The following is a 60,948-nucleotide window of genomic DNA, read 5'->3' as shown; positions in this document are numbered from 1 at the left end:
AAACATTGCGCCTAATGGCTGCAGCACTTGTTACTAAGCAATGCAACCATTCACAATAACTTAGAAGTACCACCAGTAAAATATGTCCTATCAGTTCACGCCAATAAGGGTAAAAGTTGTAATTCAATGCAGTCCAACCATATATATTATCGGCGAATTGTATTAGCACCAATAGAGAAACGAAGATGGAAGAGGGCGTGGTGAGAAAACCTAGTTAGATAGCCGTGTAAAATAAATTAAAATAAATATTTAAAATTCGTTTTAATTTTTAAATATTGTTTTTTAGTTTCGTCAATAACTGATGAAAACAATTTTTTTTTAATTATATATTTGTCGCTATAATTATACCGACATAATCTGCCTAACAAAGTTGATAATACCATATAATACACAGCTCCGGGCACTATTTGTATTATAAAATAAAAAAACAATTTGCTTAGTGGTATAACTTTACTAAAAAATCGTAACATATCCAATACATTTTATTTCAAATTGTGTTGATTTATTCACATGGTCTTTTTACAGCATTTATGTAATCCTGTTCAAATTTAGTTAGTTCCTTTGATGGTGAGCATTGTTTCTTAACTTGGGCAATAAAACATTCATTTAGATGTATATATCTCCTAAAAATTCAAACAGCACATTTATATAGAAAATATTTTTATATATGTATCATGTACAATAGTATGTATGAAAAAATGTAAAGAATGTGTTTGACAGAATGTATACAACAGGCTAATGAGGTTAACTTAGAAAATTTAACTGATATAAACAATTAATGGAAATTCGTGTATTTATAGTTTATCTTTTATGATACATAATTGGTTATTATTTATTTTTCTTAATAAATTTGTTATGGAAATTAGGTTATTAAAATGAGCTAATAAACGAAAATATCTTATTTTTAATATTTAAAACTAAAAAGTTTTCGTATATTAATATAATTTCGAACACTAAATTAGATAAAACGTATACAAAAAGCAAATATAAATTCATTTAAAAAAAAATATCTGTTATACAGGGTGTTTCACGACGAGCTTACACTATCTATATATCGGAAACTACTTACACAATATTTTTGCAAATTGGTACCATAAACCAAAACGTTATATTGAGTTAATCATCTTTTTTGAAAACTTTTGACAGATAAAGAAACTTTTAAAAGCTAATATCTAATGCATTTACAAATATAATGTCTCTGAAACTCTTAAACATAAATAGTAATGATAGTATTTATATTAATATAATTTACATCAAAGTCGAATTTCTAAATACAGGGTATTCACAAATGATACTTTCTTTAAACTTCAAATCACAATAAGTCAATAATTTTAAATAAAACACGGTTAAGTTACAATCATAAAAGGAAAAACTACAACCTGGTTGTCTCTGATCGCACAAAAGCCATTAAACTCCCATCTCTGCTGAAAATCACACAATCTTTATCACAATCGATTAAATGTTAATTTCCTTCACTCTAGTAATGAAAAATTGTGCCTTTTAAACATTTCGTTTTTTGTAAGTTTTAATTCGTTACACCATATAATGTTCTTTAAAAATTCGTTATCTTCTTGACATTTTATCGTTACAAATTCTGCAAATTCTATTATTTGACTATTGTCTGTCTCCTCTAAACTTTGAACTAAGTTGTAAGAATAGGGATGGAATTTATGTTTTTTAAAATTTTTAAAATTCGCTAAATAGATGGCATTGGTATATCCAAATTTCTCTCAACACGACGTAATGCTGTTTCGAGATAAGCAGCATAGTAACCAAGAATATCAACTGTATTGTAACGAAAAAGCTAACAAGAGTGGATGATAAAAAGCTGTTTGTTCACAAAAGCTTTACGAAAACCATGTTGCTCCATTCGGTAGCTTCATTGGAGGAGGGTAAGGATGTAGTTGATTGAAAAGTGGCAGAGATAAATCTTAATTAATAGATAACAGATAGATAAATAAAAGGTAGATAATAAAAAGATAATAATTTGACAATACGAAAACAAGAAATACTAAATACAGCCAAACTGCAAGGATTAGGAAGCCAATAAGTATTAACCTGAGACTTATTAAGTGACTCGAGATTAAATCAATTAAACATTAGATACACTTTTCACTTAAATACGTTAAGATCACTTCAGAAAACATGTCAAAGGATCATCAATACAAAACCATAAAAATCGACATATCTACTCATAAACTGAAACAAAAATTTATCTTCCATAAAATATTTCAAAAAAAGTTAAATCGTCTTTAAAATAATATTAGTAACCTTTACTAAAATTAGATAATAAAAAAACTGTAAACCTCAGAAAACTGCGTTAACTCATCGTTATCAAAATAGACATATATTATCGTCAATCAACTTATCTAAATAAATTACCGTAACACGATGAGTTGAAAAAACAGGCGATTAAAAAAAAACAACTAGTCATAATTAAAAATTTTGAAAATGAAAATGCGGATCTCACATTTGTTGTATCGAACGCTTTTGGTTCCTACTTAGTACTATAATACAACACAAGAAATATTTATAACTCCTATCGTTAAATGTTACACCTAGTATTATGATAATAAAACGCATTGTGATTCATTTTAATTGCATACAAAAAGTTTGCTAAAATTGCTAAAAATTGCTAAAATAGACATATCGTCTATTTTAGCAATTTTTTAACGAAATGTCAGGGCAATGATCTAATGCGTTCATTTCGTGAACTAATTAAATTTTGAGAAATGTAGAAATTTTGAGAGAGTGTAGGATAGGTCTTAAGTGGAGGGTTTCGTGCACGTATTCATGGGAACATGTGAATACTTATATGTATTCAGAGTGACAAAAAGACAGTTTTTAGACATAGGGTTAATTTAAAATTTAATAAAATTGAAACGTCAGAGTATAATTATTACTAACAATAGTCTTTATTTTATTAAAAATAACCAAAATGTGTTTAATTTTAAAAAGATTTCTTCACGGTGTCATGGGGGGTTAAAAATCTTGAAGCAAATATAACATATGATCTAGTAATAAGTGTCACATTCCCTAAGTATTAAAAGAACATTTTCGTAATCTCTATTGTTTAATTCTAAATGAGCCATTTCTATTACTCGGTAATTCCAGTAACCAGAAATAATGTCAATTATGACAAGCATTAACTCTTGAGTAGTCGAGTGGGGTCTGTGAGACCAAGGACAATTTATTTCTAATGCCACACCGCCTATTTTATGTCAGAGTGCGCTGCGTTAGACAGTACTTTTAGGTCCACATGTCAAACATCAGTGAACAACGGGGTTTGCATTAGTGTATATTAGTTCGCTAGTTATTTGCACTTTTGGTCTGTCAGATTCTACCCGACTATTCAAACAAATTTGTGAGTAAATTTATTTTCCCATTTTTTGTGAAGTAAGTATAACCTACACAGAGTATATATTTTAAGTCCTGTGGTTATATATAAATATAGTAATGTTCCAACCTTTAATTTTTTTCTCTTATATTTTAGATTTCAGTGATAGATCCTTATCTGAAAAAAATTCAAAGATAGATAGAAATATGCTTTATTGTCACTGAAAATTGTACAATTTTATGGACAAAGCTTAAAAAAGTAAAAAAATAAGGATTACAATTAAAATTTACTAAAATTACATAATTCGTCAATATCACAAAATAAAAGATAATAAAATACACAATCCATTGCAAAATGTAAATAAATTGCCAGTTGCATAAGAAATCCTTACGAACTAGTTTACAAATAAATTTAAGCTGCTGCATGTGATACCCAAATATAAAAAATACTTTGTTGCTAGTACCTAAACGTACTGAACTTTCTTAGTTATTCGTTAAGAAACTCTTTCATTGAATAATATGGTCTTTCAGATAGATAGGCTTTTGTCAATTTATAGAACTTAAGGAAAGAAGTTGTAGACTTAAGTTGCAAAGGGAGATGGTTGTATAATTTTTTTGCGGAATATAATATAGATTTCTTTATTAACTCAGTGAAGAGGATCGGTAAATACACATCAAAGCCTGAATTTCTAGTGGAGTAGTCATGAATAAGTCTTGCTGGTAAAACATGTAGCCATTTACGAATTAAGCAAACAGCTTCTAAAATATATAGAGAGGGAAGAGTTAAAATCTAGTGATTTTTGAAGTAGCTTGTGCAATGTGTTATTCTACTGAGGCCAAAAAGATACAGTATTGCTCTCTTTTGTGACTTAAAAATAACATCAAATTGGGATTGGGCAGCTGTACTAGAACCCCAAAAAGAAGGCCATGTCGAAGATGAGACTCGAACAAAGAAAAGAATGTTCTTTTGGAAGATGCTAAATTGATTTTTTTCGAAACAGATTTTATTTTATAACAGGCTGAGGCTAGTTTCTTACTTAACAAATCAATATGAAGTGACCATTTAAGGTTGCTGCCTATAAAAATACCAAGATATTTTACAGAATCAACGATACTGATCTCGCTGTTATTAAGAAGCAGTGGTTGAAGAGCTCCTTAATAGGATAATACTGCTGTCTTATCCACGTTAAAAGAGATTTAATTAGAGTTGGACCAGGTTTTTATTTTAAGTAGGTCAGAAGTTATAATTGCATGAAGAGTTGCAATATTAGAGTTCCTCCAGGTAATACTGGTATCATCGGCAAAAAAAACAATTTTTCCATCGATTTTTAAGTTAGTGATGTCATTTATAAAGATAAGGAAAAGTAGAGGACTCAGTACCGAACCTTGTTGTACTCCACATACAAATTTTGTTTAAAAAAAATAAAATTGTTTAATTTACCAATGTTTGTATTTTGAAAACGATTTCCAAAATGGAAATTGAAACGTCAATAAACTTACTTTAACCTTTAATTTAATTTTTGTTAACTATTTTTTGCATTTTCTTAAAGATGTTGTTTATTTTATCATTGTGTTTGGAATGGTTAAAATGTATTAAACTTACTTTACTTTTTCGTGTCTGGATCCGACTACAGTTTTTCTGCCCAATATCGGGCTACGTCTACACCCTTTGTATTTGCAAGCCATAAATCATCGAGGGTGCACTGTGATGGGCAAATGTATTAAAAACGAAATAAAAAAAGATTTTACCTACATATTTATATCAAATAGTTTTATTTTAATATTTTCTAATGTATTGTTCAAAATAGAAACCAGGCCTCATAGACTCCACCCGACTGTTCACGTAATTTGCATGTACCCGATAAGGGTTAACATCTTCATACACGACCAGCTAAAATAAAACAATAAATATCTCACCTTTAACATTAAACCCCAATTATCTCTGAAAGTATTAACTTAAGGTATACGAAACCCTAATAGCTAATACTCATGGTATAATAAACGACAATACTAATGGCTAATACTAATACTATTTAAAAGATCTAAATACTATCTAATACTGTCTAAAAGTCTTCATTTTAAACTAAAATTAATAAATACAGGATATTTTATTTAAATTTATTTACTCACTGTGCTTTGAAGTTTACAGAAAAAGTATATCATTTGTGAACACATTTTATTTAAAAATTCTATTTTGGACGTAAACTACTAAAATAATGCTACCCGCACTTTGTGTGTAAAAGCTTTTAAGATATTATGTTTGAAAATGGAATTGCTATTCATTTAAAAAAACTTTCTATCTGACAAAATTTGTTAAAAAAGATGAATTACTCAAAAATAAGTTTTGACTCATAGTACCTTATACAAATTTTGTCTAGAATGACAGTTTTTTGAGTTGTATTTATAAATATAGTGACTATAGTTTTCGATATATAGATAGTGTAATCTCGTCGTAAAACAGCCTGTGTACTGACTCACAAAACTAACGTAAACACCTGTCAGTACTTTTAAGCCGTTATAATTTGGCGAACAAGATTAACGACCAATTAAATTTTGATGTATTTTTTTAGTCTAATTTAGTTTATCCAACAATATTTGTTCAGACTCCATTGATTTTTTGTATTATTTATTAATACACACATAATAGTACTTTAACTTTTGCATTATTTTACGCCACCTCAAATGAATTTGTCCTTCTGAGTCTCCTCATAACTATAAGTTATCTAGAAGCCGGATGGTCTAGGGATTCACATGCTAAATATGTCTGTCTTTACATGATTCCTGGCCATGAACTTAATGATTTAATTTTTAATAGTATCCACTTAAAATTGTAATATTTCGTGTACATCATTTATTTTATACCAAGAAGATTTAACCATATTCCTCCATACTTTTCTTTGAAATCGTTAAGTTACATCAATATTTATTCACTAAAAGACACCGTAGCTTTATGTTATAGGTCCACATTGATTTAAGCACTTACATATAGTAATATCTGTTTAATATATTGACAGCAATGAATAAATATATGTTTCAATACACAGTTATCATCGCTATTCACTTGCTAACGAGTGTAAATATCTTCCGTGTTACAGTTATTAACAATAGTCAGTTGTGCTTTCTACAGTGACTAAATAGGCTGATTCTGGAACCGCAGACGCATTACAATGATGGCATAACCAGTCTGCATTGGCAGCCAGTTGCTGGAAATTATTTAATATATAAAAATCTCGTTTTTTTTTCGTTTTCTCATACCATATTCATGAGTTCGTAGCTGTTGTTCAAACTTTCTTGCACCTTCATACACTGTTCTTTGCCATACCGGGCGGTCTGCTGCTGTGTCTTTCAAGGTGCTAAATTTAATTGATATATGTATTTTCGTTATTTTTAAAATTGTTCCTGTTGCCCTCCCTGGTTGCATAATTTGTGAGAACAGTATTTGTTTTGAGAGGCACATGCCAAGCTGGTCCGGTCAAGTTTTTTAAGTGTGCGTTCATAACGAGGTGCCGACCCTCGATCTGACTATAGGATGGTATTTATTATGTTATCAGCGCCACGTAAAATAAATGCATTATTTTAAATGAGAGCGTTCACTGTTAGTGCTATGCTCTAGGCGAGGATACCATGCCATGGTCTCCGTAATGAACGTACCCTAATGAACGCACCCTAATATTTGTTAGGATAGCGCGAAGACACAAGCATAGGATTGCTATGCTTGAAGATGGGCATATCTACCTACTGCTAGGTAGGTAGATAAGTCTGGGAACCGGAGGTAATACACCATGTTCCCACAAGCGGTCAACTACCCCCGATGGGAGCAGCCAATTTCAGCTGCTCTGTCATATTCCGTCATAGGATCAGCGGCTGTGTCAGTTATCTGGGTTGCACCCATGCGTGTCAGTTTAACCTTCATGCATGCGTGCAATTACTGCTGAAAAAAGTAAACCTTATGAAAAATCCACAATCTTCAGGTGTTATGCGACAATGCCACCCATTCCTATAAAATGAATCGCCTAGCGTCAGATGGTCTCGAAGGGCGCCCTCGGGAAGAATGGCATTTGCTCGCCTTTTTTATCTATTTAAATATTGCTGTATATTATAAACATAGCGATTAAAATCAACTTAAATATAAAACTATAAGTGCTACAAAATTTATAGCAAAGTAGTGGGTATTCTTTTTTTTTGTAACTAGCCATTATACTTACTCGCAAAATTTTTCTTTTGTGTCAACAAGTTCATCCTCAACGATATCTGTTACTTTTCTATTACACTCATTGTATTCCTTAGTGCTTTCTTCACTTTTAAGTTTTGGTAGACAAGGTGTAAGTTCCGCTAAAAATGTTGTACAAATTAATTTATTCCTTTTCTAATGATATATAATTTTAGAATTCTATAATTACATATTATATTTTAAAAGCCGTTTTAAAAATCTTGTGATTTTTTTCCCGTGGGTAAAACCTCTTTTTAGCCGATTCATTAGGACAATTTTGACAGAATTATTGTTTGGAGCATACTACATACAAGTTCCTACCATTTATTATTAAAATTTAAAGTAAACTTACTGCTGAATAATTTTTTGTTGTTTTGATTTTTTGTTGTTTGTAAGTTCTAGTTTGAAGATTATGTCACCTAGAAGAAGAAACAGCATAGCACATTTTGTGTTAGTGCGATAGCCTGGTAAATTTGGGGTTATTTACGTTAGGTGACGAAAAGCCACTGGTAAAGAACTCCACGGAAGGGATAGGTTAGGGAATGTAATCTAAGATTAGAGGACCACAATAGATCTAAAAATAGCAGTGAAATAGGGCAAATACCACCTCATTGAATCTATCTATCAAGTTGTAATTAGTTTATAATTTAAACTTCGTTATTTTAGATACAAAAACTGCAATATTTTGGCCACGTGATAAGAGGAACAGAATACCAGCTTTCGAAGAATCAAAATCTCAAAATTATTCTTTATCTTCCAGCAACTTTACTTCTACTTTACATACGCAGGGGCAAAATTTGATACATATTTTCTCTTCAATTCGACCACAAACCGAGTTGCCTAAGCCAAAAAGTAATAGTCATGTCATATATAAATATTGCAAGAGGGGAAAATCCCACCCCATATTTCAACAAAATCAACAAATCACTTCATATGCATAACATTTTAGAACGAATCAACCCCATTTACAGAAATCAGTTTCATCTCAACAATATAAGCCAGCACCCACGAAGATATCGACATAGGCGGATGGTTTTTGTCGAAAAAGGTCGATTTTATACCCATAAGCTGAAATTTTTTTAATCGATAGATTATGACGAGAAACAATTTTTTTAAAAAGTTATAAAAAATTGTTTTTTGTTCCTAAACGACAGTTTGTTAATTTGGGTTATTTTAAGACCAAAGATATTCTTATAATTTCTCGTCAAATGCTTAGTTTCAGGGTAAAATGCAAACAAACAATTAAAAATTCCGAAAAAAGCCAATTTTAGCGTTTTTCCTTTTGATTTTTGTATTGAAAATTTCAGTTTCAAAAATCCATAAACAATTTGATATACATTTCGGAACATTATAAACTTCAAACTGCCTCAACTTTAACGTTTGAAACACATTGATTTTTTTACTCACAAGCTGAATCTTATTTTAATCGTAAGAATATGATGCTACAACATTACAGTAAAAAGTTTATCTAAAATTTACCACGGGAAACTGTTTATTTAAAACAATTTTTAAACAAATAATAGATTTCTTTTTCATTTGAAATCAACCTTATCCTTCGTTTAACTACCGTTGTGATATTTATTAATTTATTTAAACTGAAAAAATAATTTTTTGGTGAAAAACAAAAAAGAAACATATTGATTTATGTTATAACAATAAAAAAATGTAGTATTTTCCACCCTTAATCTAGTCAGTAGATTCGATTAAATTAAAACGGCAAAGAAGATATACAGAAGACAGATTTTGGTGTTGAAAATGATTATTACGAATATATGAAAAATAGATGAGAATCCATTCTGACTTAAAAACGCGACCCTAAAATTCCAAATTTTAAAAGAGTATTTACAATGTATTAAAAGCAGTTATAGGAGATATAAGGCTCCTTAAATGTTATGTGTACTCAGTACTTCTGTACGGAGTAGAAACGTGGACATTGAAGGCCGAAACTCTATCAAAACTTCAGGCTTCTGAGATATAGTCATACAGAAGGATCCTGAAGATACCATGGACAGACAAAGTCTGCGGTACGCACGATACGTTGCGACAAAGACGTAAGCTGCAGTACTTGGGACATATAATGAGAAATCAAGGCAGATACGAGCTACTGCTATGCATTTTGCAAGGTAAAATTGAAAGGAAAAGGGCCCCAGGACGAAGAAGAATATCCTGGCTTGCTAACCTGAGAGCATGGTATAGAAAGACCTCAACACAGCTATTTCGTATAGCAACCAACAGAGTCATCATAGCCAGGATGATCGCCAACGTTCGGAACGGACAGGCACCCTAAGAAGAAGATAGAAGATATATATGCTTGGTTTATATTGATGACATTATTGTATTATCTATCTCTCTTTAAGAGCATAATAATTGTGGTTAATCTTAAGACGGGCCCGGTCGTAGTGAATCTACCGAATATATTTACAGAATAAGCCATTTACCTATACGATTACGATTACTGTAAAACAGTTTATTGACCCCCTTTTCGTGTAATCGTGTTTTTCTTTATATTTTCTTAATTTTATGTGATACATATTAAATATACTTAAAAAATATACTTACAACTTATAAGAGTAAAGTCATCGTACATAAAACTGATCATCGAATCAAAAACATTAAAAATCAGTTGGGGAAGATATTTATATTTTTCCGGTAAACAAGCCTTTAACATTTTAATAACTTCTTTGGTACATCCGTCAATATGCTTGATGTAAATATGTTTTGGAACAAAGAAAATGGGTTTTTCCTTTATACAATTTTTCATCTTTAATACGTTGTCCTTAAACATTTTTATTATTGGTTTAATAAATTTTAACAAATATTTTATACTGGTAGAATGTTACTGAGAACTATTCTAATATGCCATATTCTGTAAATCTACAAAAATGACAAGATAGCATTCCACTTTCTCGCCAAACAAGATAATATAAAGACAAGACAAAAAGAAGATATAAAAGCAGAATATTAATCTCATCAAATAGAAACAAATAATAAAAGAGCAGTGCAAAATAAAAATGTAAAATTTAAGAATTTGCCTACCTATGTGCATTTACAAGTAATTTTTTAATTTTCCAAACCTGCCAAAAGTGTTCAAAAGTTCCAACGAGAAAAAAAATAAAAACATAGTAGAGGAAGAGAGGTCATAAAAATTTTTATTAAAAACTCTTTTTTAAAAGATATATTTATTTAAAAGAAATCTTCCGCCCTAAATCACACAAGGTTTTCGGACTAAATAGTCTATCTTCAGTGCTGCTACTAGGTATATATATTATGTTTAAAGCCATATATGGGTGAAAATATTTTAAATGTTCTTTAATTGATATTAGTTTACATTTTTGCTGATAATTATGTAGGATGTTAAAATTTTAAGAAGATTTACTTTATGATAACGTAAATTTTTAACCTGGGTTGAGAGTTGAGATTAATCCTGGTTGAGATCTTACGTTGCTATGAAGTAAATCTACGTAAAATTTTAACATCCCACATAATTATCAGCAGCAATTTAATCTAATACCAATTAAATAACATTTAAGGGGTTTTTACCCATATATTTAGTGGTTTTAAACATGGATAACCTAGTAGTAGCACTTAAGATGGGCTATTTAATCTTAAAACATTCTATGATTTAGCCCGTACGGGTTTATTTAAATAAATAAACACTTTTATATAAAGTCATACATGGTATGTAGCTGACTATAGTATTATGTCATATATGGTTTATAGCTAACTACAGGAAAATAACTTTTCTTTGCGGATAGACATCATAAGCATGAATTATACAAAAAAACTGCATGAAAAAATTGTTTCTAATAGATTTACATTAATTTAAATTAGTTTACATTATAATTTGTAGAAACTTTTACTAGTGACATGCTCTGAAGAAACCTCCATTATCATTGAAAATGAACGTCAACCAAACATAATTTCGAAAATGTTGCTATAAAAAACTAGAAACTAACATTTAGTAAATATCCTGGTTGATACAGAATAAAGACTGACAGAGATTTAAAAAAAAAAAGAATAATAAAGTCAACATTGAAAGGTAGGCGAAATTAGTTATTTATGTACCAAGGGCATTATGTAGATGTTTATGCCCGGGGGCGACTGTCTTACAAACACGAGGGCCTCTGGCACGAGTGTTTGTGAATAGTCTGAGGGTATACACATCTATTAGTGCCCACGGTGCATACAAACTTTTATGTCATACTCGTTTGCTATCGTATTCCTTATCTAAATATTTTTAAAAATTCAGAAAATTTCTCATGGGAGAATGAGCAATACCGTCGTTAGGGGGAAACATGAAAGAACATCTGCGGTTGTCAAGCCTAAAAAGTGAAAATGTCAGATCTATCTATCACCGGATCTTCCCAGAATGTCAAATTTTATATGAATTCTACTAAATAATGTTATGTAGTTAGAATAATTTTATTCCATATTTTGTAACTTCAGTAATAAATGTATTAAAAAGTTATCAATATTTTTTTGTCTTTATGCCTGTACAGGCCATAAAGTGCACTTTATGCTCGCAGGGGCATAAAGTATACTATTATGTAGTTGGTAACTAAGCAATAAAAACACGATAATAAACTAGTATGACATAAAATAATTACCGCATCTCAAAATATACAAACGATATCAATTTTTTAGACCAATTTGTATACCTTGAATTTTTTAGAATTAGGACTAACTGATATATCACTGAGATATAATGTAGATAAGGAACTGTGCAAAACATGGATTTTTTGAATTAATTAAAATATGGTGACGATAATTATTATAAACGATGTAGATGGCAAAATAACATTGTGTAGTTAAATAGTCCAGCATTTGTTGTCAAAATATATATATATATATATATATATATATATATATATATATATAAATATATATTTATATATATATATATATATATATATATATATATATATATGTATATATATATATGTATATATATATATATATATATATATATATATATATATATGTATATATATATGTATATATATATATATATAAAACATTACTGAAATTAATATCTTTAAGATAAATAAACAAGAAAATACGGATGGTGCATATAACAGAACAATTTATCCACAAATTTCAATACGTTTATCATCACACAGAAATAAGATCTACAAACTAGAGACATATTCAGAAGAGTAGTATATTTTATCGAGATACATACTTCCAATTTTTTGGACTCCAGTCCATTTTTGATACACTTAGTTTTTAAATGCTCCTCAATTCTGTCCATCTTATCAGACATTGCCAATTGTCTTACAACTCTATGCAAACTTCTTCGGCTCCTATGCTTAGGTGCGTAACTGCATGTATTGGTTTTTAAAATTTTTATTACAGATACAACAACATCTGTGATATCTTGAGAGCAATGGTTGCTGAGAGTATCCACAATACAATCCTCGGCGTCTTCGAGTTTTCTAAAAATTAAGAATTATTTTAATTTTATACAAAAGAGTAAATAAAAGATGACAAAAAGGCAATAAATGTATTGACTTTTAGTTTTCCTATTGCCAAACCAATTAACTAAATGTATAAGCATTTTTTATTAACCTATCATTAACCGTAAATATCATTAGAATCAGGTAAAATAAGTCAGGTAAAATTAGAACTTGAATTTAATCTATTAAACTGAAAAAACCTCGCCCTCATTGGTTATTGACCGATAAAAAACAGAATGATAATATGAAAGTCTAGTATTATTAAAAGTTTATGTTATTGTTATTCATTACAATTAACTTGCCTGATTAATAAATTACACTACAAAAGTAATTACCAATAGTTACAACTAAACATCAAGGCGTATTAATGAATTTTATAAATAAATCATATCAGAAAGAATACCTATAAACTACAGATATAATAATCAAATGAATACAATCAACCTATTGTGCATATCTAACAAACAAGGAATGTATAGAGTAATGAGAGAGAATGTAACTTCTTACAAAAGTTTAATGGAAAAATTAAAGTAAACATGCAGTCTTTTTTTTCGCCAATTATTCATTTAAAGCAAAAGACTTCAAATGTATGCCAAATAATAACCCATTTCATTCTAGGACAAAAATTTCTAACTAGGTACTAAATAATCCTCAAAATTATCTTTTCTAAAAATTGGCATATCAAATTCAAACTTTAAATAATTTTTAGACATCTTCAGACACATCTTCTTTAGACATTTTCCTTCAGACATCTCAATCCTTACCTTGATGCTAGTTAACTTTAAAAATACAGCTTACTTCTTTTTCTTTTACATGAAAGTCAAATTGCATTAAAATTGCAAAATTGCATTAAAAGTAAACCTATTGCTAGTAATTGTCCAACCTTAACAGCCATTACGCAGTGTCACCCACTTATTATACATTACAAAAAAAAACACTAGTTACAATAACTACTTAAAATATTTGTTAGATATAGATACACATGAAAAAGTTATAAATTTAAGCTATATGAGAGATAATTCTGTTAAAACACCGTTTGCAATGGCAGAACTAAATTACACCTTAAGTACCGCTAAAAATTTAGCAGTAGGACCACATGATACTCATATCAGTTTTCTTTAAAATCTTTCAGAAAATTCCAATATGTATCTACTTAATCTTTATAACAAAATATGAAGCAGCCATGAATTTCCCTCAAAATGGACAGAGGCTACCATAATCTCTTTGTTACAACCAACCAAAACACGAACTGACCGGGAGTCATGTAGACCAATTTCAGTTACTAATGAGGTTTGTAAAATATTGGGAAAAATAAAAAATAAAAGATTGTTATGGTTCCTAAAAAATAATCATTTAATACTTAACGAACAAAGCGAATTTCCAAAAACACATCTACCCTGAATAATCTCTTAGATTTAGAATCAGAAATATATGAGAAGCTTCGCTTTATGACAAGAATGTCTTGCTGAATTTTTTGACATAACAGAAGCATTTAATATGGCTTGGAAGTACGATATTTTAAACACATTAAGTCACCGTCCCAGTAAATGGTACTACATCGAGCACAAAACACCAAGTAAATGGAACTCCTCAAATATCTGTTATTAGTGCAACAGTTTTTCTAATTTCAATAAACAAAACATTAGAACATCTACCCCAACTCGTTAAAGCAAGATTATGTGCTCACGATTTGGTGTTACATTAAAAAGAGAAAACTATATATTCCATGAATAATTTATGGATCAACATCCTTCTCTCAGGCCAGAGGCCCTCTGGCTGGATTATGTTGCTGCTCTCCGGGCGTAATTATCTTTATAACACCCTTAGTGGATAAATGGCTAATAAACTTTTGTTTTTTAATTGATAATGAAGTACGTACGACCGGGTGGGTGCTTATTTTTTACAATGAGGATTTAAACCAACAACAATTTTTACACTAGAACTTATTTCTCTCTCTCTTATACACGTCGTAGTTCGAGCACCCGTCATGTCATAAGCGCTTCATTAACAATTAAAAAAACAACGTTTTTAAATGAAATAGGCCCAAAACACTTATTGGAAAATGATAGAACAATGTTTGAACTTGAATTTAGTTCCTTGATGAATTGAAAAATAATGTATTTTACTTCTGTTTTTGAGCCTTTAAAATCGTAATCCTGCATTTTTCTTAGTTTTACATTATTTATAAGTTAAAAGCAATCCAGTTACAGAAATCTACAAAAGACCTATTTTGTTCAGAATGATCCAAAAAATATAAAAAAAATGCCGGGACGAAAAAATTGATTGTTACAATTTGCTTTGCAACAACTTATCGCCTAGACGACTTCTTAAACATTTTTTTTGGGGTACTCATGAAAGAGATTATGCTCGAACAAACCTGAGCTTTCACCTTGTCTATTACGTATGACCCATCGTTCGCCCTTGATTTAAATGTTTATGATCGGTTGCGCTGCTAAGAACTTCTGGTATTCAAATAAAATAGAAAAAAATAAAAAGTTTAAAAATAAAATTTATAATTTTGGCAAATTAAATACCTAGATTCACTAACAAGTATAAAAATGGAATTTTGTTTAACATTATTGATTGTGATAGTAAATGCGCTTACTTACTTGCAACTAACTTGTGAGATATCACGGATTGGCGACATCGGATTGCTACTCAAACCTAAGCATTTCTCCTGAATTTTCAATATCCCCTCGTTCATACATTCTGCAGTATATTCCCTGGCATATTCTATAAAATATTGAAGGTAACGATTATACTCATTACAAGTGGATAATTAGATTGTAACCTTTAATTTTTGAATTATTTCACAATATTTAGATAAATGACTAAAAGTTTATTTGTTTATGTTTTTACTTTAAGTTACATTTTAATAGGTACCATAAAACATGATACTGCGTTTTACTTCGACTTTTAAATATAAAAGTATTTGGTTTAGCTTACCAATATGCAAAAGTGCAGTTAACAAAGAAGAGTTATAAGAAGAAGAATATTGAATAACATTTTTACATTTACACTTTAACACGCTGTATCTTTCTTAATATCAACATTTTATAAAAGCAAGTTGGCTTAAATCGTAATATTTTAAAGTGCAGAATCTACGGTTTCTGTTTGTACAATTACTTAAGGACCACTCTGTATATATATATATATATATATATATATATATATATATATATATATATATTTATATATATATATATATATATATATATATATTTATATATATATATATATATATATATATATATATATATATATAATATAGGTAAAGCGGGACACTGACATTAATGAATTGACAGAAAAAAATTGATATCTGATATCTCATGGTTTACTGTCATTAATATATCAATAATTATTTTTATATGGGCGTATCTTTGGTGTTTTTATATAAATGTATATATTTATATTTATATAAAAATAATTAATGATATATTAATGACAGTAAACCATGAGATATGAGATATCAATTTATATTTCTTTATTTCTGTAAATTCATTAATGTCAGTGTCCCGTTTTATTTTTTTGGTTTGGTAAGGTTTTAACATATTTTACAATAACCTTTTGGTCTTATGTTCCTAAACATACTGTACATCCTGTACATTTCAGAATCTTGACAAAGGTAACCGTTTCCTGCCGAAACGTTAATTTCAATGGACAGTAAAATCTAGTTCCAAATTTAATATCACTTATTGAACCTAAACTTATGAAACACTAATTTTATGTTAAATATGGTATGGTTCAAAAAATATGTATATATATATATATATATATATATATATATATATATATATATATATATATATATATCGCACCCTCAGTGCAAGACTGCAGTAAGTCAGAATAAGTAAGTTTCGAGATAAAAACGATTTTGTTTATTTTCGTGATAATATCGGTGAAATAAGACACAAGTTTTAAGAAAAATTAACATTTAATTATGATTTTGCATGCTTTTCAGCCTATATTACATTAACCAAAAATAGAAATTTAAATAAAATAATATTAATGCTAAAAAAAATTAGGAATTTCAAAGTTAGGTTCAAACACTTTTGCACGGAGAAAATTGTTAATCACTACACATTTAGTATTAGAATTTTAAAGTTACAACACTTTTGCACGGAGAAAATTGTAAAAAGTGTAGACACATTTTCTGTTAGTTGTTGTCCTTTTCTCGTATATCATCTTGGGCCAAAATATTTTTATAAAAACTATGGTGGGCTTCTGGTATCATACCCGAATGGCATAAGTATATTAAATCTTTTTTTGGCCATTTCAATTTTTGGCTGTTCTTATATGGTTTGGTATATACGTTTAATAAATTCCAATTAGTCATCGGGTTAGTAAAGAAAAAATAATCCCCAACAGCAATCGGGGTTTAGTATGGTATTAAACTTTACATGTAATAGATTCCAAGAAATCAAATAGGTACCTAATAAAACGGCTTATCGCTAGCGGCAATTTAATCTTTCTATCTTTGCACATGTTTCTGATAGCCACAATTCCTTCGCTTTGTAATGACAATGTCATAACAAGGTAGAAAAATTATTTGTAAAACTTTCAATATTTTTATTTAAATTCAAAACAAAAGGACTATAATAAAAATCTGCAAATCAGGCTACGTTGAGTACAGTGATTAACAAAAGGATTGAAATTCACTACCTTAGTAAAAGTTGGGAATTACGGGGGGACAATATGATAAGACAATCGCCCAGGAAGGTTACACATGAAGATTTAATACAATTTGGGATTTAGCTTTTATAGAACAAGTTTTCTGAAAATAGATATTTTTAACCTGTCAGTATTGTTAATGCACAAGTTTTAAGATAACTGTTTTTCCTTTCATAAGAAAACATACTTTTTGGCTGTAAATAATTAGTCTTAATTTATGTGTTTTTAATCCAATCTAATAAATAAATGGTCAAACGACATCGTACACATTTTATGGAAAATATAATGTCACACAAAGGAGATAAAACTTACATGAATAGATTGGTCTCGTAAATCTTTGTTTATTGTCTCGGCCCTTAATGGATTATGTAGACACGCTGTATATTAAAATTAAACACCACAGATATAGATATTAAAATAACAAATATCTTACTTTTTTCACGTCTTTCATTGCTTGTTATCGAAACCATTGCAATGTTCAGTTCAAAACTGTTGTATCTCGGTTACATTGGAATTACAACAGTTTTGCACGGAACTTATGTACAAAAAAGCAAAATAGTTAAACTGTTGTTAATGTAATATTTAGCCGGTTTAGCATTTGAAAGTTACTAAAGTTTTACAGGGGATAGATATGCATGTTTACAATCGAATTCAATGATTACTTCATTTTCATAAAATTTTGAGTTACTGCATTCTTGCACTGAGGGTACGATATATATATATATATATATATATATATATATATATATATATATATATATATATATATATATATATATATATATATATATATATATATATATAGCTTCCGCTATATCATTTACAGAGAAGTCCATGCGATTTGGCTGCCTGACCCACTTTGGTATCTGACTGAACTGACTACTACTAGGTATACCAAGCATGACAGATGGCTGCTAAACTTGAATACTAAAGAAAAAAATAATAGCGACATATACTCAAAGTCACTTAAAGGTCAATTAAGCGAGATACATTTTAGGTCTGACAAAGGGAGACTGAAAAAGAATAGAATGGATCAGACAGAAAACCAAGGTGACTGATGTAATCTACATAATTAAATCTTTAAAATGACAGTGATCTGGACATTTAGGGAGAACTAGCAATAGATGACCCACTAGAATTACAGTGTGTGTAATATCCAAGGAGCGTCAAGAGACTAAGAAGCGTCTAAATTTCAGATGGGACTATGACATCAGAAAACAAGCCGGTAAAACATATCACAGAAAAGCAAATATTAGACAATCGTAGGCAGAGATGAAGAAGCTAAAGATAATGATGATAATGGTGATAATGATGACGATGATGATGATGATGATGGTGTAAGGACATAACCCTCAAAAACTGGAAATTAAAGTTTTTGGTTTTTCTGAAAGACTGAGCAGAAACACAGCCCACGGCCAAAAGACCTATCCCAGAGAAAATATACAGCTGAAACTATTTGTTGAAACGTGGCGACACGTTTGGATCAATATGGGTTCGATACGCAAGAAACATTAGGAGACATGTATTTCGTTTACTATTTTAAACGAAAAAAGTTAATTATTTTATTTAAAATTGGTTTGTATACTGATACTAACCTAAACCTAAAAAATAAACCAGTAGTAATCAGACAGTTTTTTTTTAAGATGATTCTTTACCTTTATATAGTGTTGACGTGATGGCGTGTTTACTTCACAATATCAAACAAAATAAAATATGTTTTATTTTAGGATATTCATAACCGTTTATTTATTAGAAGTAGAAAAATAATGGAAAAAAAGTTACGTCCCGAAATATAACAATAGACCAACGTATACATTTAAATATATGTAAAACATGTGTGTAGAAGGAAGTGGAATATTTATAACGATTGCTAAAATAAACTATTTAATATTTTTTATTTTTATTGAAAAAAAATAATTTTTCGAAAATTTTATATTTTGAAATGTTAGATTGACATTTTTATGTATTAAGAGTCACCTAAATTTCTATTTGAAAAAAAGTTACTTACTTTGTACTTTATCTTCGTTTTCACACGTGTAAGCTATTAATTCTTTATCCATATTCTGCCAAATATCTACCAAATATGATTCTGTAATATTTAAACATTGTTTTGAAGCAGAAATGAGTGGCTGGTAACAACCACTAATAGCCTGGCGTCCCAAACAAGAAGTATGGTAAATTGGAATTTTGGCTACATTTATTTTATTTATGGGAATTCCTTTAGAATGTTCATCTACACAATGGGGTAAATTATGTTGCAATTGCTAAAAGATTTGTTAAAAATAGTTCACCGCTAGTAAAGATATGTTCCAGTGAATGATGAAAAATATCCTAATATACAGTTTAAGAGAAAATAAAAAATGTTGAAAAACATTTATAAGACCAATTTATCCGATATAGTTAGTAAATAATAGCATCACCTTAATATTTCTTTAACCTCGTAGACACTAAAAATATGCATATTATACAGCATTCTCCAAAATAAACAGTACGTACCGAAATAGGACATTGAATTTATTTTTTAGTTTAAAAGTTTCTAATGTGCACCAGTGGAGCGCAAACAAGCGTCATAACGATTTTTCGGATTATTCAATATATGTATCCAAAGTTGCTGGAGTTGTGCAAAAAAAAGGCTGTAACCTTTTGTTGTAGTTTTTCAATATCTGCTGGCAAAACTTCTGACTTAAATACTGATTCCTTCAGCAGGCTCCACATGTAAACTTCGCTTGCAGTAAATTTCCAATAGACTTCTATTTTAGAGTTGATTGCAACTGTTAGTCTTTGTTCATTATGAATGCGGTAAGAATACGACCAAGAGATTTGAACAGTCGACGTGTAACTATTTCACTTATATTCAATTTATACACAGTATAGCGACAGCATCATTTTTGAAATTGTAAGGTCTGATCGAGAACGCGTCCTTGATTACTGTTAGTTTTTACAAACTGTTTTTAGATGACCGGAAGGACCTTTAAGCTGACACAAGACACTACCAGTATTACAAAATTTCTAAACGATTGCTAACAGTATCCTTTTTGTGAGGGCCGCCTTATTAAACAAATTTTTTAGACGCTTGTTTGAAACTTGTCCCAATATTCCTTTCACTTTCATATGAGCGGAAATAATGCTCTACTATAAACATTTTCTCTTCAGTTATGAGAGTTTACTTTAAAGAATATCGCATATATATATATATATATATATATATATATATATATATATATATATATATATATATACATAAAGAAACATGTAATAACACTTAATATTGTTCTGAAGTTATTTTCTTGTGGCATTTTAAATTAATTACTATTTAAATGGGAATAAGCCACAATTAAAATACGTTTACTGACGTTTCAAATCGTTCTCAAAATACAAACATTAGTAAATTAAATAAATTTTGTTTTTCGTTACTTAGTGAAAAATTCTTCTAATAATTTAACTCATCTATATTGACAATTCAGACATACATTATACATTTTAAAGTAGACGACTTTAAAATGATATTGCCAATATTAATATGTAATAACACATGTCATAAAATAATGTTGAAAATCGGATGGGAACACACGCGTACCGATTTTGCAGTAAGCGTTTTACTTTCAGGTCAGAAACATGTCAGAAGACGATATACTTTTAGCAGCTATTGCTCTTTGTATAAACAAAAAAAAATACAAGAAACGTAGGTGATGGTGTAAAGATTGTTGCTGAAAAGACATACATACTGTCAGGTACATTTATTAGAAGGATTGCGATTATATTAAGATAATTTTAATTTCATTTTTGTAACATGTTCGAAAATTATTAATTATAAATATTTATTATTAAATATAAATATTTTTTACCAACTCTTCATAAGTATCCGCTTTGACTTCAAATTTAGCAACCAAAATCTTCACCGCTTTGTTTCTAGCGGTTTTAGCATGATATGATGTCGATTTTATTTTTCACAGACACTCTTTTTCCTTACAAATATCAAAGAAATCTCTTAAAACGTCTAGCCATAAGCCGTTTTCGAAATTTACCAGCAACTGATTTTTTTGTGATTGTCACAATATACACGATCGAATTTACGACCCAACCAACTATGTCGGACTGCTACAGACTGACTTGTTTGTCTGCCGTCAAATCGCGCCGATTTGGCCGAATGGTGCAAATACACCAATTATGTTCAATTTTGTATCATTCGACCAAATCGTACTGCGGCGTTGGAACGTGAGTGGAAGGCTTAAATGTTTCGTGCTCCAGTGGTAAGCGAATATAGCTGCCATCTACTTTGGTGGAAATGAACTATGAATTATTATACCTACCATTAATGGAGAGTGAAGGCAAATAGACATTTTTCCTACTATTTTGCCTTACTATTCACATTTGGAGACATATTTATGTTCATAGCCCAAAGGTAGTAAAAGTGATTTATCGTATTTGTGCCAAAATACTTGGTGTTTTAGGTGTAAAAACAAAATATTACAAAAGTTTTAGATAATATGCGGACTATTTATAAACTTATAAAAAAGTACTACTCATAGACATTCTACTTAAGATCAATCTCTTCCATAAACCATAGCGTTGTGGCTTTTAATAATAAACCATTTCCAGTATAGAAAACAAATACTAACAAAGCAAGTATTCATACATTCATAAATTTTAAACCACAGACTTTACAAATAATGAAGAAGAAGCTGATGTGAAAGAACTGGATAGAACAATAAAAAAACATAAAATATTATTGACATTGTTAGTGGATTTAATTTAATTGCAACACAGTTTTTGAGCCTGGCACTGACAACTAATACAAAAACAGTGTTACGTTTGTCAACGTAAAAAAGTTATCTGTCATCATACTCATCGAAATGGGATGACCGAAAAAAGAAGACGAAGAAGCTGACAGAAAAGAACTGGGCGGAAAAATAAAAAATTAAAAAATAAAGTATTTTCGAAAAAAAATTTTACAAATAACATTTTGAATCAACATTTTCAGGTTTTGTTAGTGGATCTAATTAAATTGTAACACAGCTTTTTCACCTGGCAGTGGCAACTAAAATAAAAGCAGTCTTTGACAATTTATCTTTCTTAAGAAATGCCTTCATTTAGGAGCTTCTGGTCCTACCTCATCTTAATATTTGCACTTTTTGCTTCACAGCTTTTTCACCTGGCAGTGGCAACTAAAATAAAAGCAGTAACTTTGACAATTTATCTTTCTTAAGAAATGCCTTCATTTAGGAACTTCTGGTCCTACCTCATCTTAATATTTGCACTTTTTGCTTCCACTTTCATGGTTCTGAAACTGCTTTCTGAGGCATGTCTAAGTTAAGTATTATGTTTATATTGGATTAAACTACATTGGATTGTAATGGAACTACATACAATTAATTGTAATGAAAATTGTAATAATTGTAATGATTTGTTGCATTTAATACGCAACAAATATATTGGTAAGTTGATTTGGGTAATTTTTAGTGTATCAAATGCAGATTGATATTGTATTGACCAATTAAATCTAGCATTTTTTTAGTTAATCTATTCATTTTTTATAGCAAGACACCTTTATCTGATATGTGATATCCCAAGTAAGTTACATCTCTACAAAAAAAGTTACACTTTTATAATCCTAGTGAGTGTATTGTCTGCATCTTTTTTAAGTTGGTAAAGTAATGTTCCCCAAGAAACTTATCATTTTTGGGTCTACTGATGTATAAAAATTTTTTTTTAAGTTTTAATTCTGATAAAAACTCAAAACACGACTTTTATAAACAAGATTTTGGATGAGTTATTTATTACCTTTATTATTAGCAAATGTATTTGTGGCAATATTTGAAAAAAATATTGTGAAAAAAAATTACCGAAATCATGATCATTTTGATGGACATTAACGGTAAAGAAGAAACAATTAAATTTCAATGGAAAATAAAAACAACAACCCACTACCACTTCTGGATGTATTAATTGCAAGGAAGGATATATAACTAAAGTATACAGAAATATAATCCACACCAACAGATATTCAAATCATCACTCAAACCATAACATAAATATAACAAGGAAAATTATCAAATTACTGTAAAGTAAAAAGAAAAAAATCTGCCAGTAAAGATTTTAACAAGAAAATAATCATTCATTGTCCTGTATAAACAAGGAATTCCACAAGATTAAAGAAAAAACAATAAAACACCAAAAACAGTCTAGAAATTCTCCCAAGAAAGGATTTGAAGATAAAAATACATAATATAGTAAAAGGCTTATCAGAAAAATTAAGAAAGATCTGAAATAAATACAATTGCACCACAAAATTTAAACAACTGTCAAAACTGTCAAAATATTTTATTGAGAGAACGGTCAATAATTTCATCTCCTAACAAAAAGTATTTTTGTTGATTTCTGCTAACTATTAAATCCATGTTTGAGATTAAGGTATTTTTCTAACAAGAGAGAAAAAAAATTGTAATTACAGTAGTTATTTAATCTATATAAAACTATTTAAAGTATATCGCATTGACATTAACAAAGGAACCATGTTTTAAAAATGCTGATAAGTCAAACTAATTGTCAAAAATCAGTAGCGGCTGTTACTCGAAAACTTACAAATGAAGAAAAATTAACTGTAGATAGCAAATTAGAAACTAACATAGTAGTCATCAAATAATTACTAAAAGCTTGAAGATCAACGTCATCTAGAATATATCCAATTTAACCCTAATCAAATGATGTCAACAATTTCAATCTACCATCTTAAGAAAAAGCAATAATTGTTCATCAGTGCCAGATATAAAAACACACGAATATATAACAACAATAGGAATCTTGGTACAACCAAAAAATATCATAGTTGCATCAAGAATCTCTGTAGTGGTACTACAATCGTAGAAAATTTACTGCAGAATCACAACTGGTCGACTAATGATACCAAATGTCTGCTTCAGCATTTCAAATACTGTAATCGAATAGGAGCTCAAACAATTGTAGCTTATAACATTTTCCAAAATCACTTTCTTGGAAGTTGGCACGCCTGAATATAGTCATATATTAAGCTGTCATATATGTCATATGTCATAAGTCATATTTTTGACTGTTTCATCGATTATGAAAAAGCATTCGATAATGTAAAACACGAATTGATGATAAAATACCTACAAGAGTTGGGATTGGACGACAAGGATATAAGAATTATCGCCAACCTGTATTGGAACCAGACAGCAACAGTACGTCTTCAAAATTTTAACGAAACAGAAGATTTCTCCATTAAAAAAGGAGTAAGGTAAGGTTGTATACTGTCTCCAATGCTGTTCAATTTATACGTACAAAAAGCCTTCGCAGAAGCAGTGGCAGACTCTAATAAAGGTATTAAAGTTAACGGCATATTTATTAATAACATCAGGTATACCGATGATACAGCCATAGCGGCAGATAACATTAAAGATCTTCAATACCTTTTAAATGATTTAACTCTTTTAAAGTGAAGCTCGGGGTTTGAAAATAAATATCAAGAAGGCAAAAACAATGATTATAAGTAGAAATGATTACCCCAACGCAAAGATATATGTCTCTGGAGAAGAAATCGAACAGGTCAGGCAATTTAAATACTTGGGTTGTTTGCTCAACGAGGGTTGGGACCCCGAGAATGAAATAAAGAGCAGAGTTGAACAAGCCAGAAATACTTTTTTGAGGCTTCGTAAGTTTCTGACTGATCGCAAATTGGACTTCAACCTCCGATACAAGATGCTTAAGTGTTACATGTGGCCTGTTCTCTTGTACGAAATGGAAGCATGGACGTTAAAGACCAGTTTCATTAACAAACTTGAAGTGTTTGAAATGTGGTGCCTGCGTCGAATGCTTAGAATATCATGGACGGACAGGGTCAGAAATGAAGAAGTACTCAGAAGAGCGAGCTTACAGGATCGGGAACTTTTTAGTTATGTAAAAAGTAAGAAGACTGCATACTTGGGACACATATTACGAGGAGAAAGATATACTTTTCAGCAACTGATACTCGAAGGGAAGATAGAGGGTAGGAGAGGTCTGGGACGTAAAAAAATGTCATGGCTGCGCAATATTCGACAATGGACAGGACTCCACAGCTATGAAATGCTTCGCAATGCTGCTAAAAACAGAATTATTTAATCCTGACAAGACGATGTACGGTAAGAAGGAAACCTCATCTATTAATATTACACTTGTGAAAGCAATGCAACGATTATACAACTTCGGTCGACCAAAAATTTAGACTAACAACCAGTTAATTAAACCAATGCTGCAGATCTCCAACACCATTCAAAATCGACCTAAATAAGGTACTGGAGAAATTAAGGAGATCATATTCTGGAATGGGTATACCAGAAAACGACAAAACAATAATGTATACGCTTCATTTAGCGAACGATCAAGTAATCTTCGAACAAGACCAGGAAGATCTGCAATTCATGACAAAGCAATTAATACAAAAATACGAGGGATGGGGTACTACTCGTGCCACAGAAGAAGTTAAAAATGATGAACTAAACTAAGAAGATGAAAAGGTAATTTAAATGTTTCGAAATATATATATATATATATATATATATATATATATATATATATATGTTTGAGAGCAAAGAAGGACAGAAATGAATGCACCGAAACAGAAATTAAAGAACGAATCATAAAATAAAAAAATAGTTACACTCAACTCTGGTCAAAAAATAAACGAAACACCTCCTCATTGTTCTTAAAATGAATTTTTGGCGACGATCAGCAGGTATATCTAGAATAATGTACGTAACAAATAAAAGAATTAGATAAGTTAGACATAACAAGCATTATCATAGAAAAAGTACAGCAAAAACAGCTTATTTGGTACGGACATGTCCAGAAAATGATGGAAATCTTCTACCGAAGTTACTGGTGAGAGGCAGCCAGCTGAGCGAAAAAAAAGAGCAAGTCCGAAAACAACACGGCTTGATGAAGTCCAAAAGACAATGTCAGAGAAAGATCTATGACCAGGACACTGTGCCGATAGACATGAATGGAGACGGGAAACCGGAAGGATCAGGAAGTAATAAACCGGATATTGTGTATAAATATAAATAAATATATAATAGAGTTATAGAAATATAAATAGATATTAAGGTATACTTACAGTCAATTTAGAAAAAGTACCTGGTCCGCCAATACTATTGCAGCTATCTTTATTAATATCTAGTTCATGGTCTAAAAATAGCACCGTTGTATAACCTGTAAAAAACAATAACTTAAAACTAGTTTTTGCATATTATACAAAAAAATAACGACTGCGTTACTTTTGGTGTCACACAATGTACCTACGGTACTGTAAATAAATTAGGAAGCTAATTAAACTGCAAAGGAACTGTCTAAATTAAATCAAAGTAGACAAGATTACAGCTCTGTACAGTCTAAGAATCGTACAACAATTTAAAAATTAACAAAAAGTATAAAACAGATCAATACCCTAGCTTCGCTATCTCCAACATAGCAATAATGGAAACAAATTTTATTCGTTCACGAGAAGAGAAAAATAATTTGAGAAGAATAACCCTTATCCGGGCAAGGTAGGTCCAACGGCCTGAGACGTCAATTCTTTTATCATAAACTGATAATTTTTTTTTTAATTTTATGCATCACTGAATTTGTTTAGCAGTAAGTTTCCGTAAATATAGTCATGAGCTATTCAAAATATTGATTATCACTTTTGAAATTATTGCGTCGAAACAATTTTGTCACGTAAAGGGGCAACACGGGCCCGTCAGACCATATTTGTATTTATACCTAAAGTCTAAATCTTTGTTACATTAGTTAATCTGGCAGTCACGTAATGTTTTGTGGATCATCTAAACGACTTTTATAATTCCGGAAATCGAATAATAAATTTTACACATGTAACAAACAATGTAAACATCTCTTTGATGTGAACATCAAAGAGATGCTTCCAATAGATCTTATATCTATTCTGAATGAATTTTAAAAACTGATAATCATTGTTGGAATGCAAAAATATTGTTAGGTAGGTACCTATACATATTTTGAAAAAAATAGTGCATCTGCTATCAGTCGTTGGATATCAATGTTAGTGTCGACAACTAAGCTCCTAAAATTATATTGAATTACAGTGAAAGTAGATAGTGCGAATAAAGTGTCCCGAAAACCATTATCAGCTGCAGAACTGCAAGATATTCTTAATAATTTATGTGATTCCGATGATGAAGAATCTCCTGAAGTAGGTGGCATTGATAGTGATTCTGAAATTAGAGATTATCTTTCGGAAGCAAGTAAAGAGGATGATCAGCAAGTAGTATTGAGTGGTAATGAATGTGTAGTTACAAGTTTCCAGATTTCAGAGTATGCAATTTTTGAAACTAAGGATGGAATTAACTCGAAAAGTCCACCACAACCGACAGGACGTATGCGATCCTGCAACAAATTAAAAAGCAAAGTGCACACAGTAATGTTAGCCCCTGATCAAAGTGTAGATGATCCTGTTGATTCCTTCTGGACGAAAAAATTGTGAACGAAATAGTGAAGTGTACAAATAGAGAAGTCGAAAAAGTCATAGGGAAAGAGAACTGGAAATATTACGACTCTACCAAACTATATGCCTTTATTGGACTACTACTAACTCAAGGGCACCTAAGTGCCAACATCCATAATGTAAATATACTTTGAAGTAAGCTTTATGCACCTACTATATTTAAAGTTACCATGGGGTTAAAACGATTCAAAAATTAATTTTAAGGACATGAGGTCTGAACGATGAAGAAACGACAAATTAGCAGCAGTACGCGATATGTGGAATCAAGTCAACTAAAACTTTCAGAAATACTATTTACCAGGAAAGAACATAACGTTGGATGAGCAGCTTGTTCCGTATCGAGGTAGGTGTCCTTTCATGCCGTATATGCCTTCAAAGCAAGATAAGTATAGCATGAAAATATGGTGGACCTGCGACTCAGAAACATATTACCCTTTAGGTGGAATACCATATACAGGAAACAACGGAAATACAGTAGCCAAAGGTCTCGCATCTCAAGTTGTAAAGCAACTCGTTGAACCTTATTATAATTCCAAGAGGAATAACCATTTCACTGATCTTGCTCTTGCACATTAATTACTAACAAATTCACTAACTCTTGTGGGCATGATGAAAAAAAAATAACAGATTTGTTCCTCGGGAATTTTTACCAAATAAGAACCGTTTAGAGAAATCTTTAATTTTCGGATTCACTCCAAAAGCATCTCTTGTTTCTTATGTTCCAAAAAAACAAACAAGTGTCCTAGTCCTGTCGACCATGCATCACAATGCTTACTGTGTAGATGATGTTGACAAAAAACAAGATATCATACTCTTTTATAATAGTATAAAATGTGGTGTCGATAAGCTAGACTAAATGTTTCATAAATGTATGTGCAAAAGACGAACTAACCTTTGGCCTTTTGCATTTTTTATGGATATTTTAGATGTGGCTGGAGTAGCCTCATTTATTACTTGGACAAATTTACATCCAAAATGGAACGAAAACAAAAATAAAAAGCGAAGATTGTTCTAACAACGACAGCAGAAAAACTAGTGTTGCCTCAAATTTTAAAAAGAAAATCAAGGGGACTGTGGAAACAAAAAAGTGTATTAAAAAATGCCACACAACACAATACAAAGCAAAAAGTAGAAAAACTTTCAGTTTTAACAAGGAAAAGGTGTCACATGTGCCCAACAAAAAAGACAGGAAACAAAAACAAATTTCTGAAATATGCAGTAGATATGTGTGTAACGATGACTATATAAATAAAAAAGTTTGTAAGTATTGCAATCAAAAAAAAAAAATAAATGTCTAATCTATGATTTTTTATGTTTATTGTTGTTTTTTTAACCTAGTACTTAATAATAATTTAATTTGTCATATCAATTTGCTATTCTAGTTGTGAATAAGCTAATTTTATGGCTTAGTTCCAACTAAACTCGTAAATTGATATGACAAAGTATTAATTTGTAGAAGTAAAATAATAAAATTATTCTGACTTATACGTTTTATTCATTTTCTTAATATTGTTTTTGTCGATACTTTATACATGAGCTGCTAATTACCATAATATTTTCTCAGAAGGGTTTTCACGCCATAATGAGAGGCAACAACACCGTAATCTATTTCCAGGGTATGGGTAAACATCAACCCCTCTTTTCAAATAAAATGGCCTGGTAGATTTACAAAAGTTTTTATTTATTTATTAATTAAGTCTTTATTCGTCTCCAAATTTTTAATACTTGTGAATAAATATATTCTCTACAAAAGTTTTCTTGCATTTTATTATTTTGTGCAAATTCTTTAGGTAAATCGCTCCCTCGAGATAGACCACATACTATAGTAGCATCTCTGTTTTAATCTAGAAAATTTAAATTTAACTTTATTATAAAATCAAAAAAGAATATTAGAAATATATGGGTAAATATGAATAGTACATTCAAGAATAGTGGTGGGCCCAACGGACTTGAGTTGCGGACTTGACTTGAGTAAGTAAAATGTATTGCCCGGATAAGGGTTAAGGACTGAACGTACTAGCATCAATAATTGACAAAGGGAAACCTTTTTTATGTATTCTAACTGCAATGAGATCGATACTCAAATTACTCTGAGGCATATTCTTATTTAAATATATTAAATATAATATAAAACATAAAAAAATTTTTAATTTTTACACAACATAGACAACTTGAAATCTTTAGATGAAATAACAGAACCTAGTATTGGTTTTGTATATAAATAAAGAAGAATAACTGACAGATAACATCTGTAATTTTATTTTTATTTCATTTTAAAATTCACAAATTATTCTAACTGCGTAGCTGAGAAATCAAAAAAATATTGCTCATGGTCCCATAAAGGTCCCATATGATTAAAGCGTAACAATAGGAGCAAAATCTAATACCAGGTTTAATAAATTTAAAGCGGTAAATACTTCATGTAGGGATTTTATTACCAGAGTCTTTATTTGGTTTACCCATCGTGTTGAAAATCTTTCTCTTGGTCTTCGGCCTTCTACCTTCACTCTACTACCAACAGTTCTGTTCTTCTAGCTATGTGGCCGAAGTAAATTAGGTATGTGGGGTTTACTTTTTTAATAGCCTGTGTTTTATTAGTAGAATTCTTCTATAGACCTTAATTTCAAATACTTCTGTCTTACTGATATCGATTTTTTTGGGAGTCCATGTTTTAGCTGCATATGTAACAATGGGAAAAATAAGAACAGCACCGTTATACTTCGTTTAAAAATTAAAAATAGTATTATTTTAGTTACACAGAACATTTACATTTTATGTTGTATTTACTCAAAATTTTTTGGGGTAACCATAATATTTTTTTAATTATTGTACAAAACTGAGACAAGAAGGTATCGATATTTATAATTTTTCTGCCTTGAGCCGACATGTATAAGGACAATTACAGAGTGTAAAAAATAAAATTATAACTTTTAAAAGGTAGTAAAAGCAATAAATTTGCGACTAAGTTTATTAATAAAGGTTGTAAATTATTAATTTCTTAGTATATATAGTATTTTACTCCAGTATTCCATTTAAAATATATCTCTCAATGATTTTAATTACAGATGCCAACTTTAAATCAAATGTTTAAATTTAATCTCATGGTTCTTCTTTGAGTTTCATTTGCCTTATAATAGTGTGAAAAGTGTATTTTTTTTCAAATGTTATTCTTTTTACGACTAGAATCAGACTCTACTTTTTTTCCACGTTCAAAATCCCATCAAACTTTTTTTTTCTATGTTCAGCCAATAATCTTTTAGTATTTCAAACAAACAAACGGAGTTCCCAGTTTTTTTGAAATCCATCAAATTATTATTTCACTACACAACCAACCAACAATGTAATCCACTCATTAACAAACAATCTCAATAAGGTTTTTCTTTAAATGTTGAATCGAAACACTTTATATTCCTACAATATTTAATTCTACCTAATGTCTCAAATCTCTTATCTATTACAATCTTAACTTTGTTCACTGAATCTGTTTACACACAAATTTTGACCGTAATGATTTTTTTTTTAATATTCACTGATATCATATGCTTATATCTAGAGCTCGGAAATAGGCACTTAAAAAACCTTAAAATATGCATGCAAATATGCACAAAAACAGTTGAAATATGCACTAAAATATGCTTTTTATGCTTGTATGCATTTAATGCGTTTAATGCTTACAACTAAAAAAAGCAGTAATAATTGCGTTGAAGGTATTTAATTTATTTTATGCTTAAGTCACAAAAAATATTTATTGAAATTAGTATTATCTACATCATTGTATTCATTTATTCTTTGATTCATTATTATCAGTCATCATCATCATCATTCCTTATTATACTATTATCCCAGTTAAAACTATATATATATTGTTAAATGTATCTCTAAATTTTCTAGCGAAAAACTGTGCCGTCTATCTGAGACTAATTCTTAATATGCTGAAAAACTTCTTTCTACTTCAGGTAAAGTAAAAGGAACAAACTTAAAATAGTGTATAATTGAGGGTTCTACCTGTAAAATTAAATTATCTTCACAATCCTCTAACTTAATAATATTATTTATTTGAAATATTTTTCTCCTCCTTTTCCTCATTTTTCTTTATCACTGCGCAGAATTTTTGATACAATTTGCTGGTTTCCCCAAGGTGTTTAATTGTTTCATTTAATGAATTGATAATTTCAATAATTTGGTCTCATAAAATGTTTTGCTTTTCTAATCTAGTAATTGATTCAGCAATATTTGCAAAATTGATTTGGATGTGTGAAATTTACAGAATTTAACCATGTCCATCATCTAGTTATCACTGGTTCAGGTGTAAAGGTACATTAGGTAAACGATCTTTGTACGCATTTACTTGCAGAGGGACTTTGAAAATTTTTTTTTGTATTTGATAAAAGGGTATTAACCATTGGAAATTGTCCTTACGGTTTCTGCCACTCTATTTAAGGCATGTGCTAACCAGGTAACGTGTATCAAATTTGGAAAAAATATTTTTAAATGCTGTTCAGCTTTGATCATATATAGCGCAGCATCACTTAACAATAACAATTTTTTTTCAGTTGGTATTGGTTGAGGTAAAAAAAAAATACTCAGACATTCAGTTACAAATCTTCATATAGTTACATTGTTCGTTTTTTGCAACTCCTTAACGAAAACTAAATATCCCGTGCTACACTCACTCCCGTTTAAACTTCGTATAACCAAATTTTCAATATACCGTCCTTTAACATTAGTTGTCTAGCAGATCGTTGGGTCCATGGTATACCATGGACCCAACCATGGACCCATGGACCCATGGACCCAACGAGTTACAAACGCAGAAGTGTTAAGAAGGCTACAAAAGGATTGCGAGGTCATAAAGTACATCAAAACAAGGAAGCTGGAATATTTAGGCCACATTACCAGAGGTGCGTAATATGAGATATTAAGGCTCATAATGCAAGGTAAAATCAAGGGTAAAAGATCAATAGGAAGACAAAGAATTTCCTGGCTGAGAAACCTAAGAGAGTGGTATAGTTGCAGCTCAGTAGATCTTTTTAGAGCAGCCGCCAATAAGGTACGGATAGCTGTGATGATAGCCAACCTCCGATAGGAGAAGAAACTACAAGAAGAAGAAGTCTAGCAGATATCCATATTGGATTATTCCCAATTGCAGTTTTTTAATTGCTTCAATAGTAAATTGCATGCTGAAATCTATATATTTTTTTCATAGAGTTGTAGCAGAAAAAACTTGTACAAAATCATTATCTCAGTACTTTTTTAAAAATTGTTAGAATAATGGTTTATTCAATTTTGCCATTGGAATATTGCAACCAATTGGCAAACTGCAGAAATCCTTATTAAAATTTTGTTGGTAAGAAACTTTCGTTTTATTTGTAGTTATGAGCTGACCGAATCGAATCGAACCGAATCTTAAGGCTTTTGTGCACGAGATTTATGAATTGCAGTGCCCAAGTGTTGATCAACTTTTTTTCACATACAATCGGAAAATTGGAAATATGGAAAAATGGAAATAAAAAAGTTAACCAATAAACTTGTAGTAACTTCGCCACTTTAAAATTAATATAAAATAATATCCTAATTTAATTAGTTTTCACCTCTATTAAAAATTGATATACTTATATGCATATTAACTTTATTGACGTTAATGATACACAATTTGATTTTCGCAAAGGCACAGGAACGCGTGAAGCTTTTTTTTTTCACTTAATATACTGGCACAAAGATGCCTGGACGTCAATCAAGATATATACGCATGTTTTATTGACTATAATAAAGCATTCGGTAAAGTACGAACCCTACATAAACAATTAATTAATATCCTGAAATCAGAGAAGATTGACTACAACGGCCTCAGGATCATATCAAATTTATACTATAAACAGCGAGCAAAAGTACGTGTTAACGAACAGCTGTCAGAAGAAATTTAAATTAGATGTGAAGTGCGACGGGGATGCGTATTGTCGCTAATTCTTTTAATGCCTCCTCTGAAGAGATTCTAAAAAGCCCTCTTGAGGGTGAAACAGCTGAAATAAAGGTAAAGTAGTTCCCATTAACAACATTAGATATGCGGACGACACTGTAATCTTAGCCGAAAATATTGAAGATCTTCAGAGACTGGTGACCAGAATAGCAGAGTATGGAAAAGAGTACGGTCTAACAATGAATGTCAAGAAGACGAAATTTATGATAATATCGAAAACTCAAAGAAATAATGAGAATCTTATAATAAATGGAACCAACGTCGAACATGTGGACGAATATGCATATCTGGGAACAATGATTAACTCCACAAATCATTACATTCAGGAGATCAAAATCAGAATAGAAAAGGCTAGAGCAAATTTCAACAAAATGAGAAGAGTGCTATGTACAAGGGATTTAAAATTGGAACTAAGAGTTAGGTTGGCGAGATGCTATGTTTTTTCGACTTTGTTTTATGGAATGGAATCTTGGACCTTGAATGCGACATCAATAAAAAAACTGAAATCATTTGAGCTGTGGGTGTATAGAAGAATTCTGAAAATATCGTGGACAAAACACGTCACAAACAAAGAGGTTCTGAGAAGGATGAATAAAGAAATAAAAATGTTAACTACAATTAAAACAAGAAAATTGGAATATCTTCGACAGTACACGTGGAGAGAAATACACCTTGCTCCAACTGATTATGCAGGGAAAGATCCAAGGAAAGAAAAGCATAGGGAGGCGTAGAATGTCATGGCTGCGCAACCTGAGAGAGTGGTACGGATGTACATCAAATTAACTTTTCAGAGCAGCTGTCTCAAAAATCCGAATAACTATAATGATTGCCGACCTCTGCCGCGGAGATGACACTTGAAGAAGAATACATATTAAAATATATTAAGACAAAGGGCGATTTCCTTAGTCAATTTTAAACGAACAAAAAACATTAATCAAGCACACTACATGTTACATTTTTATAAATAGAATGAATTTTTTTTTTCAAAATTATCGAGGTTTGGTAAAATGTCACATTTTTATCCTAAAAGATAACGTAATAATTTATGACGAAAAAGACAGTGTCAAAACCGTGTTTACACCTTTGCTAAAAATAATTTTAAAAGCAGTGCATTAAAATAAATTTTTCCTAACGAATGACTGTCCTATTCTAAAGCTTACATTTTAACGTAAAATTATATTTAGCTTATATTTTTATAAAAATATTTAAAAATTAAAACAATAATTAAATTAAACATAATACTTACCGGGTTGCTACAATCCGTGCCAAATATAATGGTTTTCAATAATGATTTTGAACTTTGTTTTACTATTAATCCACTTTTTCAGAAGAATTGATTTACTTGCACTCTGTTTTGGCATTTTGAAACACTTTTGATAAACACTTAGACACAACTTTACTAAACCAAAGAATACACCAAACTGAACTGACTGTACCTAAGGACAGAACGACAATTGCATGTTGTCTTTCGCTAATACAAATTCTGGTAATTTCTTATTTGTTAAGCTTTTACTGCCTTTATTGTCATATTATGCTAATACCAATAAGAGATATTTCCGAGCGATATTTTTACCTACCTCGCTAAATTGCATTACTTGCGTTCTCAGATATTTGTCTGTATTGTGGTATAATATCGGAAAATATGCATTTTTAATAAATGCATATGCACTTATACAATTTATCCAAAATATGCAAATATGCACTTAATATGCATTTTGCATATTTCCCGAGCTCTACTTATATCTATAAATTATAATCTTTGTCAATTTTCTTCTTCTCTACATTTTAAAAACCCCATCCCAATTCCGAATCTTAACAATATAAACATATATGTTTATTATAGTTACAATATTCATTTGTTATCTATTTTTCAGTAATTAAACGTTACTAGTCGATCATATGATTGAAAATTTGTACGTATTTTATTAGTTGTTCTATTATTTATATCTATTAATATGTATTTATATTAATCTATCTATAGAGTAATGAAGGTGCAATATTTGTATTAACTGTTTATCTAACTGAATTATACATTCTTTTAACAAAACCGAAATACAATCTACTAGTTACGTACATTGTGCTTTTGGCACGTCATTCCGGCTACTTTTGACCAGTTGGACGCATGACTTTGCCTGACTTAGATTATTATTTGTTTGTATCACTAGGTTTTTTGTTTGCTGCGTGGTGAAGCAAAGATCTTGACTATGACTGCCGGTCAATGGTAGAAGGTGATTATTAACGTTCCTGTGTTGTGACTCAGCCTTACTAGGCAGTTCTTTGAGTTGATCACCTCTTGTCAGGTGGTGTTTAATTTTAATCTAGCGCGCATTTTTTATTCTTTTATTACCATGTCCGAGAAAAGAAAAAAGTTAGATTGACGATTAGTCAAAAATTAGAACTAATAAGTAAAATTAAAAAGGACCTTCCCGTAAACGTGTGTGCCTTTTGTATAGTATCGGTGAGTCGATAGTACTAGTTAGTAATATACGTACACCAAAATAGTTGCTCAGCTCCATTAATTGCTGCAAAAGCAAAATAGTTATTTGACGCATTGGTTATTGCATTGCATATTTTGATGCATCATCTAGGTAGAAAACTTGCTTTAAGCAACGCCATGGGATTAAGAAGATAGGACTTTATATGGAGATGCTTATCGGCGACGGATAGAAAGCTAAGAAATTTAAAACTGAGGTAAAAGAGTTCCTTTCTTTTAATGATCTGAGATCGAACAAATTTCTATCGCAGACGAATCGGGGCTCTTCTGGAAATGTCTTCCATTCAAAACTCTAGCTTTAGCAAATGAAGACAAAGCAGTGGGAGATAAATGCAGCAAAGAATGGATCACGATAATCTTCTGTAGAAACGTGACAGAAAATTACAAGTTAAGTTGATGCTGATTTGTAAGGTAAAAAACTAGAGCTTTTAAGGGGAACTAATGCAGAAAAATTACCTATTAATTATTTTAATCAAAGAAAGGATGGATTGATAAAAAGATATTTCAAGAGTGGTTTGAAACTAAATCTGTACGATATGTCAGAAATCATTTAAAAGCAAACAATTTGAAACAGAAATAACTGTTTTGTTAATTGGTGCCGATAACAAAACCTTCGTCAAATTTTTGCTCCCAATCACGGCTACTTAAGTTTGGCATATGAACCAAGGCGTCATTGCGTCCATAAAGAAAAACTACAGATTAAAGAAATACGTAACAGAATATAATAGAGGTTATGAGTTGAGTGATTTAGTGTATTCACGAAATCGCAACTGTATGGGAGTCTGTAAAGTCTTCAACACATGAATCTTAATATATAAATCATGCTAGTAGCCATGGCTGTCACATTCAAATGTTTAATTAATCATTTTTAACAAATTGCAGCACTTTTTTATTTATGTAATAGATTGAAAACAATAAATATAATATGCATAAAAAGCAGCACTTAAAACAAAAAATATATATAATACTTAAGTTATACACGTACCTGCCAAAATAATTAATACTTCCAAAATAGACATCATCACTTCTAATTTACTCGTTTGGGTATAAAGTATCTTAATTTATGTTTCGGTTTAAACTTGGTTTAAATGTTGTTGCTTTGACCTTTTATCAGTTATTATTAAGAATTTTTACAAACTGATATAGCGTGTACTACTTATTTATTACGTACAATATAAAAAATGTAAAGTAGAATATAACGGGTGTTTAATTACTTACTGAAGCTCATATAAACTAGTTAATAAAAATTTTGACTTTAATCAAAATAACATAATGCTTTGACACCAAATTCTAGAGTAATAAATATTTAAGATAAGATAGGAAGACAGCAATATATAAAATAACAATCTCACCAGTCTTAATATATGGCTTGCTGAATCCAATATTGGCACAAATCAAAAGTTTCCAATTTTAGTTTTTTGTATATTGGTTTGCAAATGGACTAAATACTGGCTTTTTAAAACATTTAATGTTATCACCAAGATGGTACAGGTGCCAGCATGACTTCAAGCAGATCGTGTCTGTTATTGCTTGCAATATTTAAATTTTTTTAGTTAGCCACAAGACCTTGTCCAAGCACATTTTCGGTGGTACAAAATTGTCTCTATTTGAGTTTTGTCAGTTTTACATTAAACATGGTTTTTTTGTTTATTAGTGAAATTGTGTGTTATTAAATATTTTAATTTTAAAAGTAATTCTGCATTAGGAAAATTCAACCGACCTTCTAAAGGATAATTAATGATATCTACCGCATGGCTTGGAATAAGGTAAAACTATATCTTATTTTTACTATAAAATAGACTTCTGAAATGTACATCTTAATTCCGTGTTTCTTTTAAAATTTTATTTCATTGAAATTTAAATAAATGTCTATTCTTAATAATCTTATGTATATGTACGTTCTTAAATATTTGAGGCTAAATGGGAACGAAACTGAAGAATAAAAAGTTTGCGTCACAAAAGTATAGTAAATGTATCTTACTTGGCTGAAGATGTACCTGAGAATACACAGGAAACTAATCATACTTAACTTCACGTACAGCTGTGGTCACTGAACAGTTTACACCTTCATTTTTACATTGTAGTACTGTAAAATTACAGTTTCGTACGATTTGCTAAATAGTGCTTTGCTAAAATTTCACGTGTATTATAAAATAAAATAAAAAAGGCAATCCAGGAAAAATACGGTCAATTGCCAAACTCGAAGAAGGTTGATCACTACGGCAAGTTTCTGTAGATTTGAACGTAAGACAATTGTAGATTTTCCAGCGGGGGATTTTCCGGCGTGTCCGTTCAGCATTTACAGTGCACGTAAAAGGAATAAACCAAGTGAATTGATCAATTCTGCAGCTGCAAGAAAACCATTTTTGACTGAAGGTCACAAGAGGAGACGAGTAACATTTTGTTATGAATTCATAAACCATCAAGACAACTTTTGGTCTAACGTTGCATTTTCCGATGAAAAAGTATTTAAGTCTTATAGCAATAGTGGAATATGAGTTTTTAAGCTAAGAAATAATAGATTTAATAGACGGTATACTCATATTTTAGGAAACAGTGGAAGATTCTCGGTCAACGTATGGGAATGGAGAAGTGCTGAAGGCTCGGGCGTTTGTTCTTATATAAAAAAATTAACAGGATTATATTTAATCCTGTTAATTTAATTCGTGGTGCATATTAGCTCTATTGTTCAAAAATGGTTGGAAGAAACTCATGTTAATGTTCTTCTCTGGCCTTCTCGGAGTCTGGATCTTAACCTCATCGAAAATGTGTCGTCCTATTAAAAACAAAACTATTGATTGAAAGAAACCTTAGGCTATGAAATAGAATTGAACTATAGGAAGCAATTAGGCAGGCATAAGAAGAGATTGCTGAATATAACATGAGGAAATTTCTATATCTATGAACAGAAGATTGCACAGTTGTATTGAAAATAATGGGTCTTGCAGCATATTTTAATTGTGTTACTGTTTATTATTATTTAATTTAAAGTATATTTGAAATAACATGTTTTTTTTTTATAACCAGACTTTCTTATTTTCGTTATTAAGAAAACAATAGGGAACTTGCATAAAATTTTAAATTCGAAAAAAATGCCTTAAATCATAACAAAACATAATTTAAAATATATATCAAACAAAAAAAAGTTGTTTTTGTCTTTAGTTTGGCCCCTAAAAACGATTAAAATCGAGAGAAAATTCAAATTATAGCAGCCAGTCCAAAACGCGTCCTCATTGGTCGTGACGTCATATAGTCAGAATGTTCAAAGATTGGCGCTATTAATTCATTACGTTTGACATTCGTTTACTTGTTATAGTAATTTTATGGTGTATTTCAGTTTTATAAATCTTTAGAAAGTTGCTGTGAACTATATATTTAATAATATTTGAGTGTTTTTGTTCAGATATTTTTTTTAAAATGACCGAAGAGGGTTTTTCCAAAGGCCAGTCTGATAACTTGCCCATTGTAAATATGTTTATGGTAGCCACATATTTTCAAAACGGTGAAAATTTTTCCCTGGGAGAAGTTCGGGGAGTTAAAGCAGATAAGTAAGTACATATACTCCTATTACATTAATTTTATTGTGATTATTATTCTCATAATAAGTATTTAATGATAAAACTTAGTACTTTATATTAAGTAGTGTCAATATTATATGTTTATGCTATTGTACTGAAATTTAATCAAATTAACTTATTCATCGTTTGCATTTAGATCTGGCAGGGAATCATATGGAGATGCAGCTGTAGGATGGGTTCAAGTAAAAAGAAATAACATGATCTGTACTGTAGGGGCAAAAATAACACCTGAACATAATGTTAAGAAAAAACAGTATACTGTAAGTTGTGAAATTAATGAAGAAACCGAGTAAGTACTTGATCTAAAGTGTTATGATTGTGCTGCTTCATTAGGTAAGTAGGTATTTTTATAAACAGATATGTATTTTGAATATTTTGAATTAAGAGCATTATTGAAACATAAAAAATTCTGATCTGAGACAAACATCAGCTGAGCTAAATTTTATACTGCATTTTGCAGTAAATATGAAGGAATAAACACTCTTTCATGGAAATTTATTTTAGTCCATTTTAATTCTGATAGGAAGTATCTAAATATACAGCCTTTATAATAATTTTGTTCTTGGTTTTTAAAATAAATATCACAATAATCTTGAAATGACATTTTAGTTAAAATATATATATATATATATATATATATATATATATATATATATATATATTACTTACATTCGATAGTAGTTTTGCGCTTCTCTAAAAATATATGGACAATTTCTAAACTTCAAAACTTATGTTATAGGTGGGTGCAAGCATCAAATAGCTTTTCTGATGTGGTTGCACAGAAGAAGTGAAGAACCGTCAAAAACAGAAGTGACTTGCTATTGGGCCAAAAGTAAACTATCAAAAGTTGGTACAAGTATAAAATATTTAACACTTAAAGACTTTGGGGCCCCAGAGGAGTTAAGCTCAGATGAAGATAGTAACCAGTTCCTTCAAGAAGTAATAGACATGGGCATTAAAAACCAGTCTGAGAGCCAGTTATTGCAACATTTTAAAGATGATAATATAAAAAAATAGGGATATTCCAGCTGCTATTAAAATTTATTTCTACAGAACAGACCACATATAGTGAGTTTGTTGAATTTTGTTCAAATAGTATGAGTGAGCACATATGCTCAGAAGCTGCCATCAAAACTAGCACACAGTCCGATAGCAGTTTATGGTTCGAGTTACGATATGGCAGAATAACGGCATCAAAACTTTATGATGCAGCTCACTGTAAAAAATGCAATGGGGCATTTGTTGAACAAATACTTGGGGTCTCAAAATTTAAAGCAACTTCTGCAATGAATAGGGGTAAACAGTTGGAAGAAAGTATGATAAAATGTACGCAAAAAGTATTTCAAATAAAATTAAACCGTATTGGCTTACAGTTAAACCCCAAATTTCCAATTTTTGGCGCTTCACCTGATGCCATATGTGAGGAATATATTGTGGAAATAAAATGTCCTCAGACTAATAAAACTGTAGCTAATTATTTAACAAAGGACAATAAAATAACTGCTAAATATAATGCACAAGTTCAACTTCAAATGTTTATGTTTGCTAAAAAAAAGTGTTTATTTTTTGTTGCTGATCCAGAATTTGAAAATAATTCTAATTTCAATTATACATGGGTGCACTATGATGAAAATCATTTGGAGAGTTTGATGACAGCTGCTGAAAGTTTTTGGATGCATAATATTTTTCCCCGTTTATTAAAATCTGTAGATAAAAAATAAGAAGCAGAGGCTGACCGCAAATTAGGTGGTTAGATGGAGTTGAGACCGATTTAGGGATATTAGAGATCAGTAGATGGCAACACGTCACCAGAAACCGAACAGAACGGCAATGACTCTTAGAGCAAGCAATCCACAGAGGATCGTGGAGCCAAAGATGATGGGGAGATAGAAAATAAAATTATTATTTCTATCCTTGGGTAACAGTTTGTCCTTCAGGCAGTTATAGCTGTAATATTTGAATTTAATTAACAACCATATCAGCAATTCAGAGAAAAATCACAAATTAACAGTTGGTCGTTGTGTCACTTCTTTACTTTTTCCATCAGTATTTCTTTGTACACTTTTTTCTGAATAATCTTATTCGCTACATTTACCAACATCTGTAAGGTAACTTTGCCGTACTGACTAGGAGACAGAAACACATGTCTACAGCTGCATTTGTTTTATAGGCTGAATCCAATATTTGTTCAATGTATTTATTGTTATATACTATTTTTTGTTGATTATACTGTACTCTTTATATAATAAAAATAATTATAAGGCTTGGTAATGTATTGTAATCTTTATTGTATGAGTATTAGGGAAAACATATTACAGGTTCAGTTTGAAAAATCTTTATTAAAGGTTTTGTTTAATTATCTACATTATTTCTAAAACATAAGTCAACATCACTGTAAATTATAACAAAACAGCAAAAAAAGAGTGTGACACTTGACTGAAGTGAATACTTCTTATAGCGTGTTATTACTATAATGTAGGTTAATGAAATTTTATATCCGCTTATTATTGATTTTTTAATGTGTTATAATAACAATACACATTTAAGTTCTTTATAATTTAAAAAATCTTAAGTTATTTAAAATCTAAAAAAGTTTATATAATTTTATTATATAAGTATATCTTGTACAAATACTTTAAAATCAAAATTAGCCAAATCTTTCAAGTCGTTCAAGAGTTAATAGAAAATGTATATTATGTAAAATTATAAGTATACATGTATGTATATTATGTATATTACCGTATACTGCAAGATTAACAAGTCTTGATTTTTCGAGTCACGCTAAATAGAATTTTAGACCCATGCAAAACATCATACAGAGCGATAAAAAATATTCACTTCAAAATGTTTAAATTGTAAACGGTTTTGATTTCTATATTAATATTTATTACAAAATACAATATTAGTTTTTTCGAAAATATACAGTACCTAATACATGTGACTACAAAGCTTAATATAGGATGTACTAATAAAATATGACATGTTGCATACAAAGAAATAAAGTCAAAAATACAATATGAAGTTTAAGTTTAATAAACTGTTTTTAAATTTTTTTTTTAAATATTTCTTGCTATTTTTAAAGAGATGTTATCCTGAAATTAGACTGACTTACAAATTAACTAAGCAGTTAATATGGAGTCACAATATTTGTCCTCATATAGGTACTTATGAGGACTTATATTGAACTCAAGTAGAAAATAAATTGTTTGTTATTTATTATGTATCTATTGTACACATTTTAAATAGTAATGTAAACTGCATTGTATATAAAGGAAAAAATATAGGTTTAATATATGTATAGGTTTATCTACATTATAACATAAATCAAAATCAGTGTAAATGATTACAAACAATAAAAAATGTAAGTCAAATATTTAAACTCTAAGCTATTTTAATTTCTATACCCATCTTTATTGGAAAATACAATTTAAGTAGTTAGTTTTCTAAAATTTACAGTGACTAAGTACAAAGCTGAATATATAAACTAATAAAATATGACATACTGGGAACAAACAGTACCTTGTTTCCTAGATGAAAGTAAAACATACACAATGAAGTTTTTAAAGCATTACTTTCCTAAAATTAGACCAGACTGCAAATTTACTAGCCCACAAGCTATTTTTATTAGATGGTCCATATAAGGTATCAACTTATTGTCAACACATGCATGGGGAGCCAATAATGCAAATTCTCTTAATCTGCGTATGACTCTTTCAACATGAATCCTTAAACTGGCAATGCGCTTGGTTTCTATCACTTCAATTGGACTTAATTTTGTGTTTGAAGAGACACTTGGTGGTCTAATTAATTTGCACCCTTTAGCAACCAATAAATGTTCTATATGTTTAAAACCCCTATCTGCCATGATAGACACCTTGGGAGGAAGCATACACAAAAACCCACTGTTGTCTATAATAACTGCATCAGATGTTCGACCACCAAAAGCATTAGTAAAGAAATTAATAATGCCATCAGGAGTACAAGATATTAAATATTTTAGTGTATTACACTTCTTATACTCTGACCAAGTTAAAGATTGTTTAATAGAATATAAAGGGTTTTCTATTTCAATCTCTAAACAATCAATAATACATAATACATCACTGTATCGAGCTCGAAAAGCTATTGGTAAATTTGATTTTATGCTGTTAATGTTGGGTGTCAGTATAAGCTTTCTTACATATTTACTAATGATTGGTAATGATTTTGAAAAAATTCTTGATGCATAACTCTCACTTATACCAAAATCATCCCCTAGTAGTGTAAATGAATGCCCTGTTCTAATTTTTTTTAAAGTTAAAAAAATATTCCAATTTGGTAACTTACAATAGTTTTGTAATAACTGAAAAGTATAATATGCATATTCAGGTAATCCTAGATATATCCTGGGTCTCTTTTCCATCTTCATTAGGGTACACTTTAATGTCAAGTTTTTAAATTGATTTTCAATATCCTGCACTTCCTCATCATATGATTGATGATCACTTACACAACCAGCACTATAACTACTATAAACAGATTCTTCACTTTCAGACTCAGTTTTAGAGGTATCAGATCCAAATTTGTTTTGTGGACAAAAGGTTGGTACATTGAGTTTCAGTGGTGATGTCCCAATATCTCTACTAAAAACTATGTTTAATGATAAATTACTAACAGAATCACCACAATCTAACTTGCATTGTACACTTTTACTCCTGAATTTTATGTGAGTCTGAGTTGAAATATCACTTTTTTGATTGGTTTCAATGACACTATCAATTTTTAGAGTAACTATATCATTTTGCAGAATACTCCCAAAACATTCTGAAGACTGTGAAGAAGTTGAAGCAACTGCATCCTCAATTAATTGATGTTTAACCCTCTTAAGTGCTGTTATTCTAGGATAATGAGAATGTGCCCTTTTCCTATCTGGTTGACAATTAAATATGTGGGGAACAACATTTAATTTCATCCTCTTTTGGCCACCCATAAGTTTGAATTTAATATAGTTTTCCATATCATTTTCCAACTGAAACAGAATATTATATATTAAATTATTATTTTTATATTATATATATGTATATATATATTGTAGGTAGATAACATGAAAGAGTTCATATTTTTATACATTAGGTATTTATTTTAGGTTATGAACATAAAACTTTATTATTATGATTACCTTATTTTAATTTTACAGTAAAAACAGTTCTAGAAAAATACTGTCTAGGTAAATATTATTCAATATGTAATCATGCCCGGGTATCTCTTATGGGAGTGACAGTCCTCTGAAATTTGTATTTCCTAAGGACACCAGAGGGCGTAGCATTCATAGCAAAGCTTCGTGACTGCGCAATACCGCAACCAACAAAACAAGTACGCCATTTTTATTGTGGTTTCGACACAGTGTTTCGAGTTGTATTATTTGCGATTAAATAATTGTTTGCTTTTTTGCCATCATATTTAAATAATTACGGTTTTTAACTGTTGCGTTAATGGTTGTAATAATTACAATAAGGATGCTCAAATGCATATTTTTCCAAAAGATAGGGCGGTAAGTAGAAAATGATGATATAAGATTTTATTTATTTTTTAATAATTGCCTTAAAATGTCCGATGCTGTCCCAAACTTCTTTCTTTCACGTTATGATGTGTATTAGAATTGTTGCCGATATAGAATTAGGTAAAAGTTTTTTAGGAATTAAAATTATCGCCATTAAAAATGTGGCAATTCTTCAATGTTTCAAGAACTTTTTCTACAAAACTTTTGTTTATTTGTCCTTTTGTAAAGCACCTCTAGAAATATACTATGTAACATTATTTCACAGAAAATATTAAAAACAAACTATTTATTTTTTAGCTTTATGATATTTGGAATAACAAAATTGGCAGACAAGACTTGCACAATTCATTTTGGACCAGAAACCCGCTATGTTGGATTGAGATATAAGTCCACCTTGAAATGTGATGCTATTCCTTCTCTGTTTCTGTGTTGTAATTTATAGAAACTACAGAATAGCCACTGTTTAACCAACTACATTTAAATACATGTAATTAATGTTTATATAAAAACGTAAAAAAGAAAATAAAGTAGAAAAAGAACCAACGTTTGTTTTATTTTTGTAATCAAACCCTCAATATTAATCTTTATATTTGAAGAATTACGAGAAGATTTTTTAAAAAGATGTTGCTTTCCTAAGGCCGCCAGATGGCGCATTGTCCAGAAATAACCTACACAGTTTCCTATCTATTCAGTAATATATATTCTTTATCTATGTATGTAATGTACATCTACCAAATAGAGGTACCAAGAGTTCTATCAAAAAAACACATGATTATTTGTTTAAAGAAAACTATTAAGCAGACAACAGATATTAAATACTTACATTAAAATGATCTTCACATACATGAAGAGCTTGAGCAGTAACTGAAATATCCCTTCGACAGGCACGTAACCAGTTTAAACGCCGTTTTTTATCGACTGGTAATCTAATAAATATTTTGTTGGGGGTTTTAATGGTTGTACTTTTACACAATGGTACTAAACAACACTTGTAGTATTTACTTTTACTTTCCATAGTAAAAACACACACAATTCAACACTCTCTCTTCAAAAACTGTATCAAACACCAATATAAACAAAATAGTTTATACTTTTATACAAGACAGGAGACCTGACATACAGACAATACCACCAAGTGACGTCACAAGGGTTCGCGCGCTTTTTCGATCGTTTGAAATGATTTTTATACAGGGAAGATTTTAAATTTGAATTGCTAAGGGCCGGTTTCACCAACAACAAATAAATCACTGAATAGTTAATCGTCGAATAAAATTTATTAGTAGAATAAATTTTATTCCGTTTCAATAACTATTTGTAATCCACAGTTAGTTATTCGTCGAATAAGTTCAAAGTGTAATGATTTTCCACAGACTGTACTCGTTGACACCTCTCTTGGCCTCCACCTCTTAGGTGCTTGGCCAAGCGCATCACACTATTTTTCACTGTAATCATATACATAACCTATAATATTTGATATTGGTTGATTAATTTGTCAAAATAATAATAATTGTCAATGTCAATACATAATTTATATAAAAAAAATCTGTTTGTTGTGATTGTAAATTATTGTGAATCTGAAACTTGAGAAAATGGACAAAAAACGCGAGAGCACCAAAAATTATTTAGAGGAAGAAATGGAGAACTTTGATAATCTAAACCTAGTTTTAAAGTCCACGTAATCAAATTCAGCAAAAGGGTTTCTTCTTTGCAGCTGCAAGCGTGGTCTTCTCCTTCGCTGCTCATTTCCGTCATCAGAGGATGATGATGAAGAAGATAATAATCTAAAATAAATATTTATGTATACAAAATTCAAATTGTGTGATATAATTACGTTTACCTGCAATACATTGTTGATAATTTCAAGTTAAACTAATGAATTTTCTTTATTATTGATATTTAAAGTGAGGTTAGCTGTCAACTTATTCGAAGAATAAAGATTTATTTGGCCGATATTGGACTAATAACTTATTTGGAGTTTATTCATAGAATAAGTCTTATTTGACGTTGGTGAAACGCAGATATGTCAGTTTTATTGGTCGAATAACTTTATTCATTGAATAGACTGCTATTTGTCGTTGGTGAAACCGGCCCTAAGTCATTATGAGTTTTTGAGGCGTGAAATTTTGGAAATCTTATTTTTAAATGAAACTGAACGTTATTATATAATAAAAAAAAAATGTGCAAGTTCCCTATTCATTTTATTCAAATAAAACTTCTTTCTTTAATTTCCAGTTTGTTACTTTTTGTAAAATAGTTTAATTTTATTTTGACTTATTACTCTTTACTTTTATAATACTTTTTATTATCTCTAAATACATAAAAACCTATCAAGGATAAAAATCTTAACGAACATGACTTGGAGACTAAGAAGTAGAGAATATACACGACTAGTATTTAATATGTAGGTACATAAGTTATATACATAAAATTTTCAATTAACCTCTTTTTTCTACAGATAGTAGAAATGATTTGATTCACAGCCGAATGACGTTGATGTTTCGAAGGAAGATCCAAACTATTCAGATAGTAGCTTGTCTTCATCTTTAATCAGATCTTCAATCGTTGCAATAAAAATACTCCATAAAAAACTGCAATTATATTAAAATATCTCCAAACAAAAGGCGAAAGCAAAATAAAAAGCTTAAGATTGATAAAGGGACGTAACAGCGATGTTGAAAAACACTTGCCAGGTCAATTTTACATCTAAAGGTGGCAAAAATTTGACAGCTAGAAAGCTTCGACGATGAAAAATGCAGATTAAAACGTTAAAATTAAAATTAGGAATTTTATTTTCGGATGTATGTTTGCAATAAATCTAAATTAAAATTAGGAATTTTATTTTACGATGCATGTTTGCAATAAGTCTAACCTATAGATATCCCTCCGAGGATATAGTGACCATTATTGTAAACCAAGCTTTTTTTGACAATTATTATGCAAAGGATTTGTAAAAGTTTCTTGTAGCTATTTTATATAGTAAAATACACCTATTATTCATACCGTAGTTTGTAAATCCGGAGACGGAATCTATTTCTGTAATTAAAAGCCATTTCTGTAATTAAATTAACTACGTACGACTAAAAAGAAGGATGTGTAAGTCAAAACTTAAATTTTAAAAAATTTCCTATTAATCGAAGCATTTTTAATTATAAGTTTAAAACCCATTTATGCTAAGAATGGCGTTTTCGCAATACTCTCAAAACATTTATACAATGACCTTTATATATATTTACTCTTGATAAACTTATTCTGTAAGTAGTTAAAATTTCCACCTCCAAAAAGATGTATTCACTACGAAGTACTGTATACAGCTCGAAAGACTTCCAATTTCTGTGTATTCAAACAGGCAGTTGATCAGATAAATTGTTATGACACTTAAATTACCTCAAAATGATCGCATTGAAATATTAGAGATATTTTTCAGTTCTATATAGGTAAATAAAAAATATATTTTTTGTGTTCTATAATTATTGTAGTTTCAACTTTAGTGTTGCGTTTTCGCAACATTGGCATAATTGGTTGCAAAAAATAATACTGCAATAATTTTTTTAAAGTTGCGATTTTGCAACACTGGGCTGAAAAATGAATCTGATTTTAAATAAAAATTTCTGCGAATACTATACATTGTTTGAAAATTTCTAAAAGAAATTTGTCAAATACATTTTTATATCATCCGTCTGTAAAACTGTCGTGACTCGTCTTAAAATAAACCGTTTTGTCCAGATATTTGCTGTGAAAATGTCATGTCATGTCAAAAATCACACTACCTGTAAAGCTAATTACACATCAAGAACCCATAGAACACTAGCTCTTCTAAAGCATTCCTGATTTGACGCCCCCGAACCACAAATCTCGTTGTAATTTCATGATCAAAAAGATTTAGCGTTCTTTTTCCTGTGCTATTTTTAAATGTTTTCGTTCTTATCCTGAACTCTTGCTGAATATATTTGTTTTTTATTTGTGCATTTATTTTATACCGTACGTGCGTACGTTCGTGTAAAAAATACTTAAAGATCCTGGAAAGAATGTTCTGGGCATGAATGGGTTTACTTGGCGTTCTTTACGCCAAGTTCTGCTTCTTTTAAAAAAAGATTAAGGTTAAAACTGTGTAGCATAAAACGTAGTAAGCAGGAACATGACATTATAAGTTCTTTTATTTGTTACGACAAAGGAAAAAGGAGACGATTCAATGAAGTTGGGTGTTGTCTCCCAAATTTATTATATGGCGCATAAAATTCATCGGAAGAAACCTATGCATTACATTTTATTCGAATAACTGAAAAGGAAAATGCAATTGTAATTTTTTTGTAACAATTTATATCTATGCAGAATGGTAATGAAAGCTTTAAAAACTGGCAATTCTATTAAAGTATCTGAATTAGATCTTATTAGCTTCTTTAATCTTAAAGATCTTACCCACCAAATAACAATAAATTTTAGCTTCGATATCTGGACAAAACTTTAAATAAACTTTTTTAAAACTTCTTACAAAGAACGGGAATTAAGATGTATCTTACTATTAAAATGAGTGGCAAAGACCAGAAATTAATGTTATTAAATGTTGAGAGTATTATTGTTTAAAGAAAAAAGCTTCTGAGAATCTAGACCTAATTTAATATTGAAAACCAAAATTTGATGATTTGTAGTCTTTGGTAGCTATCAAAACCATTTTAAGCTGTCATGCAGATTTTTATAACTCCTTGTGATATGATTTATTTTGCTAATACTAATTTTAATTTATTCATTAAGTTATTTATGAAGCTGCTTACTTTTCAATAGCATACTTGAGAATTTATTGTACACCAAATTAATACGAAAACATAATAACAAGTTGTTATAGGTTAAAGATATTTTACAATAAAATAAGAACACATATTCTTATTTTATTCTCAACCAATTTTACTCATTAAGTTTAATTTCAAAATAGATCTTTTAAATATCTTTATTGTTTTCATATTTCAGTGCACCAGTCGCAGACCTCGATTTTTTTTTATTAAAATTATTTTTTTCTCTAAACTATTTTTTAAAAAAACTAAATTTATTTTATCTTACATACTTTAGGCAAATATCTGAGTTTAAGAAAATAAGATTATTCTGTTATTTCAAGAACCTAAATACTCATACAAAACTCGCAATTTTCTTAACTATAGAATTTTTCATATAAAAATGATTGCACGTTCACGATCATTTAAGATTACTACGTCAGAACTCCACAGCGTTGCCAAAACATCAGAATAGTTAGTAAGTGAGGAATTTAGAAAATGTCAACTATTTGTCAAATTGTTAGATTAATAGTAAATATACTTAGTTTTAAGACTACTGCAACACATTAAAATACATAAGAACACATTTTAATACAATATTATATATTCTAAATTTTAAACTTACCTCTTTTAAAGCATTAATAGTAAAATCGTCCCACCATTATTTCTTTTTTAAAATAATCTATCTTATATGAAAGCTTATCATCTTTCTACCGACTATATAGTTGTTTTGGCATAGCACAATCACAATACACAAGAATAATTAGTTTTTGAAGATATTAATCCAAATTTAATACGTATTTATAAATACAATTTATTAATATATACTATATTATGATCAAAAGGTGTAAGAAATCAAAACATAAACAAAATTATTACTCTAAAAAAGCGGCAACACTTTATACAATTTTGCCACACGCTTAACTGTCATTAAAATTTTAAGTATTCCCATATCAGTTGCGAACAATTGTCTAAACCATTTAATTAAAATTATTATTTTGTGGAAAATTAGACTTAAAGAGTTATTTCATAAAATTTATATTATTAATAATAATAAATATTTTTGTTTATTTAATCAGTATAATTCTAAAATTCCCAATATAATAATGATTATATTTTTCTGATTGTTATATCATGTTAACGCCTATGAAAGATTGAGCAGTTCCGTATGGGTTTCATATTATTAGCTATGTTAGGAAAATTTGAACTCTAAGGTTGAAGTTCTGGAAATTTTAAATATAAGTGAAGTCACTTTATATAAATTGTGACGAGCAAAGTTTTTACTTTGAAAAATTTTATAGACACTTCTTTTTGCTATATTGCACTTTTTTAAATGTGTCTCTATTGCAATAATCAAGCGATATAAGACTTACGGCGAGACCCGACATATTTAATGCTGTTTAGTATCAATAATTCAAACAAGTCCGGCGACGATATCGAATAAACATAGACGCTTTTTGATCGATCCTGACAAATTGTAAAATTAACATAGTACTAACAATCGTAAAATTCTTACACTGCACCATCATACAGTGTTATAGTGTTTAGTTCATTGCACATCAAAGAAATAAGATCTGTGAGTACATATTTGATTATTAATAAAGTAATCCGTGACCACAGTATCCTAGAAACACAGTACATAAATTATACCAGACATGTATCAACACTAGTTTTTATCATCAAAGGTAATTATCAAATCCTGTATGTTTCCATTGCAAACAAAATGGCCACATTTCCAGTAGTTGCTCAGTAACTGTAAATAACTCAGATGCAGCTGTCCCAACTACTACATTTTACAACAGAAATAAATCTACTACACTATCTTTAGCAGCAACTGTTGTTACTGCTATGACACCTTTAACAACGAATACCTCTACAAACATATCAAATACCTTAACGTTAGCTTCAAAAATATCATTTACAACCCACTTAATAAAGCACTATACATCGACTACAGTTAATACAATATCAGTGCTATCTAAAACAAATATATCCACTTTACCAACCATATCATCCCATATAAGCATTACTAAACAGTCTTCAGTCAGGGGTGTAGAGTTTTGTTATAGAGGTAGCACCTTTTATAGGAACGACCACATCGAGCGTCATAGACGGGAGATGGTTCTTGATAACTGGTCCTCATAAGACAGCTAACTCTCACTTATGGCTTCACGTGCCACACCCCGGGCAACTGCATTGGTCTACAGGCTAAACTAAGTGAGGGTAGCCAGATATGGCGAAAATTCCAACGAGCGATTGCCGGTATAAGCAATCCCACACTTATTGACCAACGGCTTCTGGCGGATGAGTTGGTAAGTGGAAGGGCACTCTTTTGTCCTGGTGCTAAGAAATTGGCACCAAAGGCGAATGAATCAAGTAAATGGTCAACGGCATAAGGATGCAGAAGGTAAGGAGAAACCACTGCATTAAAGATCCAATTGGATATCTCTAGCACGATCATCATGACTGTACAACAAAAAGCCACGTCAACCACTGATCATGATACATATCACAAGAAGATCATAGGGCCTCCCGGGTCGTCAACCAGCAAAATCCCTGTGAAGTACTAAATACCACTCCTAAAAGAAAACACCCAAGAGAGTATTAAAAATGGGTACATGAAATGTTAGGAGTATGTATGATCCAGGCAAAATGCATAATATTATACAAGAAATGCAAAGATTAAATGTCGACATTCTAGGCATTAGTGAGGCAAGGTGGCCAAATTCTGGCAGTTTTTCGACAACAAATGGCATGGTATATTACTCAGGAAACAGTAGTACTCAACACAGACACGGCGTAGCAGTTTTCGTATCTAAGTCTATAATACAGTCGGTCATTAATTTTACTCCAGTATCAGATCGGCTCTTATTTCTCCAACTAAAAACAAAACACAAGTAAACTAAATATCATACAGATCTATGCACCTACTGCAGATAAATCCGAGGACGAAATTGAACAATTCTACGAAGAAATCAATCAAGTATTAAAATCGACGAAACCACGAGACATCACCGTAATTCTAGGTGATTTTAACTCAAAAATTGGTAAAGGAAAAAGTGGCAAACATGTAGGAGAATACGGACTCGGTAAAAGAAATAAACGAGGTGACAGACTAATTCAATTTTGCCAGGAGAATATCATGATTGTATCTAAAACATTCTTCAACTTACCAAAGGGAAGACTTTATACGTGGAAATCACCCCAGGACAATAGCGAAAGAATAATTCGAAACCAGATTGATTTTTTACTGATAAACGAACGATACAGAAACTCCTTAAAATCCGTTAAATCTTACCCAGGCGCAGATGTCTTTTAAGACCATAACCCTCTAATAGCGCAAATGAGTATTAAACTAAAAAGATTGGAGCAGAAAAGAAGAGCAAATCAGATAGACGTCAGCCATTTATGTAACCTGGAGGTAACGGAGAAACTGCAAAAATGTATTAATAATAACTTGAAAATACTTCATGAAAAAGAAACATCTCAGCCAACGAACAACATAGATAAAAAATGGCAAAACGTAAAAATGGCGATAACAGGTACTGCGAAGAAAATTCTGACTAAAGAAAAACCAAAAATAAAGCAAAGGTGGATGACTGATAAGATCCTTCTTCTCATGGACAATCGGAAAATAATGAAAGGAAAAAACGTACAAAGGTATAAACAAATACAGAAAGAAATCAAAATAGAAATCAGAATAGCAAAAGAAGTTTTCATAAAAGAAAATGTGAAGAAATAGAGCAATTGCAGGCAAAACATGATATTTTTAATGTACATAAAAAAGTGAAAGAACTTGCACATACACAAAAACGTAAGCAGCCAAATACCCTGTATAATTCCAATGGAAACATAATAACAGAACTAGAAGAACAGTTGAAGACATGGAAAAACTATATTGAAGAACTCTTTGCAGATGATAGACAACAATCTGAGCTAAGTAACATACAAGGAGACGAAGGTCCAGAAATAACAGAAGAAGAAGTAATGTACGCACTAAAAAGAATGAAAAATGGTAAAGTCCCAGGTCCAGATGAAGTACCAACGGAAATCCTTAAACTAATAAAAAAAGACTCGATTCACATTTTAGTTGAACTTTTCAATAGCATTTATACATCAGGAAAAATACCACAAGAATGGTTTTTATCCACCTTTGTTATTATACCAAAAAAGATAAATGCCAAACAATGTAGTGATTACCGTAAAATCAGTCTGATGAGCCATGTACTGAAAATATTCCTGAAAATTATACACTCTAGAGTACACAGAAAACTGGAAATGGATATCAATAATACCCAGTTTGGATTCCGAAATGGACTTGGAACAAGAGAGGCGTTGTTTGCACTGAACGTTATGTCTCAAAGATGTTTTGACATAAATCAAGATATATTCATGTGTTTCATAGATTACAACAAGGCCTTTGATAAAGTGCGGCATAATCACCTAATCAGACTCCTGACAGAAAAGAATTTAGATAAACGAGACATCCGACTAATAGCAAATATGTACTACAATCAGAAAGCAGTAGTGAGAGTAGAGAATAATACCACTGAAGAAATTGAAATAAAGCGAGGTGTGAGACAAGCGTGTATACTGTCACCAACCCTGTTTAATCTCTATTCCGAAGACGTAATGAATACAACACTCTCTGCGCAATCCGTAGGTATTAAAATAAATGGTGTTAGATTAAACAATCTGAGATTTGCCAACGACACCGTTCTGATCGCAGAAACACTTGAAGAGCTACAGACATTGGTGAATAAAATAGCAGACTGCAGTGAAGAATATGGACTATCTTTAAACATAAAGAAAACTAAATTTATGGTAATATCGAAATCAACACAAAATGTTCAAAATTTATATTTACACAATGAAATTATCGATCGAGTTAGCAAATACAAATATTTAGGCACTTTTACAAATGAATACAACTATAGCTTAGCAGAAATCAAAATAAAAATAGAAAAAGCCAGATCCATATTCACTAAAATGAAGAGAGTGTTCTGCGGAAGAGATTTGAGCCTTGAAATGAAACTTCGCCTGATGAGATGTTACGTACTTTCTGTGCTGTTCTACGGAATGGAGTCATGGACGTTGAAAAAGATTGATACCAAAAAATTAGAGGCATTTGAACTGTGTATATATTGCAGAATTCTGAGAATATCATGGACCGAGAGAGTCACAAATGTCGAGGTCTTGAGAAGAATGAATAAAGAAAAGGAAGTCATATTTACGATCAAAAAACGAAAACTGCAATACTTGGGACACATTACAAGAGGCGAAAGATATGAACTGCTTCGAATAATTATGCAAGGGAAAATAGCAGGAAAAAGGTCCATAGGAAGAAGACGAAACTTCTGGCTAAAGAATCTACGGGAATGGTATAGCTGTAGCAGCAACGAATTGTTTCGGTCAGCAGTTTCGAAAATAAGTATAGCCCTGATGATCGCCAACCTTCGGAATGAAGATGGCACTTGAAGAAGAAGAAGAAACAGTCTTCATCTTCCAGTCTATACAATAATTCTAGCTCTCTTAATAAAAATAAAGACTGTCTGGCACCACAAGAATTTAGCACATCGAACGAGGAAATTACATCAAAATTATCCCCCAAACGAACTATATCTGAAGCAATAACACCCCCATTGAGACATCAGCTAGTGACATGTATTTTAAGAGCCAACCTAGAAACCAAAAAGACTAAAAACAAAAATATCGACAGTATCTTAAGAAGCCCTAATGCAACCAATTAAAGAATTATTCGACTCAGAGAAACAAATATTACCCTTAGAAGAAACAGTTGATTTATTTGAAAACATTCAAGTAGCTAAACCTGTTATCAGTGTTACAAATAAATATACCTTAGACACTCATGTATATCTTAGCGTAAACTAAAATTGAAATGTACAAAGTTAAAGAAGAAACTGACGAAACAACGTGACGAAGAACTCGACAAGGATATGTCAAGTGAGTTGTCTCAGGAGCTTAACATTTAATTAAAAACAAAATAAACATTCAATTTATTACAATGGAATATAAGCGGGTTTTATACCCCTTGTGATATGCTAAAAATTCTAGGTAATGATTTTTCGCCTGCTATTATTTGTCTTCAAGAAACAAGATTGAAAGACCAACATTGTCATACATTTAACACCTTTTCAACTTTTTATAAAAATAGAAACTCCTCAAGGTGAGAAATTCCTCATATGTCAAATTTATATTCTTAAGCTTTCTTTTCATATGAAACTTCATTTGTTTCACTGCTGATTCCCATAAACCCCCAAAATTTGGGTTATAAGGTGGGGAAAAATGCCAAATTATATTTTTTGTTAAAACAAAATCATTAATTTTATTTTGGTTTTTATATAAAAAGGTTTTGATAGACCTCAACTCTTTACTAGCGACTCTAAAGGTTGAACCATTGTCAGAGTAAACATTGGTAGGAATTCCTCTTCGTGATAAAAATCTCTTAAAACATGCAAGAAAACATTCAGTTGTCATATCAGTGAGTAATTCCAAGTGTACAGCTTTTGTTACAAAACAAACATATACACAAACATAACATTTTAAAATCTTACTTCCACGACCCTTTTTTTCTTTCAGTGGAAATGGACCTGCATAATCAAGTCCTACATTTTCAAAAGGATAGGCAGGAATAATGCGTTCATTGTGTAAAGGTCCCATTTTTACACAATTGTGAGGAGGTTTTACACGAAAACATTTAACACATTGTCTTACAATTTGCTTTACTAATACCTTGCCAGAAATAGGCCAAATAGCCAAATTGATGTCTGATTAATGGCAATAGAAGCTGTGGTCCAGGATGCAAATTACTGACATGGTAGTGTGTACAAATTAACTTGGTTAATACATGAATACAAGAAATTTCGGCAATAGGATTGGTGTTTTTACATTTCCTGGCAATGTTGAATGCATAAGTCTACCACCTACTTTAAGTAATCCTTTTTCTAATATGGGAGACAAATGAAGCAATCTGGATTTTTTGCTTAATTATCAAACATAAAATTTCATCATGAAAAGATTCTGCCTGCACAAGTTTGATCAATAGCAGAAATGAGTCATTGAATTCATGGGGAGTTAAAAGTAAGCTTGGGGCTCTTGTCTTATTTTTAATATTTCTAATAAAACGCATTACATATAAAAAAACTCTTTTCATTTCATGCAAATTGGAAAATCTGGTAATAAAATTAGTAATCCAGCTGTTCTGAACAGATCATTTAAGCTCTAGTAATTCAATTACTTCATCAGTTGAATCATTAGGCCACAAATCAGGATGTTGTCTTAAAAACTGCGGTCCCTGTAACCACAGTTGTGATTCAAGAAAGGGTTCAGGAAAGATTCCACGACTAGCTATATCTGCGGCATTTTCCTTTGTATTGACATAATGCCAACTATCACTACTGGTGAGTGATTGTATTTTTGTTACCCTGTTGGCAACAAATACTTGTAACTGGCTAGGTTCCAGTTTTAGCCAACTTAATACAATTTTCGAGTTAGGCCACATGTACATCGGCATATTTAGAATTGATGAAGATTTGATGACCTTGTCAATTAATTGAGAACCTAACAAAGCTGCACACAATTCAAGTTTAGGTATTGTTATTGATTTGATAGGAGCGACCTTTGTTTTTGAACACAGAATGTGAGAATGGTATTTGCTTTCTGGATGTATACATACATTATGCATACATAAATACAACTTGCATAAGCATGCATTAAAGCATCACAAAAGCAATGGATGCTTGTAATTTTATGACCTGATCCAAGTATTGGTCTTGGAACGTATAATTTATCTAGACATGGTAGTTGATTATACAGTTTGGTCCAACTGTTATTTAATTCTGGAGGGATTATTTCATCCCATCGTTTTTGAAGTCGAAATAAAGTTTGAATTATTAGTTTAGCAATAATTAGTATGACTGGACTTCTTCTTCTTCTTCAGTGCCTTATCCAGTCCGGATGTTGGCGATCATCAAGGCTATCATGGTTTTGTTGACTGCTCTGCGAAACAGCTCCGCTGAGGTCATCCCAAACCATTGTCGGAGATTTTTCAACTACGAGATACGACGGCGTCCCGGTCCTCTTCTGCCAAATACTTTACCCTGCATAACAAGTTGAAGAACTCGATATTTTTCTTCGTTCCGCATCACGTGGCCGAGGTACTCAAGCTTACGTTGTTTAATTAAATTAAGCACTTCTTTTTCTTTTGTCATGCGCTGTAGGACCTCAACGTTGGTGACATGGTCCACATAAGATATTTTTAGTATCCTTCTGTATATCCTCATCTCGAAGGCTTCGATTCGTTTTTCAGTGGCTTACGTCAGTTTCCAGGCTTCAACTCCATGTAGTAACACTGGAAGAACGTAGCACCTCACTATCCGCATCTTGGTTCCCAAACTGAGATCACTGCAGCACAGCAAGGATCTCAACTTAATAAATGTAGACCGTGCCATTTCAATTCTGGATCTAATCTCTTGGGCGTAGTCCCATTGTACGTTGAGGGTAGTTCCGAGGTAAGTGAATCTGTCGACTCTCTGGATCTCTTCGCTACCTGCCATTAGTACCCCGGGATCTAAATTTGTACGGCTGACAACCATGAATTTAGTTTTCTTAATATTGAGGTTCAGTCCGTATGTTACGCTCACAGTTCGCACTCGGTCTAGTAAGGCCTGCAGATCGTTTAGGCTAGTTGCTAGTAACACGGTGTCATCGGCGTAGCGGATATTATTGATGTATTCACCGTTCACTCGGATTCCCATGGTCTGGGTTTGTGAGGGCTTCATTAAAAATCTCCTCAGAGTATATATTGAATAGAGTCGGCGATAGCACACATCCTTGCCTTACTCCTCGCATGATCTTCACTTGGTCGGTCAGCTGGTCTTCGACCTTGACTTGAGCACGATGGTTCCAGTATAAATTCATGATGATCCGAATGTCCTTCTCATCCAAACTGGACTTCTAAAGCATCATAAACTTTGGAAATGATAGATAATATTTGGCGTTTAGTAAATAAATGATTGGAATTTTCAGTAAGAGAAATTTTGAAGCAAAGAATATCTTGTTGACTCATCCATTGGATTCCAAGAGTTTTAAAACTATTAGAATCTCCTCTATTAATAACATTGTTGGAAATATCATTACAATTAATGTTAAGGATGGTTTCAGGATTATTGGAAATCCACTTTCCCAAAATAAATTTTCCAGACTCTAAAATTTTAAAAATATCATTACATCCCATTTATAACTCTTGTAAATTGTTTGATCCTGTCAACAGATCATCTACATAAAAGTCTTCTAATATGGATTTTGCAGCTAAAGGAAACTGAGATTCATTTTCAAAGGCTAACTGACGCATGCACCTCATTGCCAAGAATGGAGCTAATTTTTGGCCATAGGTTACAGTAGTTAATTGATACACATCAATATTATCTGTTGGATTGTCTCTCCAGACAATTTGTTGTAGTGGTCTATTCTCTTCATGTACAATTACTTGTCGATACATTTTTGACACGTCTGCAGACACCACATATGTGTACTGCCGAAATCTAATGAGGATGTCAAAAATATCATTTTAGATTTTTGGCCCTGTATACTGTAGGTCATTAAGAGAGCATCCAGATGTAGTGGGACATGAACCATCATAAACTACTCTTAGTTTTGTGGTAAGACTGGTTTCTTTTAGGACTCCATGGTGGGGTAAAAAATATGATTTTCCAGAAGGATGTAAGCTAACAGTGGGGTTGACTTTAACCATATGTCCTAGTTCTTGATATTCCTTAATGAATTGTTTATACAAATTATTAAGTTCCTTATTTCTCGAAAATATTTTTTCTAGGAACAAAAATTTGCTAATTGCTGCATCTAAGGAATCTTCTAATAATTCAGGTGAAAACTTAAATGGAAGCTGAACAATAAAGTGTCCATTTTCTGATCTAGTGGTAGTGGTTTCAAATATTTGCTCACAGCAAATATCATCTTTTGATGGTCGTATGGGATCTTGGATTGAATCAATTTCCCAAAATAGTTTTAACTGCTCATCTTCGGCTATAGTTCTACTGAAATGACACACTGCATGAATTGTCTCATAGGGGACAGCTCCGTTTACTATCCAACCCAATTGTTTTGTAAAATTGGCAAACCTTTTCCTAGGTTGATTTTTCCATCACAAAGGAGGTCCCAAAATAGGTGGGCTCCAATAATAGCATCAATGCTACCAGATTCATTAAACAAAGGATCAGATAATTGAATATTGCATGTGATATTAAAGTTTTTATTATCAAAACTGGTTGAAGGAATTTGGTTTGAAATAGCTGGGACAGCATAAAATATGGATGAAATACTAAAATTATTAACTCTGGAACATATTGTAATTTGACATTTTTTGGTA

General features: G+C 30.7%; 1 protein-coding gene across 1 annotated transcript; it reads right to left on the bottom strand.

Moving 5' to 3' along the window:
* Nucleotides 1-431: 431 nt before the first annotated feature.
* LOC140441418 (uncharacterized) lies at nucleotides 432-37,800 on the bottom strand. Its single transcript, XM_072532137.1, has 8 exons — nucleotides 37,649-37,800; nucleotides 26,786-26,880; nucleotides 19,682-19,937; nucleotides 15,612-15,735; nucleotides 12,729-12,981; nucleotides 10,106-10,322; nucleotides 7,542-7,668; nucleotides 432-623 (listed from the first exon to the last, which is right to left on the bottom strand). The coding sequence occupies exons 1-8, from the start codon at nucleotides 37,683-37,685 to the stop codon at nucleotides 503-505; spliced, it is 1,230 nt and encodes a 409-aa protein (XP_072388238.1). The 5' UTR covers nucleotides 37,686-37,800; the 3' UTR covers nucleotides 432-502.
* Between the last annotated feature and the right edge of the window lie 23,148 nt (nucleotides 37,801-60,948).

The sequence above is a fragment of the Diabrotica undecimpunctata genome, chromosome 5 (genome assembly GCF_040954645.1).
Source record: "Diabrotica undecimpunctata isolate CICGRU chromosome 5, icDiaUnde3, whole genome shotgun sequence".
Classification (NCBI taxonomy): domain Eukaryota; kingdom Metazoa; phylum Arthropoda; class Insecta; order Coleoptera; family Chrysomelidae; genus Diabrotica; species Diabrotica undecimpunctata.
This window is presented reverse-complemented; position numbering and strand designations above follow the sequence as displayed.

Bases quoted from the DNA above. Each gene is read 5' to 3' on its own strand.
- LOC140441418 (XM_072532137.1), bottom strand. From the start codon at position 37,685: ATGATGTCTATTTTGGAAGTATTAATTATTTTGGCAG. The intron at 19,938-26,785 runs GTAAGTATACCT...CAAATCTTTTAG, and splicing joins GTACTTTTTCTAAATTGACT to CAATTGCAACATAATTTACC. The intron at 624-7,541 runs GTAAGTATAATG...TTGAATTTTTAG, and splicing joins ACAAAAGAAAAATTTTGCGA to GAGATATATACATCTAAATG.